Raw genomic sequence first — 72089 nt, forward strand, 5'->3', positions numbered from 1 at the left:
ACGGCTCGGAATAACCGCGGCTTCCATTATATTTCCAGCGAAGGAGGAAAAAAAATAGCGAAAAAATATAACCCTTTGTGAACGGACGCAAGTGCACAGTCACTCCCAGGCTTTTGTCGTAGAGCCAGCCATACAAGATGCATTGGTAATCATTAGTGTTGAGCGAATTGAACTCCACATAGTGGAATTCGATCCGAATTTCAGGGAAAATTTGATTCACCACGAAGCCGAATTTCCTCGTCCCTCGTCCCTCGTGGTAAGGAATCGATTTTACCTGAAACGGTATAAAAAACAAACCAAAAAACATACTTACCTCATCCACTGGAGTGCGAAGAGTTGACTGCAATTATCTTGATTGAAGATCTCGCACGAAATCCCGTGCGCGTTGACGCTTGACGTCACCACGCCGGCCCCGACGTAATGACGTCATCATAGGCTTCGCGAGATTTCACGCTACATCTTCAGGCTCTTTGTGATCAAATGGATGAGGTAAGTATAATTTTATCAGATGCCGTGGCATCTGATGGGTACAATGACGGGGGTGGCGGTGCCATCGCCACTCCCTGTCATTGTACCCCCTACTTACAAAGAAATAACAAAGTAATTTGTCACAAACTGAATTTTTTTGTAAAATTCTGCGAAGCATCTGAATCGAATTTTCTCTAGTCATCATTGGTTTAGGGCGCATTCACATGACTGTATGTATTTTGTGGTCCACAAACCGTTTTGTGGTCCGTGTTGCATCCGGACCCTTTGTAACAATGCCTATTCTTGTACGGATGTGGACAGCACGCGGTGTGCTGTGCGCTTTTTTTGCCACCCCATTGAAATAAATGGGTCTGCATCCGATTTGCAAAGAAAATAAATGCTACAAAACACACCGCGATCAGAGTCCTGTGAATGATTGCTAATCGTGTAGTTGAGTGCCGGATCATCGGAGGCCGGATTAATCAAATTTTTATATAGTAAACAGAACCAGTGCCGGAAAAAAGCAGAGGTATAGCTACGGGGTGGGCAACGTGTCAGGAGGGTGCCAAGAAGCCCCTCTGCCATGTTCAGAACTGAGCGGAGAAATGGCGTCTGCCTCCCCTGCTATTTTGCAGGAATCCCTGGGTGAGTGCGTGATATTATGCACAGGATTACTTTATACACACAGTTCAACAAGTGCCTCTGACTGATTCGTACACTGCGCTTATCCAAACAGCTCCTCTCATACATAATTAACAGGTTAAACACATACCTACAAGCTGCAAAGCAAACAAATTCAGTGATGGCTACAGCAAGGCTGATGGGTAGGAACAGAAGAACACGGCGGAACGTCCCTTAACTAAGGCTGTGGCTACGTATTGGGAGAGAACTATCTTTTAAAGGGGTTTTCCCGTGAAAAATATCCCCAAAATTTTTTTGAATACTTTTGTAATTGCATGTGATTAGAAATTTAGTACAGCCAGTGAGCTATTCACTGAAATCTATCTCTATAGCTCCACCTGCTGTTTGTTCTTTTTTTATTTCTCTGTCCACTTGGCTGAAGAGGTCGCTCATGCTCAGTTCCATCCTTCAACTGTCACCAGCTGTATCTACTGTTAGGAGTTGTGATGGTTACAAGGAGAAAGTGGCAGCAGAAAGGACACACCACCCTGAACTATGATAGGGAAGGAGCTGCAGCAGAAGAGACACACCCCCTGAGAAAGGAAACACCCCCTGAGAAACGACACACCCCCTGAGAAAGGACACACCCACTGAGTTGATAGCTTCAAATAAATCTAGCAGAGTAACTGGAGCAATGAATGGTGAGATCTGTGGATCCATGTGAGGTACAGGGCTGGTTCTAGCTTTGTTAGAAAGAGGTTGTCATGTACTATAAGATGTCTGTTGTTTTTTACATTAATCATGGGCTAATTCCTTTAAAGAGGACCTGCAACCCCATTATAATACACATCTCAGCTGCTGCAGAACCTCATAATACACACCTCAGCTGATGAAGAACCTCATAATACACACCTCAGCTGCTGCAGAACCTCATAATACACACCTCAGCTGCTGCAGAACCTCATAATACACTCCTCAGCTGCTGCAGAACCTCATAATACACACCTCAGCTGCTGCAGAACGTCATAATGCACACCTCAGCTGATGCAGAACATCATAATGCACACTTTAGCTGCTGCAGAACCTCATAATACAAACCTCAGCTGCTGCAGAACCTCATAATACACACCTCAGCTGCTGCAGAACCTCATAATACACACCTCAGCTGATGCAGAACATCATAATACACACCTCAGCAGCTGCAGAACATAATAATGCATACCTCAGCTGCTGCAGAACCTCAAAAACACACCTCAGCTGCTGCAGAACATCGTAATGTACACCTCAGCTGCTGCAGAACATCATAATACACACATCAGATGCTGCAGAACCTCATAATACTCATAGCTGCTGTAGAATATCATAATACACACTTCAGCTACTGCAGAACATCATAAGGTACACCTCAGCTGCTGTAGAACATAATACACACCTCAGCAGCTCATACATACATACATACATACACCAGATCATCTTTACGAAATGGATTTTGTATCAATCAATTAATAAATAAATATCTGACAAAAGTTCCTACTTTTCTCTTTGAATGGGTTCAAAGAGGTTCTGCAGCAGTTGAGGTACATAGTATAAGGAATAATATAATTATTATAAATTATATAAAATTATAGAAGTGACAGTAGTATAGTAGTATTTGCCAGAAGTAGCTTTCATTCCTGGCAAACAGATCTGCCCAATGCTAGCGGCCAGACATGATGACTGCGGTATATGCTACATTTTATCCATACCTGGCTGTACTCTGGCCTCTTCTCATATCACAGCATGAAATAAATGCACATCAGGCGACGGTAACCCGATGCTAATCTTGGATAACATTATGTGACAGAGGAAACAATAAGTGTAATGCTTAGGTGTAACCGTCACTTAGAAAACAGATCCTTCCACTGAGAGAATGAAGACTGATGGGAGCAGGTGGCGCTTCAGAGCGTTAATTGTGGGGCACAAACAGGTAACTGACTAGTCACTTACAACGGCCACGCCCAAGTGTGCTGACATTCACATAGCTGTAGTATGGGAAATTTTATGTCTTGGCTCAAGGAAAGCATATAAAATGTTTGATGATCTTTCAGACCCCCATATCAAACCTCAGATCAGACCCCCATCAGACCTCAGATTAGACCCTCATAATAGATCTCAGATCAGACCCCGCATCAGACCTCATATCAGACCCTCATTTCAGATCTCAGATCAGATCCCCATCAGAGCTCAGATCAGACGCTCATCAGAGATAAAAATGTATAAATTAACCTTCTTCTCCTGCCCCACCGCCACTCTACAGATCCGGCATTCTCTCCTGCAGTCACTGCTCCGTGTTCTCCGCCCAGAGAAAGACAAGGGAGCAGTGAATATAGGCAGTGTTACCATCTCTATACTCACCGCTCCCTGCTCTTCCTGGATACTAATGAGTGCTTCCATAATGAAAGCGATCATTAGTATTCGCTTTATAAGACCCACCGCCATTTTCCCCCAGTTTTGGGGGGGAAAAAGTGTATCTTATGAAGTTGTAATTACGGTTGTAATGCAAGGCACCAACGAAACAGACCAGTGTAAATGAAGCAAGAGGTTTTATTCAAAAGAAAGTCCAGGCAAACCTCACTGGTAACAAATAACAGGAATACCAAAACGGATGGAAGCCAGGGGAAGTCCCAAACCGTGCTTTAAATCGCTGTGCACACTTGTCAGACGAAAGGATGCATCACGGGGAATTCCGGATCCTGGGTCCCCCTGGAAAGGACGGAGTCCAGACAACCTTCAGTCACTAGCACAAGTAGTATGACCTGTATCTGGAAAGGGAAGGATAACAGTGGGCACTGACCGACCTGGGAGGCCACCTTTTATGTGCCTGCTAACAAATCCCAGGGTGCCATGTGTCCACTCCCCATAGGTCATGAACTGCCCTACACCTGTGTACACAGGCAATTATCCCAATGCCGGCCCCCCTAATGTACTTTAAATTTGTGGGCAGGTGCTATTCTCATCACAGGTCGGCGAAGCGCATAAGAAGCGCGTACATGCGACCGCGCATCCCATTGGGAACCCGTTTCCGAGCGTACACACGGACGCACAACAGGCTCGGCGAGAGTATGCGAGCATTTCGATATGGACACCGAAGTGGAATCCGCAAGAGGTACCGGAGACAAGCCCGGCCTCTGCGTACTGCCACTAGCTGGACCAACCTGTCCCCGAGACCCCGGCGGTCTTCCCCTCAGGCACACACACGAACGCATCCTTGCGTCGGTTCGCAAAGGGGTCGGATCTGCTGTATCAGTGGAGACACACATAACCAGTCCCTCCGCTCCACGAGGACCCTTTTTGGTCACACCGGAGTGCAAGACAGGTGAGGATCTTACAGCGGTACTACTACTTACCTCTTGCCACTGCTTATTTAGAAAATGCAGCAGTGCCAGTTTACAGCGCATGTCCACTGCAGCCAGTCACTGTGTTCAGCGATCTATGTCAGTTTATTGTCAAGGGACTCTTCTAACAAGTAGGGATTGACCAAAGTGGAGAACCATTTTAACTAATTAGAATAAGTATGCTCAGATGTTCCTTGTTGATTAAGACCTTTGTTCAAAAGATGCCTATACGTATTTGAAGAATGTCTTCTAATGTGTATGGGGTTGTCTACAACGCTTCATAATCTTTGAGAGATAAGAAGATCAGCTTATTCCTCTCTCCCCACTGAAACTGCATCTCCATGTGCATGTATATGGGTTAGGACATGGCATGAGGCCATTTTATGAAGAAACGTCAGAAGAGATCCTATTGAATACTATTGTAAAATGTTCACGTATGGTATTTTGTGCTGCTGAAGAGCCAACGGACATGAAAACATCATAAGTGGGATTGATGGAATTAAGAGTGCTAATTTGACAGATAGGAATCCATACTAATCGTATGATCAATGGGAGGATGACACAAAATAGGATCACAAGGGACCTAATGAAATGAACATAAGACCTGGGCAAGAAGAAAACAGGAGTAGGACTGATGGGAACAACACTGAGATTTCCAAGCAAAAAACAGGGATGTGACTGATAGGAAGAGAGGGACAAGAAAGACAAAACATCCGAACAAGAGAAGACTAATTTAATTTGGATAATAAAACAACAGAAACAGTAGTGATGGGAAGAACATTGTGAACTGGACAAAGAAACTGCATAAAGGAGACTGATGTGAAGAGAATAGTGAGATGGTCAAGAAGGAACTGCAATGTGACAAGAACATTGTAAGAGGGACAAGAGGGAAACAAGAACAGGACCAAGGAGAAACCCATTTCAGGCTGGATAAAGAGAGAACATGAACAAAGTGATGGGCAGAACATTATGAGATGGTCAAGAAGAAAACCAAAATGTGACTGATGGGAAGAACATTGCAAAAGGGAGAAGGGGGAAACGAGAACAGGACCAAGGAGAGAGCCATTTTAGGCGGGATAAGGAGAGAACATTGTGAGCTGCACATGGAGAAAAAAGGAATTGAACTGACAGGCAAACATTTTTACCAGGGCTAGGAAAAAAATGAAATGGGACTGATGAGAACAACATTGTCAGATGAAGGAAACAGGAACTGGACTGATGAGAAGACCACTGTAAGCTAGGTAAGTAGAGAACAGGAACAAGACTACTGATATGAAGAACCTTATGCGCTGGTTATGGAGAAAACAGGAACATAATAATATTACAGGTTATACTTACTACATTTCTGGAGAAGACTCGTTGATCCAGGGACTTATTGTGATTAATTGCCTGATTGGAGTCGGGAAGGAATTTTTTTTCCCTTAGCTTCAAAATCACCGTTTTTTTTTTCCCTTTCTCTGGAACAACTTGCAGGATAACAGGCTGAACTGGATGGACAGATGTCTTTTTTCAGCCTTACAAACTATGTTACTATCACTTACTGGACTAAACGTTTTAGACAAACAAGGAGAGGACATGAACAAGACAAATACTGTAAAAGGAATGTAGAGCAGATAGTAAAGGATAAAATATTACTATTCAGTGATTCTTCTAACAAGCATGTGGTTGTGAATCTTAACTATTTTAAACAATATGGGTAGTGGCACAACTTAAAGGGATTGTTCACCAGGATGGGGAACTTTTCTTCAGACCCCCTAGAGTGGCTGAAACCACCGTGGGAATTATACTTACCTGATTCCTGCTGCTGGTTCTGTCTCCATCATTCCTCCTCAGGCACCACAGGTCTTGCGTCTCCCTATGTCAACATCTGGTTTGACACAGGTCATGTGGACGCTGCAACCAATGACTGGACGTAAGAAGTGACGTGTCATCTATGTGTCATGTAACATGAAATAGCTGATGTTACATCATCTTTGTAGGAACATCTACTCCTGAGAAATTCAACCAAGGCTTTAAAAAAGGAATATAGTCTTGTGTTTTTGGTGGGTTTTTGAATATGTTGGCTGGTCTCAGTTGTTCTTAACAGGTACTTTATGGTTAACTATACAAGTTCTGACTCTGGGAGACCATTAAAAAATCTCTCTAATCTAGAAATTAACTAAAACTACAGTGCAACAAGTCTGGAGAAGATTACCGCCTCATAATACCCAAGACTTTGAGATGAATATGACAAAACCATGACACAATGGATATGTAAGCCAAGCTAAGTAGGTGTGTACTAAGACCAGCAATTATAAGACAGACAGAAGCTTCCCGGTGATATTTGTTCATGTGTGAATCATTATAAAATCATGGAATTACACTATGGCAAACAAGGTTGCATTTGGACTTTTTATTTGACCCTAATTGCCATATTGAAACCTTGAGGATGCAAATTTACCATGATCTGAGCCACCAGATGTGCTGCAGATGCTACAAAAAGTAACAACCAACTACTCGGCTGCAATGCCGATAGGCGAGGTCGGTATAAAGAGTCATAATAGCAATGATGAAAATGACTTTTAAGCTAAAGAATCTGTTCTTCATCCATTTTCAAGAAAAGGGAAGACATTTTTTTCAGTATTCATTCTGGTTTTGCCTTGGCCAGGCGTTAGAAATTTCGCCCTGCAGCGTCATGTTCAGCAGAGTTGCAAGCAGCACTCTGTCCCACATTAAGAACCCCTGGCTAAATCCTTTAGCCTAATGCACAGCAACTACCCATGGATGTCATTAAGTTGCTGCATCAGTGCATTACACTGCCTAAAGCCTCTGACAGAGCTGGGCTACGGATTAAAGATGTCTATAGCACAAAGCAGCTTTTCTTACAGGGAAGGCGCAAGCCCTGTACAAGGCTGTGTTTTATTAAAATCCTGAATTCCAAGTGCATTTACATACACATTAAACATGGCTGTCTTCTGCAGGTCATAACAGTGCGGTGTGTGCATTGTGAATACATAAAAAAAATATTTCCGGGAAGGGGATTTAATTTAGCATTGGCACATAAATTAATGGCAGGGATGCATCTGATTACAATGGGCACATAGAGGGAAAGTATGTGGCCAAAGTAAATAAAAAACAAAAAAAACAACTTGTTCTGCCTTGTATGTGTCCTAAACAGAAATTTCTGAAATTCATATATACCGAGATTCCAGGATTGTCCAGAACTAGTGTCAGACTGCGGTTCAACCCTCCATCTTTATAGTGCTTCTAAGGGCACCAAAACCATTGACATAACATCAATAAGATCTAATAGGTTAAGTGTGAATCGACCCATAAGAAGTAGACCCCAGTAGCAAGTGATTGGCCCCAAATGGGTGTTGCCTGCAAAAACTTTGGTGGCCATTATGGTCCTGAGGCCTGGCCTACTGAATGGGTCAGTCCAAACCAGAGCAAAACCTATTGGAAGGGGAGCCATCTCTCCCTCAAAGCCGGTAGACTCTACTAAAGGAATGGTCAGTAGTGATGAACGAACATCGGCCGGGACGATTCGCGAACGCGATTGAGCGAACGCGATCAAATATTCGCAAACTGCAAGTTTGTGGCGGGGCCCATTCACTTTAATGGCAGGCGAACCTGAAAAACCTTCAGGTCATTTTTGCAGCCACCAAATACTTACTAGAAGTGCACAAATAGTCCCACAACATGGACAGTGACATACTAGAGGGGGATTAATGACAAAAAGTCCCACAACAAATATGTATTTTTATGCGTCTTAAAGGGAAATTCTCAAAAATGTGCCCTGCTGGAGCCTAGTTTGGGCCACGGGAGTACGGGACCTAAAAATTAGGCATTCACCTGACATAAAAGAAATTGTGATTATGTGGCTCGAGGTACATTATGTGGTCACTGAATAACAATTTTACTGTAGCCCACTGGAGTACAGGCCCCAAACATTAGGCATTCACCGTACAGAGAAGATCAAGTGATAATGTGGATGGAGGTATATTAGACGGTCATTGGATATCAATTTTACTGCGGGTCAGTGGAGTACAGGCCCCAAACATTAGGCATTCACCGGACAGTGATTATGTGGCTGGAGGTATATTAGGCGGTCAGTGGGTATCAATGTTACTGCAGGCCAGTACAAATACATGTCAAATACATACAGTATGTTTAAAAGAACTAAAAATAAAAAAATTTGATTAAAAACATGGTTAACGAAATCCCCCCTCTTGAATAAACCCCAAATGATAATAGGTGAAATTCGATAACATGTGGTCGTCACAGGTGTTGAATTCCTCCGAGGCCCCAACAATTAGGCATTCACCGTACAGAAAAGATCAAGTGATTATGTGGCTGGAGGTATATTAGATGGTCATTGGATACCAATTTTACTGCAGGCCAGTGGAGTACAGGCCCCAAACATTAGGCATTCACCGTACAGAAAAGTCCATTTATGCCGCTGTATTTATATAAGACAGGGACCATTCTCTGTTCTGGGTGGTGGCGGATATGCGTGGGCTGGCATGAGGAAATTCAATTAAATGTGGTCGTCACAGGTGTTGAATTCCTCCGAGATCCATGTCTCATTCATTTTTAGAAATGTGAGGTAGTCCACACTGTCGTGAGCTAGGCGAGTGCGCTTAACGGTCACGATCCCCCCTGCTGCGCTAAACGTCCTTTCAGACAGGACACTCGATGAGGGGGCAAGCCAAGAGTTCCATGGCAAATTGTGCAAGCTCTGGTCACAGGTCAAGCCTGCACACCCAGTAGTCCAGGGGTTCCTCGCTTCTGAGAGCGTCCACATCAGCCATTAACCCAATGTAGTTGGACACCTGTCGGTCTAGGCGTTCCCTGAGGCTGGATCCGGAGGGCGGCTGTCGATGGGTTGGTTGCAAGAATGATCTCATATCCGAAGTGACCAACACATCTTCAAACTGCCCTCTTCTTTCAGGTGCAGTAGGATTAGTACCCGCACCTGTTTAGCTGTGGGTGGAAATTCCTCTGCCAGCGCCCGCAACAGAAGTATGCAGCATCTCTCACAGCAAGGCCTGGAAATTCTGCATTTTGCCAGCCCTCTGTGATGCTGGTAACATGTCCGACATTTTGTGTTTGTACCGGGGGTCTAAGTATGTTGCCACCCAGTACTAGTCCTTGCCCCTTTTGCTTTTTATAAGGGGGTCCCTCTTCAAACACTGGAGCATGAAGGCACCCATTTGCACTAAATTGGAAGTGGTGGAGCGGCCTGGCTCCTGCTCATCGCCACGGAGAATGTCGTCCTCGGTCTCCTCCCCCATCCACGGACAACACAAGGGATCCCCGAAAAGTTTTGCTCTTCTTGCTCCTCCTCCTTCTCCCCCCAGGCACCATCCTCCTCTTCAGACTCCTGCTGACTTGTCTCCCCCTGGGAATTCATTCAGCATTGCGACTTCCTCATCTTCCAGCTCCTGCTCCTCGACGGCTTGATCAATGACACGACGCAATGCACGCTCCAGAAAGAAGGCGTAAGGTACGATGTCACTGATGGTGCCCTGGCTGCGACTGACCAGTTTGGTGATCTCATCGAATGGCCGCAGAAGTCTGCATGCGTCGCACATGACCAGCCATTGGCGCGGTGAAAAGAAACCAAGCTCCCCAGAACCTGTCCTGCTGCAGAGTTCGTACGGATAGTCATTAACTGCACGTTTCTGCTGGAGCAGCCTATCAAGCATATACAAGGTGGAATTCCAGCGCGTCGGGCTGTCACAAATCAGACGTCTGACGGGCAGGTGGTGTCACCGCTGAACGTCAACAAGGCGAGCCATGGCCGTGTAAGATCTTCTAAAATGGCCAGAGATTTTCCGGGCCTACCGCAAGACGTCCTGGACCCGAGGTATTTGGCAACGAATTTGTGCACAACTAAGTTCAGGACGTGTGCCATGCACGGCACGTGTGTCATTTTGCCCTGTTTCAGCGTGCTCAGCAGATTGGCACCGTTTTTGCACACCATTTTACCAACTGTCAAATTGAGTGGGGTTAGCCACGGATCGGCCTGTGACTGCAGAGCTGAAAGCAGTGTAGGACCGGTGTGGCTCTTGGCTTCCAGGCACAACAGCTGCAGCACAACATGGCAACGTCTGACCTGGCACGTCGAATAGGTTCTAAGGAGCTTGGGTGGTGCATCGGAAGAGGCGGTAGCAGTGGAAAAGGTGGAGTCAGCCGAGAAGAAGACGGAGGATCGAGTAGGAGGAGGAGAAGAAGAGGCAGGCCTGCATGCAATCCATGGTGGTAACACCAAATCCACACGGGTGCCACGGGTTGCATGCTTGACAGCCGTCAGAGGGTTCGCCCAGTGGGCAGTAAAAGTTATGTACCTTCCCTGCCTGTGTTTTCTAGACCACGTGTCTGTGGTCAGATGTATCTTAGCACCGACACTGTGTGCCAGAGATACATTCATTTGCCGCTGAACGTGGCCATATAGCTTTGGGATGCCCTTCTGAGAGAAATATTTCCTTCTGGGGAACTTCCATTGCGGTCTGCCAATGGCCACAAACTTTCTAAAGGCCTCCGAGTCTACCAGTTTATATGGCAGTAGTTGGCGGGCTAGCAGTTCCGACAAGCTAGCGGTCAGCCGTTGGGCAAGAGGGTTATCCGGCATCATCAACTTTTTACGTTCGAAAATTTGGGCCACAGAAGCCTGCGTTTTGCCAGATGAACGCGACGACGGCACGGTGGAAGGTGGAGTGGAGGACAAATGGGAGGAGAGAGGAGAAGGAGAAGAGCAAGAACATGGAGCACCAGGAGTGTGGCTTTCTGGGTTCTGACGGTGTTGCTCCCACTGTGCTTGGTGATGGGAGGCCAGGTACCTTCTTAAGGCGGTCGTCCCTAGGTGAGTGTTGGGCTTACCGCGACTTATGTGTGGACAGCACAGGCTACAGATGGCAACACTATTGTCAGCAGCTGACACGTTAAAAAAAAACCACACTGCGGAGCCATGTGCCAGCGTCCTGTGAGCACCAGATGTGATCGTGCATGGTGGATGGCTCGCTCCAGATACATTTGCAGTCAGCTTTTTGCCTCCTGTGCACTGCAAGTTCTGCCTGCTTCTCCTGCTTTTACCCCCTATCTGCTGCTCTGTCTCTCCCTCTGAACTCCCCTCCTCTTCCTCTCTTGTGGTCACCCACGTGACATCCATCGACTCGTCACCTTCACCACCATTGACATTAGAGATCTCGGAGTAGGCAGCAACAGCGGGGACCCACGTCCTTGGGCTGATCTGGGTACTGTCGTCAGACTGCTGAGTGGCGGCCGTTGCTACCTCCTCTTCCTGGTCCGATACCAAGAATGGCTGCGCATCGGTACGGTCTGGGAATGGATGGGAAAATAATTCCTCTGACTCGAGTGGAGGGGCTATGGTGGTGGTGGTGGTGTCTTTGGGGGTGCACACAGCAGAGAGTGAGGAGGGTACAGATACAGAGGATGAGGCTGCAGAAGCGGAAGGCTGAGTGAGCCACTCAACCAACTCTGGTGCGTCCTTTAACGTAATCGCACGCATCTTCTCCAACTTACGACTTAAGCTCCAGCCTAGTGCACCTGCCCGACCCCTACTACCCCTGCGGAATGGCTTGCCTCTTCCTCTGCCTGTCATTTTTAAAATGACCCTGTGACAAAGTCCCTATAGAAGAGCAGTATTTGTAAAAGCAGGTATATTGCAGGCCTCAATCAATATTTGGTGGAAGCCGGTATATCAATCCCCTCTATGAGTATTTTGTGGAAACAGGTATATAGAACCCCTTAATGAGTATTTGCTGGAAGCCGGTAAATCAAAGCCCTTAATCAATATTTGGTGGAAACCGGTGTATCGTATGCCTCAATCAATTTTTGGTGGAAGCCGGTATATCAATCCCCTCTATGAGTATTTTGTGGAAACAGGTATATAGAACCCCTTAATGAGTATTTGCTGGAAGCTGGTAAATCAAAGCCCTTAATCAATATTTGGTGGAAACCGGTGTATCACAGGCCTCAATCAATATTTGGTGGAAGCCGGTATATCAATCCCCTCTATGAGTATTTTGTGGAAACAGGTATATAGAACCCCTTAATGAGTATTTGCTGGAAGCCGGTAAATCAAAGCCCTTAATCAATATTTGGTGGAAACCGGTGTATCGTATGCCTCAATCAATTTTTGGTGGAAGCCGGTATATCAATCCCCTCTATGAGTATTTTGTGGAAACAGGTATATAGAACCCCTTAATGAGTATTTGCTGGAAGCTGGTAAATCAAAGCCCTTAATCAATATTTGGTGGAAACCGGTGTATCACAGGCCTCAATCAATATTTGGTGGAAGCCGGTATATCAATCCCCTCTATGAGTATTTTGTGGAAACAGGTATATAGAACCCCTTAATGAGTATTTGCTGGAAGCCGGTAAATCAAAGCCCTTAATCAATATTTGGTGGAAGCCGGTGTATCGTATGCCTCAATCAATATTTGGTGGAAGCCTGTATATCAATCCCCTCTATAAGTATTTTGTGGAAACAGGTACCGTATTTTTCGCTTTATAAGACGCACCTGATGATAACACGCACCTAGATTTTTGAGGAGGAAAATAAGAAAAAAATAATTTGAACCAAAAGGTGTGCTTTTGCTGGGTTTTGAACTAATGGTGGTCTGTGGATGATGCACTGTTATGGGGGGACCTGTGGATGACGCACTGTTATGGGGGACCTGTGGATGACACTGTTATGGGGGGACCTGTGGATGACACTTATGGGGGGACCTGTGGATGACACTGTTATGGGGGACCTGTGGATGACACTGTTATGGGGGGACCTGTGGATGACGCACTGTTATGGGGGATCTGTGGATGACGCACTGTTATGAGGGGGATGTGTGGATGATGCTGGTCACAGTATCATATGTGTCACAGTATATTGTCCCTGTGCGAATAGTGACCCCCATTACACCACAGGGCACACAGTAGACTTTATATGTAAAATCTTTTAATGGCTCTGCTTTCTTCTATACCAGTGCTCACTATAAAAGCAGCAGTCCGGCCAGCACGTGACGTCACTCACTCAGTCAGTCACGCTCCTGCCAGCTTCATTAATGAAGTGGGAGGAACATGACCGAGTGAGTGACGTCACGTGCCGGCTGGACCGCTGCTTTCATAGTGAGTACTGTTATAGAAGAAAGCAGAGTGTAATGAAGCAGTTTTCATATGTAAAGTCTATAATCTTCAAGCAGTATCTCTGCTTTTAACTAGGGCAATCCTCTGTAGTAGTACAACTCACTATGAAAGCGGCAGGCAGGGCGGCAGCGTAACCTCGCGATGCTCACTCATTCACGCTCCTCCCACTTCCTTCATGAATGGTTCATGGTTACGCTGCCGCCCTGCCTGCCGCTTTCATAGTGAGTTGTACTACTACAGAGGATTGCCCTAGTTTAAAGCAGAGATACTGCTTGAAGATTATAGACTGTACATGTGAAAATTACCGTGAGCGGGGTCCGATGTATTACAGTACAGTGACTGCATCGGGCCCCGCCGCGAGTGTTGCCAGCCTCCGTCCCCTCCTCCCACCCCTCTGATACATTGCGGCTTGCGATGTATCAGCGTCACCAAAGTAAACATGGCAGTGTTCGCTTTATAAGACGCACTGCCATTTCCCCCCCCCCCCCCACTTTTGGGGGGGGGAAAGTGCGTCTTATAAAGCGAAAAATACGGTATATAGAACCCCTTAATGAGTATTTGCTGGAAGCCGGTATATCAGACCCCATAATATTTGGTGGAAGCTGGTGTATCGCAGGCCTCAATCAATATTTGGTAGAAGCCGGTGTATCACACCCCTCAATCAATATTTTGTGGAAGCAGGTATATCAAACCCCTTAATCAGTATTTTGTTTGTCCCTCTATCTAGCTGCGGTATTTCAGCAGAACCGCACACAACTGCTGCACAATACAAATGCACTATAATATACTTTCTATGTTAGAAGGTATATTATAGGTATATCACACCCCGCAATCAGTTTTTTTTTTTCCGGGGGAACAGGTATATCACACTAGTTAAAATTAGTTATTCCAATAGCGTTTGTCCCTCTATCTAGCTGCAGTAAAGCAGGAGAACCGCATACAACTGCTGCACAATAAAATTGCACTATTATATAATTTCTATGTTAGAAAGTTTATTATAAGTATATCACACCCCTCTTTATGTCACACCTATCGATAGCACACCCATACCAGTCCTTAAAAATACTTTTGTGGCCCTTTTAGCTAGCGTTTGGTGTTCCTAACAGCCTGTCCCTGCTCCACACAGCAACCTCTCCCTACACTGTCAAAAAACAGAATGTAAAATGGCTGCCAGATCGGGTTTATTTATAAGGTAGGGGGTGTGTCCATGTGCTGAAGCGTCTCAATTGGCTGTCCTGACCCACCTGATGAATGTGTCATGGGTCAAAGTTCGCCACAATGCAAAAGAATATGGCGCAGACGGACATCGCCATGTTTGCTTGTTCGGCGAACGAGCAAGTTTGCCGCGAAACGACCGCCGGGCGAACCGCAAGGCCATCTCTAATGGTCAGTACCTGACTTAGCTGGCTCCAGGCGTGTTTTGTAGTTGTCATCACATGCCCATTTTTTTAACCAGTTAAAGTCATTTTTTCAATAGCCAGTGAATAGCGGCCTTTAAAAAAATTAGGACATATCCTATTTTGGGACGTTTTCATGGCAAGACAGACCCTGTTAATATGAAACCATTTTAAAGGGCATCTGTCAGCAGATTTGTACCTATGACAGTGGTTGACCTGTTGCATATGCGCTTGGCAGCTGAAGGCATCTGTGTTGGTGCCATGTACATATGTGCCCGCATTGCTGAGAAAAATTATGTTTTAATATATGTAAATGAGCCACTAGGAGCAACGGGGGTGTTGCCGTTACACCTAGAGGCTCTGCTCTCTCTGAAACTGCCGTGTCCTCTGCACTTTGATTGAAAGGACCAAGTGTGATGATGTTTTCACTGCCTCGTCCTATCTGTTAAAGTGCAGAGGGTGCGGCAGTTACAGAGGGAGCAGAACCTCTAGGTGTAACGGCAACACCCCCATTGCTCCTAGAGGCTCATTTGCATATATTAAAACATCATTTTTCGCAGCAATGGGGGCACATATGAACATGGGACCAACACAGATGTCATCAGCTGCCAAGTGAACATGTAACAGCTCAGCCAGTGTCATAGGTACAAATCTGCTGACAGATGGCCGTTTAGACAGGAGTGCACCTGTCTAATGGGCGTTAAAGAAAGGTATACTTGGTCTTTCAGGAGTTAAAGAAAATAATTATATATATATATATATAACCAAATAACTAGCCATCCTCTTTGGAACTTAGCACTCCCCGCCCATCCCCCACCCCTTGGTGCTTTTAATCAGAGTAACAATGGAGCTGGACACTCCGTGTTAGAGTAGGTCCCATCGGATAAGAAGCTACCTTGTTGTCTGGTAGATGGGCCCGACATATTTTTGATCAATAATATGCGCTAAGAGCTTCTTCCCTGCTTATTAGTAAGTATTGGCGTCATGTATTTGACCCTGTTCACACATTCACCTGTTCACTCAGTCTTAGTGCATTTAGTAGTGTGCTGCTACTTTATTTTGTTTGCTATATATATATATAGTGGTAATGTGGACAGTGCGGCAAGGCGTGTGTATCCCACCCAGATACCTCAGCTGGGTGAGATAACTAAAATCCGGAAAGCTGTAGTGGTCTCAGCAAAGTATAGTTTGCTGAGACAGTTTTGTATACATTTTCTTCTGGGCTGTATTTTACTTGGATTGGTGGATAGGTTTGGGAGTAGGATCTTCCAGTCCATACCCTCCCAGCACAGGTATTCCCTTTCACCTGAGGTGATCGCAGGTGAGACCTTCTCTAATCAAGGAGGCATAAAACCAACCCTCTGTGTGTTAGTCAGGGGAAGGAAAGGCTGAGGACCTGAGGGTTAGAGAGAAAGGCTGAGGAAGCCTGAGCTTGGGGGACCTAGCGACGCCTGCAGAGATAGGGTCGCACTGCCAGAGTCAGGCGGACTTCTGGGCCACACTCCCCCAAAGGTACTGATGTTGTGGTAGTCACAGCCTGGAGGCTGCTGGACTGTTTGGGCTGAGAAAGCTGCATCGGATCGCGTGTGTGAACTGTGTTCTTTAGAGGTGAGTCAGGGAATGAATTATGTATTAGGTAGTGCCTAGACGGGCAGGAGTTATTTTGGTTGCTGTATTGTGCTAAAGTGCTAGAAAATAAAGCATCGTTTGGACTTCAATCCGGTTGTCTGCGAGAAATCTGTGATTGAGATCCCTTGAGAGAGAGCGATCCCTTACTATATATATATATTATAAATATAATACTAACCCACTTGCATGCGCACTTGCAGTAGGACCTGATGCAGCAGGACCTGATGTTTCCAACGTGATGATTCCACCACACTGGGATGGCAGGTCCTTTTCTGCTGCACCCAGTGAAGTGTGAGTGTGCCTGTGCATGCAAGTGGATGAGGTGAGTATTTTTTTTTTTAACACAAGCAGATTGGGGGGGCCAAAGGGGGGAATACTGGGAACCACTAACGGGGGCATTCCTAATACTGGGGCCCTGGGGGCTACTAATAGGGTATTAATCATACTGGTGGCATTATGGGGTGGATTAGATGCCAAGGGGAACTGTGGGGGACTTTAGGTATACAGAGGGCACTGTAGGGGTTGGGACAAAAAGAAAAAATTGAATTCATCCGTTTTTAATGGTCATTTTTACAGCCGTTAAAAACAAATGCAAAACAGTTGTTAAAAACAGCCAGACGGACAGAATATGGCTACAAAAATGGTTGAAAATGTTTGTACCTTGGTCAGTTGAAACAGCGTGTTCATTTTGATGGCCTTTTTTTTTACTGTTGTGTGAATGTAGCCTTAGGAGACAGAGTAACTTTGGGATCCTGTCTAACCCACCTTGACCTTTCCATGAGTGTTGCTATATGGTGCCTCCATACCACATCATATGATGGAGGATTTGTCCTCTAGAACCAATACTTGTAGAGTAGACTACAACTATGATACGGCATTCAATTGAGCACGCCGTGCTTTTTCTTCTTTCAGCTTCTATAAAAATTTGTATGCCTCCTTGTGAAACCGGAAGCATATGAAGATAGAGGATTGCCCCACAGTGTCTGGTTGTACGCCATGGACACAATTATACAACATTTTTGAAATTTCTATTACATCTCAGTTTTATTCCGTGTTCAGAGAAAGTGCACTCATAATTTGACCAGCTTTTTCTGCCTTTATTGCTAATGGTCTATGTACACTTTCAGATCTTCCTTAAAAACTAATTTGCTGGGGTCAAATAAAGCAATTTCTGTCTTGTTTCCGGAATCAGGTTTGAGAAAAATGAGAAAGAGCCCATTTTCCCATGTATTTTGATGTTCATTTTTCACTGCGGCTTTAATTGAATAACGGACAACATGAGAAAGTATTTTCTCTTCGGAAACACATCTACTATTTACTCAGCCTGAGCGCAATCATCACAGGATTTATGAAGGTGTATACCCCTCCTAACCAGAGGAACATAATTGATAATCTTGCCCCTAGCCGTCCCTACCTCTTCCATCCATCTAGAAGAGCCGTACAACCTATGGCAGGTATGTGCTGGCCTACATGCTTAGCTGAGGTTATTGATTATCAAAGAAAAATTAAAAAAAAAAACACTTTTCATCTAAATTCCAGTACAATATCCAATCGTAACATGTCCCAAGGCAACTTGTTCTGCAGATTTAGTACCCTGTCCTAACTGCACGCTTCTATTCCATTGTCACCATTTCAGCTTGCCTTGCTGGTAACAGGACCCCCACTATGCGCAATAAGTCCATTCCCCCTATTGTCATCTCTTCTGGTGGAGAAAACATTTTGCTACCTGCAGCTTTGCCGATAATATTTTATGACTGTTATACTGCCGGTTCTCGTTTTAACCCTTTAAGAGGTCAAGCAAAGTAGGGTTCTCTTCACCTTTCAGTTTTCCACCCTAATCCTGTATCTAAGACTAGACATTCACTTTCGATAACTTATTCTCTTCTCCCCACGCCGAGGGGTCATGTGCATGGTGAGTCGGGAGTGATGGCTGTCAGTCAAAAGGACTCTTTTGACCGAGATATCACTCCCGACAACTTGGCGTAGGGAGAAAAGAATAAGCCACTGCCAGGCATCTCTGGTGGCCTGTTATCTTCCCTCTGAACAAAAGGGATGAAATATGTTGAAATCCAACATTAATATAATTTATATGGAAAGATTGAAGCTAAGATTGGAGTACAAAAATTTGAAAAAACGCCTACTTACCTCACTGATTCCCCACCACTTTTGTTTTAAAGCTGCCTGGGGTACTTTCTGATCCATCTGGGCACACAGAAAATCCCGCTCAGCCAATCACCAGAAGAGGCGGGTCACCATTACATCTATTGATTGGCTGAGCATAATTTCCTGTGTGTCAAGAGCAACAAGGAAGCATGGGAGGAGGGGGGGGGGGGGTAAAACTGAAACAGGATTGACAGGGCACTGTTGAGGTGAGGCTTTTTGTTGTTTTTGGACACCTTTTGTGAGTTGGGTTTAAAGCAATTTATAACCGATGGAAAAACCCTTTAAATATGCTGACCAAGGCATCGGACTAAACGGCACTGGCATGGCCACCCTCTATGGCAAAAATTCTACTGAGAAAAGGGTCATTTATTTAAATTCAAAGTCTAAGATCGATTAAAAAAACAAAAACAAAAAAAATCGCTTGCTATTGGTGGAATTGACTTGTCCTTCAGTATGAGTGCAAAACTTACACTGATTATCCAACCTGCCTAATATTGTTTCATTTGCAGCTATACAGCCTGACACCCAGCAAGCTGTAATGCTCCTGTGTGTCCTGAGAACTTTCTATCATAGCAAGCAGTAGCATCAGACTGAAGTTCCTTGGGCCCACATAGGAAATGATTCTGAGGGCCCACCTTCTGTGTATATAGAACCTTAAGGGTCCTCTTTTACTAGGGGTCCATAATTGTCAGAGACTTGGCCCACCGGAGGATCTTCTGGTACTCTGGTAGGCCAGTCCGACCCTGGCCAGCACTAACTTTTTCAGTAATTTGTGTTTATAGTAGCTCTTCTGTGGGATGGGGCCAAATGGGCTAGCCTTCACTTCTCAATGAACCTTGGCCAATTGACCGGTTCTCCTTCCTTGGACCACTTATGGTAGATACTATCCACTGCTTACCAGGAACACTCCCACAAGACCTGATATTTTGAAGATGCCCTGACCCAGTCGTTTAGCCATCACCATTTGGTCCTTGTCAAAGTTGTTCAGATCCTTACTCGTGCATATTTCTTCTGCTTCCAACCCATCAACTTCCAGAGCTGACTGTCCACTTGCTGCCTACTATATCCAAACCATTGAAAGACACCATTGTCACGAGACCTTCTTATCCACTTCACCTATCAATGGTTTTAATGCTATGACTGGTCATCAGTTCATGGTTATGTAGACTCTGCCTAATGACACATGATCAAGAAAGCTCTCAGGTAGTCTAACCTGGGAGAGTTATGTTGGAATCTGTTTACTCTCTTTCTACAAAAGGTATTAAAACCTGAAATACTGTTTAGTTGTTTCCCCGGCCTGTAAGATTGTCTCTTAAAGACTGACAACTCTTACAGCCTTAATTTAATACAAGGCAAACATTTAAAATTCTTCATCTGCAAGGCCCTTGTGAAACATGGAGATAGGAGGTTTTACGCGGAAACGTATTTGAACGTGCCTACTCGAGCGCTGTGCCTCAGCCCGTCTTATCTTGATTTCGGAGAATCAGAAATGATTCAATTGACAGGTCTGTGCAGTGTTTGCTAATTTACTAGCGCTTCTAAACATTCGTGGGAACAGCTGGTTGTTTCCCAGCAGGACTATGGGTCTCACAGGCCCACCTGCTGTCTCACAGATGGAATCTGGGTATGGCTGTAGTTAAAGTTTAGCTGGCAGTAATATCTGTCCTAAGGAGATCTGAAACTTCTTGAAGTAGGTAGGTGGCATCAAACAATTTACAGAGGATGAAATACTACCGCTGTCTTCGGATACAATTTGTAAAGTATATTTCCAGAAATCTTCTCTGAAGCACTCGACAAATGCACACAACACAATGTCATGGAGAGAGTTTTATGTTACAAACATAATACAATTTTATAAAACCTCTTTTTTTCTAGGGGAAAAGAGTCGATGAATGTGCTTTATTAGAAAGAGACAATTCTATATAAAATCACTGGGGTACACAGAACAGGGTGAAATATTGTACGGTAAACCAGATTTCTATCTATTTTTAGGAATTTGGAGAGACCCAGAGCCTATAATTATACAGAACCAGAATAAAAATTATTAGGTGATCCCATGATTAATGCAAAAAATAAAAAATCAGACGTCATATGTTTTTGCCAATTGTTCAATCAGAAATTGTGGGACAGTCCGTAAAAATTGTTCACTTTCCTGTGTCTGTGAAAAAATATAGATGTGTCCATGATTTTTTATTTTTTTATTTTTTGAGGCTGGTCATACTGTTTGGTGGTAATTATCATCATTTTACAGCTCACTGTAAATTCTGGTAATGTGTTCCTATCAGTATACTGAGCTATAGACATGCATTACTTATAATTTTTATCACTCATTATGGTTTTCCAATGTGTCCATAAAAAATGTTGGCTGTTCATGATTTTGGGATCAGTTGTCCATAAAAAATAAAAAATTTCTGGCTGACAATCCAGTCATATAGTACATGACAATCTTTTTCTGACAAAGCTAGAACCAGCCCTGTACCTCACATGGACCCAGAGATCTCGCCATTCATTGCTCCAATTGCTCTACTAGATTTATTTCAGGCTGTCAGCTCAGGGGGTGTGTCCTTCCTGCTGCCACTCTCTCCCTATCACAGCTTAGGGTGTGTGTCCTTTTTGCTGCAGCTTTCTCCCTGTCACAGCTCCGGTGGTGTATCCTTTCTGTTGCAGCTCTCTCTCTATCAGCTCATGGGGCATGTCCTTCCTGTTGCAGCTCTCTCCCTGTAACTGTCACAGCTTGTAACAGTAGATACGGCAGTTGAAGGATGGAACTGAGCAGGTGTGTCCACCTCAGCAACATTAGGTGGACATAGAAATAAGGAAAAGCACAAACTGCAGGTGGCGCTATACAGATACATTTTATTGAATAGTTCAGTGACTGTACTAAATTTTAAATTACATGCAATTACAAAAGTATTCAGATCCAGGTGTTGGTTTAAAAAATGTAGAATATTTTTTTTCATGGGACAACCCCTTTAATGAATAGTTATAGTTGATGTCACACATCTTAAGCTGCCCATACATGTTAGACTAATGTCAGTAGATGCCACCAACTATGGCAGGATCTACTGACAATCTAAGGCTGGGTTTACATCTGCACCAATCATTTCCAGTTTTATGTTGGCGAGCCGGTTTTGTCATATGTTGGACATCAATGGTGACCAAGGGACCTGTTGACTTTTAAAGGGGTCCATTGGTTTCTCTCTGATGTCCACCACTTTAGCTGAAGAAAATAATGCTGCATGCTATGCTGTTTATTTCCGGAATTTATAGCAGAATCTTCTAGATGAGAATCTAGAGTCATGTATATGAGGATTGCCCTACTGCCCCCAATGATAGATGTTGGAGGAAATACGGTTCGGACAGGCTGGATTACAATATGGAGAAAGAAATAGCTTGGGTGAGTCTTGAAAGGCTACCCCAGGAAAGGGGATCAATTTAATTTTACCCTAGAACCCCTTATTAAAGTACACTGGTCTTAGGTCTAGACAGGTGTAGACTTTACCACCATGCAAAACAAGCACTGCTGGCCACAAGCCGTTGACTTAAAAAATGAAAAAAATGACTAAACAGGGGGAAAACGCCATTCCAGTTGGGGAGTGGGCCATTTCCTGCTGTAGAGCAGTAGCAGAAGTACCCAGGCTGTACACCGTTCCAGTTGGGGAGTGGGCCATTTCCTGCTGTAGAGCAGTAGCAGAAGTACCCAGGCTGTACACCGTTCCAGTTGGGGAGTGGGCCATTTCCTGCTGTAGAGCAGTAGCAGAAGTACCCAGGCTGTACACCGTTCCAGTTGGGGAGTGGGCCATTTCCTGCTGTAGAGCAGTAGCAGAAGTACCCAGGCTGTACACCATTCCAGTTGGGGAGGGGGGCCCTTTCCTGCTGTAGAGCACTATCAGAAGTGCCTAGGCTTTAGTACTAAGCTGAGAGTGGGGCTTAGTTGACCGACAAGGGCTTTGTTTAGGGGTGGAGCTTATCGGTGCAATAGGAAGAGCTTAGTGGTGCAATGGGGGCCACAGACATAACTTTGCTTGGGGCCCCAGAAATGCCAAATCCAAATCTAGATTCTGCAATACAGTCCAAATTTAACTCTACGTGCACAAAATATCCGGAAGCATTAACGTTGTTGTTTCCATCTTCTGCAGTGTAGGCCTTACTGACACTACCTAGATCATGTTAGGCTTATCTAGTGTCCTCACAGCCTCATCTTAGGACTGCAGATATTCCGTGGTAGAGTCCGTGTCCCTGCCAATGTCAGACATTGATGGCGGATCGCCATATCTTCGGGTGCACCTGTGCTGCACATCTGTAGTTCTGCTGCACCTGTCACCATGAATTAGCATTGCCTGGTACAAAAGCATCAGATTTACTAGAGATTTGCCAATGACTCTTCTAATTGTGCTGTCCTCGCTTGTCTTTGCTTTCCAGTGCTTTGTCTAAAGAGGTTCATAGAGTGACCTGGTAATGATAGCATTGAGCGGTTGGGCCTTGTGCAGGCAATGAAATGAGGAGGACTTTACTATGTAGTGGGAACTATACCCTAAGAGGGCCATACATCTTAGATGACACTAATGGTGGCTGACCATCTATTATGTTTGAGTGGTCCCTACTTTTCCCCGATGGCAGATCTTGGGGGAATAAAGTATCGGGCTGTTGGATTTCAGCATGCCCAATCCTTTTGTTCTAAGGAGATAAGTTGCCTTCAGAGTAGCGATGAGCAGATCAATTTGCACAAATCAAAATTTGATCAATAATAAGGAGCGGTCCTGCTGCTCAAGAGACGCCTCCCGCCCCAGACATCTCACCTGGCCCTGTCAATGTCATACCAGCGCCGCTGCTCCAGGTAGTGGCGCAGGTGCAGAGGATCTGCTGCTGCCTGAGTGCATGCACTGTTCCACTTTCGAGTGTGCATGCACCGTAGGAATCTGTGCTGCTCAGGTAGATACAGCATCAGATCCTTTGTGCTTGGGCCACCACTTGGAGCAATGGAACACGCCCGAGATTGACAGTTCCAGACAAGATATCTGGAACCGTCAATCCAGCAGGAGCGGGGAGTCTCTTGAACTGCAGGGCTTGCCCCTCCCTGCTCAAGGAGGGCTGATTTTTTAAATGAAACCATCGTTTCATGTGAATTAATCCGCTTATGACTACTCCAGAGATGTCTGGCAGTGAACTTCTTATTTAGAACACCTGCATGCTTGGCCAGGTATGGGGGACTAGGAGCTATAACTGTCAGCCAAACTAGTGTTAAGAGCAGGTCCAACACTAGTAGAGAGTTGCTCTATCTCTTACTGGCACTGGCTAAAAATGCAAAGCATGAGAGGAGGCCCCAACTCTATCTGTGACTGAGTAGGTCAAGTACCCAGTACCTTCTAAGGCTACTTTCATATGTGCGGCACAGCTCTCTGGCAAGCTGTTCTGGACGAGAATACCGGGATTCGGCTGGACAAAAAGAAACGTTGCATGCAGTGGGTATTGTCCAGCCAAATCCCGGCATACTTGCTGGATCTCCGCCGGATCCCATTATAGTCAATGGGGTCCGGCAGGCAGGCGGTACTCTCCGGTAATGTCAGATCCGGAGAACTCCACCAGAGCCTAGAACCTTCTCTCCATCCAACGGTTGCAAGGAATGGGACCATCTTGAACTGGGCGCACCTCTGTTCAGGCCCACCCCCTCAATGAAAGAGCGTATGTTACCTCTATGATACCTGAATCCATGCCGGGACCTGAAAAAAATATTCATCAATGGCACAAAGTCATTTTATTTTTTTATTAATAAGACACGAGGGAAATCGCACTGAACGGGAAGGACTGCAGAAAACTCTCACGAGGAGCAACACAATATACCGCAACGCAGTCAGATACGAGCACAAAGCCCAGCAAAATACATATAAAGAAAATTTCATTTATATCCCGCTCAACCGTAAAACGTGGTGTCATTGGTTTCTAGAATAGAAGGAAGGAAAAGGATTCTGGGAGAAAATACAGCCGTCACACCAGAGAGACTAAAGGATAATCAGTATAGCACATAAAAAAGCAATGAACAAACAAGGTTATCAGTAGCTGCCCGTTACCAAGAGGTCCGAACACATACCAGCGACATACAATACCAGCACTTCCTTCAGGGAATTGTTGTTATGACACGGAATAGCGAGTGGTCACCTTCTCCGGTAGAAGGCTTGTTAATGGCGGGGAAAGAGTTTTCGTGCCGCGGATTGATAGACTTTTCAGTAAAGGTCAGGAGACTCCAGTTAAAGGTTGAGAAAATTCTAAGCTATTAATAATCTGCTTTGCAACTCATGATCGGATTTTTCATCGCGCGGAGAAGTGTGTGGTTTATTTTATGCGGCGCCTTGTGAGCGAGAACAGAACGGAGGATACGGATATTTCCCCTACATTTATCTTTTGTCCTTTCACCATTTTTCTTGAGATATTTCCTAGTTGCCTGTATTTCATATGTAATATCTGCCTCCTGCCAGCGCACGAGTCACAAATTTGCAATTAGTAATTCCGTTATAGTGTTTCGTTATAACAGGGCTATAATGGAATATAACAGAATTCTAGGACGGAATGCAAAACGGGACCCTTTAGAGGCATTCCGTTTTGCTCCATCCTAATGCATTTCTGCGGGCACAAATAACGGTTCCGTATTTTTCTGTTATGTCCTGTCGACAGGATACATAACAGAAAAAAATGGAACTAGAGGATACATAACGGAAAATAATGGAAATACTTGCATTCGCCATGTAATAACAACTCTGATGCATCTCTTCTTATGATTTTATGATGTGCTGCTCCTTAATTATTCCTGATAGAAGTTATAAATTAATTGCTAGCAGTTTGCAAGAAAGGTCCAGCTGGATGCCACCAATTAGGGATGTATCCCTGCACAGTATGATGGCAGCAGCACTGATTGGATAGTGTCAGACTGTGCAGGAAGTGCAGGGCCCCCCCCCCCCCCACCAACTGGTAGCACCCTTCTGGACCTTGGGAAAGATTCCTAAGTCAGGGGCCTTGATACAGATCTTGCATTGGGGCCCAAAGGGCTTCAATAATGATATTAAGGCTGTATGATCTATAAGACACATTCAGGGTTTATTCCAGGCAGGTGCCAAATGAAAACCATGAATCAAGAAGTGGCCTTAAAAGGGTTTTCCAGAATTACTATGGTTTTTAACAAATGTTTTTCATGTAGATGCTTATCCCATGGACATCTTCTCTATTTTCAATTTGGACTGGTGTTCACCATGTAAACCCATCCCCCTAGTTTGTTTCCATCCTGCAGGTAGTACTTCCTGTTCCTGTATCCAACCAAACCCATGATGCCACAGCTCCAGCACCGCCCAGCTAGCTCATAGCTCCTCCCACCCAGCTATTTACATAGACACTCCCCTATCACTGCCCCGCCCGTGGATGTAACATCACAGGAAATAAGAAAGAGCCGCATGGACACGGTCATGTGACCACAGCCCGTAACGGGAGATAGGAGCAATGAAGGTAAAAGAAATACATTGCAAAAAATGACAGTGACCTTCACAAAGGATTATTCTAAAGGATGTGGGTGCAAATCGGAAAACCCCTTTAACATCTTTAGACTGTCAACCTCCGGTGCCAGCGACACGCTCCACGTTTGTAGTAGCACGATACATCCGGTGCATTTAGTTGGGTTGTCTATGCGAGCCGGTGTTCCCCCTCCCCTTCTTCTTATCTGCTTTTTCCCTACAGCTTTGTTATTTAAAGTCAGGTTAAAAAATATATAGAGAGCGAGAGAGAGACAGGTTTGGGTTTGAAGCCGGAGGACAAGAAAAGTTAGAGATATTTATTTGACAGGGTCAAGGTTGATGCTTTTCTTTGCTTCTCTCCCCAGGTCCCATAGGTGTTAGACTGAGAGACATTTAATCGAGGGAGTAGCGGTTTCATATCTATAACAAAAATCAAATAATGCAAGATGATTTACTCCCCCTAGCAACCGGGGAGCTTACCCTTAGCAACCGGCCTAGCCTCCGGCTGCAGTGTAATCAGCTTGAAAATATTTCAATTATTGTGTTGATTTTAGTGGATTTGAGAAGCGCTGTGCAGAGAGCGCCAGCACATTCGACTCGCGACCTGGAGAGGAAGATATTGATTTAAACAGGTGTCAGGAAGGAAAAGTGGAGTAAATTTAAATGCAATAGGAGAAGGAAGAGAGCGTGGAGCGAGGTGCGGAGCGGGGGCTGATATTAGGCATGTCTCCTTGAATGAAAGTGACTCAGGCGGCGCTGGAGATTTCACCTTCAGGATGAGTTTCCATTTCCACAATCGTGGGGAGATGTTGACACTCTTCCGCTTTTTTGAAAGGAAAATGGGATGAAGTTTAGAGGTCACGCAACCCTTTAGAAGTAGTTATCGGCGCTAGGAAGACTGCATCGGAAAGGCGATGTTCCCCGGCATTGGCGGTTGGCGGTGGGAGTTTTTTTGTAGTGTACAGATTAGATAGTAAATAGGGAGGGGGTGAAGGTTCATGGACAATAACCTAAATGTCATTGACCTTAAGATAGGGTACTCATGTCCTACCATCTTCTCATTCTTGTCAGTGTTTAGTACCTCATGTCATACCATCTTCTCATTCTTGTGAGTGTTTAGTACTTCATGTCCTACTACTACCTAGTACTAGTCTATCAATGTCTCTTCCGGTAATCAATGGCATAACTAGGCAGATGAACCATGAACTGGGTGTCAGAGAGGACCCAAAGGTCTTTTTGCCACATAAAAGGACTCCGATAAGGGGCCTATTGCAAATTTTTCTTGGTTTGTGACACCAAGAAACCCTTTTTAATACAAAGCTGGGTTTGGCATCTCTATTTCACTTTTTGTGAATAGTCAGACCCATAATGAGGGCCTGGTCTACCACAGCAGGAGCAGCCCTTGAAGAGCAGCTCTCAGTTCTGGTTTATAGAGGAGTCCCATCTTATAGACTCCCCTTCTATGAGGTCCCTAAGCCGTAATAGGGCATATGGACCAGCCTGGTCTTTAGGAGGCACCCTATTTAAACAAGGGCCTCATAAGGTACCCAAATTGGACAGTGTTGGGAATTCCCACTGTATAGGAAACCAAACTAAAGTTCAGGTTCTGTAAATGTATCCTATACCCAGGAGAGAATATTTTCAATGTGTGGGGTGCCCTTTCTGACAGCCATCCTATCCTAGTCATCATGATAATAGGAGTATTCACAATCTTAGGGATACAGCAGAGCTGTGCATGACACACGGAGCCCCTACATGTCCGTACTATCAGTCCTAGGTAATCTGTGTGTCTCCATTTGGTGTCCCTCTATGATGTTGTATTATATTGATATGCAGCAAGGAGGAGGCAGTGCAGAGGATGGGAGTAGTAGTGGCCCTGATGAAGTGTTGTGCCACGGTGTGTCTTCAGACACCACTTAGGGTGACGGAGGCAGATTGGTTGGCTGCAGTTTAGCACTTGTATTTTACTGGCCTAGTAGTAGCCTTGGTGATGGGTGTCTTAGGCGTAGTCCCTCACCTCACAGCAGTGTCTTTGATGCTGGATGCAGCTGTTCACTCTACTCACTGTCTTCTCAAGGATTTACGTGAGGCACAATCATGTTGATCTCTGTGGAGAACCTCCCTTAGGAGCAGGAGCTTTGCAGTGTGCTTCCTCTCTCCTCTGCGGTTACACAAGAACTCTCAATCCTGGCAGGAAGCAGGGCCAGCCCACACCTACCAAGTCAGGAGGAACAGAGTGGTTAGACCTGTTCCTTGCCAACCATTGCCATTCACATACTTACTGGTACAAACGGCCATAACATGCAAAGTACAACACAATACGTAACAATGTAAAACAATGACTATGTACAATATTTTAGTACCCCCAGGTCTGCAGTACTACAGATAGTCCTCTTTAGATATTGTCCTTCTACCCATATGTTAGAATACCTATTTTAAACTGTAATGCTTGTGAATGAAATTGTGGGCACATTGAAGTTCACTATGGCTCTATAGACTCATAAAGGCAAGTGTCTACATACCACAGATGCACAGCATGCAGCTGCTATGGGGCACTTGCTATAAAATTGCTACTAAGAGGGTAACTACAATGTCAAAAGCTGGAGAAAGGGTAATGTACCCAAGGACCATGGAAAGGCAAAAAAAATAAAATATGAAAACACGCCCTTCTATTCATACTATCATTTGGGGCCCATTTCTTCTATGTACGCGACTCTCTATGGGTGATAGATCATGGCTCGAAACAAATTGGCTTGTAATAATCCATAATACAGTCATGTGAATGTAAGCCTCTTTTGTGGAGCTAAAGTACATATATAATGGAATAAAGAGAGTCTGTCACCTCCAAAACCAGTTTCAGAGAAAGAATATTGCCATGTAGAGTAGGTGCCTCGAAACATAACCAGTCCTCTAATCCTGGGCAGCATTACTGGCGAAGTCATGGTGCACCGTACGGAGTGGCCCCGCCCTCTGGGCACCAAAAGCCTTATTTGCATACAAAATAAAAATAAACATTTCTCAGGATTAGAGGACCTACATTTCATGAAAAAGGTTATGTCATGTTTACGGGCACCCTAAACTGATTAGTTTAAGTCTGCCATTCTGACTCTGCTCCAGTCCCTGCTGCTCTCCACGTTATGGTCCCGCCTGGACACACAAGAAAGGGTTGGAAACGCCTACTCATTCAATCATTGGCTGCAGGAGGTCAGCGCTGCAGACCGTGATTGGTTGAGAGCCTCCTGCAATCATCCCCAGGGTGATCCGGAAAGTGGGAGGAGCTGAGATCAGCAGAGCTATAGCAGGAATCGGTGAATCCGTAAATGTGAATTTTTTGTGTTTTTTCTTTTGCTCTTTTGGCCACCAAATTTTATAATCCACTTCGATAACATGTCATCCATGTACCCGAGCCCATTTGAACCATCTCAATGAGCCTGGTGCATGTGCTTTTTAATAGATCCCGTGTTAATCAGATGATGTTACATTCCGATAATTCTTAGTATACCGCTGCGTAGTAAACCCTGACCTGTGTCCCCCTGCACCACGCTAAGGAAATAATGAAATATGTCATATATATAAGTAATTGCTATATAATGGGGAGAGGACTACCTAATTATAGGGATGTCACAGGGGACGTTATCAGCTTATAAAGTAATGAAGCCACGCTGCGCCTCCTATAAACAGGCCTGTTAGTATGCGCCGGTTATTAATATTAAATTGCAGGACGGGAGCGAGCTGCGGTTTGTATTGTCTGCCAGTCAGAATGGACAGCCTGGGTCGTTGGACGAGCTCTGCCGCCTTTGTCACATCGCGAGCAGAGGAGCCAAGGAAAACAAAGGCAAATTAGCTGGGAAACCACAAGCAAATGTTTACTCCAATTATCCGAGCCATGATGCTACCCGGTGTGTCTGGTCCAGCCAGGGTTTCACTTGTTCCCCATATGGCGGATTCTGGATTCACAAAGTGACAGACAGAGGAGTCAAGGAGGGAGGGGAGCAGCAGCTCACATTTCCAACCCTTGTTGTATTATGTCACCAGACTTAATCACTCCAAGTGCTTATGAAACTAGCGGCCGGTCTGGCTAATAAGACTCGTTGAAGATACTCAGTCAATAGGCCAAGCAGAGTCGGCCCTAATTTAATTTCACTCTTCAATTTGAGAGTCCAGAGCAAAACCACATTATCTTACAGAAGAACGTATGTTAGGGTGCTATTATTAATATTAACTGATAGATAGATAGACAGATAGAGAGAAAGATAGATAGATAGATAGATAGATAGATAGATAGATAGATAGATAGATAGATGATAGATGATAGATAGATAGATAGATAGATAGATAGATAGATAGATAGATAGATAGATAATAGATAGATAATAGATAGATAATAGATAGATAGATAGATAGATAGATAGATAGATAGATAGATAGATAGATAGATATAGATAGATAATAGATAGATAGATAATAGATAATAGATAGATAGATAGATAGATAGATAGATAGATAGATAGATAATAGATAGATAGATAGATAGATAGATAGATAGATAGATAGATAGATAATAGATAGATAGATAGATAGATAGATAGATAAGAGATAAATAGATATTAAAATGATGATAGAAAGACAGATAGATATGTAACGCCCCAGGGTAGTAATGTCCGTCCCCACCCCCACTATCTCCTATAGTTAATGTGTTTTCATCATGTGTATTTATTGCCAGGTCCTGCAAGATGTGTATTCCCATTTCCCCGTAATGTTATGTTAACATGTAATGTGCCTGGTTCACCAGCAGAAGGCGGCAATAATGGCAGAGTTAGTTTGCCTGGAATGGAACCTTCTATCCATTCTAGCCCTCTCTAGAGAAGGAGGAGTTTAGTTAGTGAAGGTTAGTCTAGAGGATCCCCTCTATGGGGTAAGAAATAGGCCTTCGTCCCTGCTGGACGAGCCCCGCCAAGGCCAGCAGAGCACCAGCAGCTCTGCTGGAACAAGAGAAAAGAGTAAAGAGTCTCAGAAGCCAGGAGGAGAAGTTCCCTGGACAAACATAAAAGACAAAGAGAAAGAGAAAGATACTGATCAAGATAAAGACTGAGTCAGACTACAGAAAGCTAAGTTCAGCAGAAAGGAAAAGTTTCTATATAATCCTGATAGCACAGCAGAGCTAGAGAACATTAGATGTAGCAGAGCCGAATGTGTTTGCCTGCCAGAATTTAAGCCAAAGCCTGTTGGTCACCAAGATAAAGTTGGAAGATTGTTCTCTGATGCAAGGGGATTCAAGTAAAGCTGTTTTCAACGTTAATACAAAGTCTGGACTCAATCATTACTACAAATCCCTAAACTATTCACCCTATTTGCTCTGCAGCCGGCGACGGTCCACAACGCCTAGGGTTCTAGGATATCCAGGTAGGAGCACCGTGACAAGTGCACAGCTACCATACCTAAAGGAACACTATAGGCAACCCTTACACCACTCTGGCATTCCTACATCTGGGTACCACCATCACCATCTACTTAGGGGGACTCCGTCCCTTGTTGCTGAAATGCAACTGGCGTCACGACAAAAACATTCATAACACCTTAAAGGGATCCCTTGGCTGAACCTGCCTGCAGCCCGCCGCTGATAGATAGATAGATAGATAGATAATAAATAGATATTAAAAAGATGATAGATAGATAGATAGATAGATAGATAGATAGATAGATATGAGATAGATAGATAGGAAAGTGCTTGATAGAAAGACAGATAGATAGATAGATAGATGATAGATAGATAGATAGATAAATAACAGATAGATAGATAGATATAGATAGATAGATAGATAGATAGATAGATAGATAGATAGATAGATAGATAGATAGATAGATAGATACCAAAGCATCTCAATCACCAGATGATTCCATCATTTGCAGATATTTTAGAAAAATAATTTTACAATGTCAAAAAAAGTAATTCTGTTACCCAATGCCAAGTAATATATCTCCAATTAAATAAATAAAGTTTATCACGTCAATCTAATTCATTAAGCTCGAGCTGTAGACAAGCTCACAATTTTCCTAGCGAAACAGAATCCATTGCAAGACGGGACAAATGCAAAGCTGGTCGTCCTAAGAATATTGGTCCTGGTATTGACGTTCTTTGCAATTGAAAAAGATTAAAATTGGAACTCGGGACGTTGAGGCTTAAGCCGTAGGCAGCGCGACCGACCAGTAAGAATTTTATTTTATTTTTTTCTTAGGACTTCATTCGGTAATTATGAGATGTCTTAGATAAGCGACTGTATTATTATCATACTGCGTATTGATTTAGTTTGCTGCTTCAGTTTCCAGGGAGAGAGGGCTTTCCCAGGCATTAAATGCCTCTCTTAACCTCATTTGATAATGTGCCAGATGTTTTAAAGTAGGTTGAAGAATCTCCGATAGCACTGTGGAAATTTAATCCGTTTGTATGTAAAACAATGTTGGTTATCTGGCAAAGTACGTGCCAATCTCTGTTTAGGTTATCAGCACATATGCCATACCACATGTCTAGCTCGTATAATTGGGTACATTTATCTTATTGCAGTTAAAGTGCAAACAGCATAAAAACAATGCCGTTGACTGTTTCAATTTGTGTGGGAGGCTTTGCATATGTTTGCGGGCAAAGATGGCAAACTTTCAGTAAAATGGCTTTTTCAGAAATACTTTTTCATCAAGAAACCTATCTGCTCAATGCTATTGGCCCGATTGTGCTCGACAATGAAAGAATCGCCATTTACATAACAAAATGTCTGGCAGATAAGGCCTAGACGTGGTCACGGCGCAGGGAAGATTCAACAATTATCCATTGCTGAGTGATTCCTATGGAATTTCACAGCACACATGCATTAAATATAAAATAAGGTTCGTCGAGAATTACCGTTTTCACAATAAAACGTTAAAAGAATTTATAATGATTGCTCCTCATTGTACGTAGTCACCGCTCTCAAGTGGAGTCAAAAGAAAATCTCGGGTCGTGAATTATCATACTGGCAGGCTTTCTTGATTTTTTTTTTTTTGTTAAAATAGATTTCACAAAGCCTGCTATCCAGTATTGTAATTTATTCATCAATATTTCTAAGGCCCCAAAAATAAAAGTTAACCCGCTCTGTACGTTACGAAAAAAGTTGGATGGTGGAAAGAATCTACAAAGCTTTGTAAGGTTTGGCAAAAAGATCCACAAAAACAGTCAAAGGAAGTACATAGAATAAAGTTTTTCTAAAGATGATACTACTGGGCTCCGGGAGAGGGCTCATTTAAAGTTAGTCTCACCCCCTTTACTGTTGAGAACTTGTGAAGGACTCTATTCTACATAGGAACAGTGTTAACAAAGAAGGGTCATGGAGAGCCAAGGGAGAGAAACAAGTCTTAGGTCATTCTGTCCTGGTTGGTATTTATCTAGCATTATAGGGGTGGTCTTGGTTACTGGATACCCTTTCCTCTGCATGCAACCCTAAAAAGAGAGAGGTATCTTTCAAGGTTGGCTTCATCCCCTCTACTATTGGGAACCTGTGAAGGACTCTATTTTCTGTAGAAACTCTAGTGTTAGCAAACAACGGTCATGGGAAGTCATAGGAGAGAATCAAGTCCTAGGCCCTTCTGTCCTGGTTGGCATTTATCTAGCATTATAAGGGTGGTCTTGGTTACATGATATCCTTTCCTCTGCATACATCCCGAAAAAGAGATAGGTATCTTTCAAGGTTGGCCCGATCCCCTTCACTATTGAGAACCTGTGAATGACTCTATTCTCCTAGGAACTGTAGTAGTAGCAGCAAACAAGGGTCATGGAAAGTCATAGGTGAGAAACAAATCTCAGGCCTTTATGTCCTATTTGGCATTACCTACCATTATAAGGGTGGTCTTGGTTACAGGATACCCTTTCCTGTACAACCAGAAAAATAGAGAGGTATCTTCCAAGGTTTTTCCCACCCCCTTTACTATTGAGAACCTGTGAAGGACTCTATTCTCCGTAGAAACTGTGGTGTTAGCAAACAATGGTCATGGAAAGTCATAGGAGAGAATCAAGTCCCAGGCCATTCTGTTCTGGTTGGCATTTATCAAGCATTATAATGGTGGTCTTGGTTACAGGATACCCTTTCCTCTGCATACAACCGAAAAAATAAATAGGTATCTTTCAAGGTTGGTCCCATCCCCTTTACTATTGAGAACCTGTGAAGGACTCTATTCTCCATAGGAACTGTAGTGTTAACAAAAAAGGGTCATGGAAAGTTATAGGATAGAAAAAAGGCCCAGGTCATTTTGTCCTAGTTGGCATTTATCTAGAAATATAAGGGTAATCTTGGTTATAAGATACCCTTTCCTCTGCATACAACTCTAAAAAGAGAGAGGTAACTTTCAAGTTTGGTCCCATACCCTTTACTATTGAGAACCTGTGAGGGGGCTCTATTCTCCACTGTAATAGTAATGCTGGCAAGCGAGAGTGAGGAAATTGGAATAAGGTTCATGAAAGGGGATAGAAAGGACAAGCAAGCACTAGGCCCTTGTCACAGTCGTTACCTCTGGCTGTGACCTTCTGTCTATGCTCTCGCTGCAGCTCCGTTCCTGTGTGTTATTTGTGGTTCTTTATGGGTTAACTCCCCTGTGTACCTATTAGGAGTTAATCCTCTCTGTCTGCTCCATGGGTGTGGCCTCTCTGCTGCACCCATGGAACCTGTATATAAGGCTGAGGTTTCCTCAGTTCTGTGTCAGCTCTCCTGGAGTGTGTTGTCTTGTCCTGCTCCTTGTTTGTACTCACTCTCCCATGCTGCTGACCCATGGGATCCGTGTCTGTCTGTGCTCTGGGGGTTTCCTACTTGTTCATTCCCGTCCTCTTTCCTGTCTTTCTGTTATGTGTTCTGCCAGTTATGTTTTAGTTACCTTGTGTGTATTCATATGTCTCTGTTCAGCAAGCCCTTGCTGCACCGTGCCTTGCTGCAGAGTGCTATAGGCAAGGCCACGCAGTATACCACTGGTGGAGCTAGTCCTTCTCTGCTCATTGCCACTCCTGTTCCCTTGCGTGAACTCCTGCTTGTATTTTTAGTTGCCTGTTTGTTATGTTTGCCTATGTACCGTCGGTACCTTCTGGTACCTGTTGTCCGTTTTACTCCTGTTGTCACTGTCTAGTTCATGCTTCAGAGTGGACCCTGGCAACTCCCTGCGGCAAGGCCTAACCCTACCATCTGGGGCCCTAGTGAATACCAGGAGTTGCTTAGTCACGCCCTTCTGGAGTATTACTAGACAGTGGCGCAGTGGGGGGTTTTCTCCCACTGTGCGGACGGTACATAGAGCTCTCAATTTCCCTGTGTTTCCCTCCTTGGATTCTGTTTGTGCAATAAACTCTGTTGTGTCTGTACCGTATTGCTGTGTGTTTTTGCTTGACGACGCGGAGGTCTCTCCTGGGACCTCCAACTCGTGACAGCCCTTCTGTCTTGGTTGACAAAACTCGGCAACATAAGGGCAGTTCCCATTTGAACTCTTTATCTCAGGGCCCCATTCTTTTACGTATGCTCCTAGTATGGAAGCAAGAGCTTTCAGAGTTGGTCTCAACTCCTTTGCTTTTGAGAAACTGCCAAGGGTTACATTTTACCATGGGAATTGTAATGTTAGTGGGGGAGATTGGTGCAAGGGTATTGAAAAGAGAATGGACATAGCAAACAAGCCCAAAATCCTTCTGCCTTGCTTGGTAGTATACAATGGTGCCTCCTTTACTCTATGTTAGCACTTGTAAGAGAAAGGGCTCTTTCAAAGTTGGTGCCATCCACTTTGCTGTTGAGAATCTCTAAAGGGGCCTAACAAAGCTTATCTGGAATAATCTATCCTGATGGATTAAGTGGCCTTGTCACTGACTCCAACAAAATCTACACAATCAATTATATCTATGTAATACAGTATACAATCAAGTATCAATATCATATATAAGTTGGAAGGCACAATGAGGTGCATTATGGCCCATAGCTGTAGACCTGGTGCCACCATGGGCTACTGTGGTACTTAATTTGCCTGCATAGTTGGAATGTTGCCATGTTTGAACCATGGCACCATCATGATGATAGGACATCATGTCTCTCAGCTTCCCTGAACCTCTCTGTTATGTGGTTCTAGCTGAAGGACAATGCAACATCATAGCATGTGTTTGGTTATCAGCCTCCATTTTCAGTTTTCTGCTATTTTCCTATTTGCATTTGTGTGATTCCCTTAGTTTGACCCAGTTTGCCTACCTTTCTGCCTACCATCCCAGGCCCGACCTTCTAACCCTGCTTTTCTTTGACCCAATGTTCACCTCTTCCACCCTTTCCTTATTGTGGACTATTCGAGGAACCATAAATTGGATATCTCACCAGTAAATTCCACAAGTCCTCAAAGGGGGTTGAGGGTGCAAATGGTGGGTACCTTGGACTCCACACCCCAAGATAGCCTGCAACAACCTAATAACATTGCCTTGCTGCTTCCAACCCTGTTACTTTCCCCTAACGAAATATCTTCCACATGTATACAGGTACGTTCCTGGACTAGAATCAGTGAGGAGCGTTGCAATAGCCACTTGGATCTGAAAGAGAGTCATAATATGTGCATAATATCTTAGATTACATTCAGCACTCAGTATGTGAAGACAAAGAACCACATTTTCATGTGTCAAACTGGAAGTCAGAGTTCTGCCTCAAATGCCAACTCACATTCATGAAAGAAGAGATCAATTTAAAGAAGTTCTGCAGAAGCTCTTACCAGGCATTTCTCCTACAAAGAGAGATTTCAGTCATTCTCTCTTGTCAAATAGATTACCAACCTGCACCAACTGTGCACGTCTGACAGCCAGCCTAGACCTCTAACCAACAGACAACACCCCTCCTCCTTGCAGGCAATTTACACAGCATTATTAAATTCCAAAATCCATTCAGCACCCTGGAAAACTGTGCTTTGTTATTAAAGCTGATTTTCTTCTGCATAACCGCCCAAGGATTGCGTGGTGTCTTGACAAATGGATGCCCAAAAGCAGTGTAATTTATTACCATCATTAGTTATAGCCCTAGTTAGTAGAAGGCTTTTATTATTATTTCTTCTTCATTTTTGTATTTATTTTTATAGAGTGCATTTGATGGGTGTTGAGATGATTGTATGACAAGTCTTTAAGTTACACGGGGACAGCGTGGAAATGGGAAATGATCTTCTCAAATACTTAGAGAACTACGGTAACAATTTATTTCTTCCACTTGCTTAACAAATAAGGTGTTGAGAAGTATACATAAAAAAAGAGGTATCGAGGAGAGAACCCATCTTCCTGATACTGGTTTCCACCACCAAGCCCCCTTATCATGGGACAGAAGGCTTTGGTTTTTGGTTTCCTCTTAAATTTCTCATGTAGAAGAGAAGAACCATTCTATCTTCCTTTGTAACATTAGGCTGCCCGAGGAGAGGGTGGTTTTATCACCCCACGAGGAAGGAAGATATTGACAGAATTAAATTATCTATACCTTTCCCATGACCCCCATAGTAGATGCAGAGATTTTCCCTACAGCATGCATGCATGCCCTTGCAAAATCACCTATAAATCAAAGCCATAACTAGGTTTTCCATCACCATGGAAGGTCTGCTGTCCTCATCCCTGTATCTAAACACACCAAGTCAAAGTGGCTTTTTGGCCCCCATACTGGCACCTAACACATGGGGAACATGCCAAAATACCCCACCCCAGCTACACTGAACAAAAATATAAACACAACACTTTCGGTTTTGCTCCCATTTTGCATGAGCTGAACTCAAAGATCTGAAACATTTTCTACATACACAAAATACCCATTACTCTCAAATATTGTTCACAAATCTGTCTAAATCTGTGTTAGCGAGCACTTCTCCTTTGCCGAGATAATCCATCCCACCTCATAGGTGTGGCATATCAAGGTGCTGATTAGACAGCATGAATATTGCACAGGTGTGCCTTAGACTGCCCAGAATAAAAGGACACTCTGAAATGTGCAGTTTGATCACACAGAAAAATGCCACAGATGTCGGAACATTTGAGGGAGCGTGCAATTGGCATGCTGACTGCAGGAATGTCTACCAGAGCGGTTGCCCGTGCAATGAATGTTCATTTCTCTACCATAAGCCGTCTCCAAAGGCGTTTCAGAGAATTTGGCAGTATATCCAACCGGCCTCACAACCGCAGACCACGTGTAACCACACCAGCCCAGGACCTCCACATCCAGCATGTTCACCTCCATGATCGTCTGAGACCAGCCACCCAGACATCTGCAGCAACGATCGGTTTGCATAACCGAAGAATTTCTGCACAAACTGTCAGAAACCGTATCAGGGAAGCTCATCTGCATGCTGGTCATCCTCATCGAGGTCTGGACCTGACTGCAGTTCATCGTCGTAACCGACTTGAGTGGGCAAATGCTCACATTCGATGGCGTCTGGCAGATGAGTCCCGGTTTTCACTGTTCAGGGCAGATGGCAGACAGCGTGTGTGGCATCGTGTGGGTGAGCGGTTTGCTGACGTCAACATTGTGGATTGAGTGGCCCATGGTGGCGGTGGGGTTATGGTATGGGCAGGCGTATGTTATGGACAATAAACACAGGTGCATTTTATTGATGGCATTTTGAATGCACAGAGATCCCGTGACGAGATCCTGAGGCCCATTGTTGTGCCATTCATCCACGACCATCACCTCATTTTGCAGCATGATAATGCACGGCCCCATATTGCAAGGATCTGTACACAATTCCTGGAAGCTGAAAACATCCCAGTTCTTGCATGGCCAGCATACTCACGGACATGTCACCCATGGAGCATGTTTGGGATGCTCTGGATCGGCGTATACGACAGCGTGTTCCAGTTCCTGTTAATATTCTGCAACTTCGCACAGCTATTGAAGAGGAGTGGACCAACATCCCACAGGCCACAATCAACAACCTGATCAACTCTATGCGACGGAGATGTGTTTCACTGAGGCAAATGGTGGCCACTCGCTAACACAGATTTAGACAGATTTGTGAACAGTATTTGAGAGTAATGGGTCTTTTGTGTATGTAGAAAATGTTTCAGATCTTCGAGTTCAGCTCATACAAAATGGGAGCAAAACCGAAAGTGTTGTGTTTATATTTTTGTTCAGTGTATATAAATGTGCAACAAATGAAGCTATTAATGGCTGTGTGCTGAGCTATTTTGAGGGCACAACAAATTTATATGTTATACAAGCTGTACACCGACTACTGTACATTGTATCAAAGTGTCAGATCTTTGGTGTTGTCCCATAAAAATATATAATAAAATATTTACAAAATGTGAGGGGTGGACTCACTTTTGTGAGATACTGTAAGTGAGTAGAAATGCAGAAATAATGGTTAGTTGCAGAGTCATAAAACCCCCCCTAAGGCCTCATGCACACGACCGTATGGCTTTTTCTGTATTTTGTGGTCCGCAAAAAACGGATCCGCTAAAAATATGGATGACGTTCCTGTGCATTCCATTTTTTGCGGAACGGAACAGCTGGCCCCTGATAGAACAGTACTATCCTTGTCCATTATGCGGCCAAAAAGGGTCCATTCACACGTCCGCAATATCAGGAACGTGTGCGGACCCATTCATTCTCAATGGGGCAGAACGGGATGCGGAGAGCACACTATGTGCTCTCTGCATCCGCATTTCCGGAGCGTGGCCCCGAACTTCCGGGACGCGGCTCCGCAATAAAATATAACATGTCCTATTCTTGTCCGCAATTCCGGACAAGAATAGGCAGTTCTATGGGGGGTGCCGGCAGGGTGTATTGCGGATCCGCAATACACCATGGACGTGTGAATGGACCCTAAGGGCTCATGCAAACAACGGGCCGTATACAGAACCATTCATTTCAATGGGTCCGCAAAAGATGCAGACAGCATTCTGTGTGCTGTTCGCATCCGTTGCTCTGTTCCGTGGCCCCGCAAAAATTATGAGGCATGTCCTATTCTTGTCCGTTTTGCGGACAAGAATAGGCATTTCTATAATGAGCCTCCTGTTCCGTTCCGCATAAAACGGCACGGTCGTGTGCATGAGCCCTAAGAGGACATGTTCTATTTCCGGAACGGAAATACGGAAACAGAAGGTATACGGAGTACCTTCCGTTTTTTTTATTTTTATGAATGGCTCCGTATACGGACCGTATATGGAATGCAAAAAAACTTTTGTGTGCATGAGGCCTAACTCACACTGTCTATACCAGGCATGCTCAACCTGTGGCCCTCCAGCTGTTGCAAAACTACAACTCCCAGCATGCCTGAACAGCCTACAGCTGTCAGCCTACAGCAGGGCATGGTGGGAGTTGTAGTTTTACAACAGCTGGAGGGCCGCAGGTTGAGCATCCCTGGTCTATACTATCTCTGCTGTCCTTTCTGCTGGAAATGAATGTTTGGTTGAGGTTACACACTTCCCAGTATGGTCATCTTACAGATGTGTAAATGTGTTCTTTGCCTTCTTCCACAGATTGGAAAGACCTACTGAGCCTAGACCCTAAAAAGAGACTGTATGTACATTTACTTTTCAGTATAGGTTGGGTATTGAACAATTTGAAATCTGACTTGCCACAGGGTATCTGAAAAGATAGCATTGGTGATTTTGAAGAACATATTTGATTATGTGGCTGGGCTGTTGTTTGGTTGACAGCAGAGGTAAATATAACACAAGACATAAAGCAGGTGCCGGGCATCAGACCTCCACCAATTGCATACTGATGACCTATCCTGATGTTAGGCCTTCAGTATTAAACACTCAGACAAACTCTTTAAAATGCTGAGGCCGTTAGGACATGCTGGGAGTTAAGACTTTTGCAACAGTTGAAGAGCCACAGGTTGGAGATCACAGTTTCAGAGAAATTTTTATGAAAATATTGGATGGAGAATTTTTATAAAACAAAAAACAAAACATTACATTGATATACAAGGTACAGCTTTCAATATGTCCCACCTCGTAGACTTAGGTTTTTGGCAGTGAAAAGGTTACTGCTCATTAGGTCCATGACTTGATGCAGGGCCCACATATTATCAGAATTGCAAGCACTTTTGCTTTTGGCATGATTTCCATGGCATGTATTTTTTCCCCCCCTAAAACCATTATTTTCATTACGTAAGTCACTAGGGAGCAGTCAGGGGGTTGCGGGTTTAGCTGGATAGAACTGACATAAGCATTTGGCACACAAGTGGAAGTTAAACAACTTGGCTCAGATTCCAGCATCTCCCTTCCTTTCCTTCTGCCCACTGCTCGGGATCGCAGATGGCTATATGAGCCTTGTGCCTCCAGTTCATTAATACAGAGGTTTGAGGCTACGCTCTCCCATCCTCCTGTCCAGTAGAATAAGCGCCATATTTTCTAAGCAGCACAACCCAACCAGACGCCCAGAACCAATGCAAACAGCCTCACTGTTCCATTCAAATTAATAAGCCATATGGCAGGGTACCACCACACATGATCCTCAGGCCTGAAGAGCAAATCGACCACATTATGGATCAATATGGGAGCAGAGATCTATTGTGGCATAACTAGGAAGATTTGTGATCCGATTGTGTAAAATGGTCACCAAATACCTTAGGTGTCATCTGAACCCTCCCGAGTTCTATACACATATGCGCTTGGCTCATCCTGGTGTCCTCAGAAGGGGAAGGGAAATATGTCATGGTCAGACACCTTTCATTGAGAACAAAAGGATTGAATATGTTGAAATCCAGCATGCTTGATTCTTTTTTACCCCAACATCTGCCATCGGGGGCAGGTGGGACACCTCTATACACTTTAGATGACCAATCCCACCATAATTATCTGGTTTAGTTGACATTAATCTAAGGTATCCCAGGATTGGACTTTATCACCACACAAACTAAGCAAGTGCTTAGACCCCAGAGATCAGGGGATCCCTGTTGGCCACAAGCGTTTGTTTTTTTTTTTGTTTTTTTTTAAGGGGCAAGTATCCCACCTTTGCAGCCCATTCAGCTGCACAGGGGCCCAGGAGAGGACAGGGGTCCTTCCTAGCTGTACAGCAGTAGCAAAAGTAGTCAGACTGCACTGCTATGCTAAGAGTAAGGCATAGCAAGCCAACAGGGATGAAGCTTAGTCCTATTACAGGGGCCCCCAGACATAACTTTGCTTGGAACCCCTGAAATGCCAAATCTGCCCCTGGGTTCACTAATCAAAACTTGATGGCATATCCTTCAGTAAGGCGAAAATCTCAGAAAACCCCTTTAATAACTTGTAACAAGAGGATAACTCATTGACCTGATATTTTTTAAGAAATTTTTGTAGAATACATAGTACTTACCTGTAGGCTTACATTTTTCTCTCCTTCATGGTCTTGTAATAACTTTGTAGTAACTCACAAGTGCACAGTAGGTTGAAGAATATACCCTGCGAGGATGAACAAGAGTGTGATCAATGTTACAGCTGTTAGGGTCGATGTACACTATATGGTGGTATTATGTGAGCTGTATATGGCAGTACTGTCTCAGCACTGGGCAACAAGATAATGGTCCCCACTTGTCATAATGTTAGCCCACACAATACCACTATAAAGTCCCAAGATAATAGTACCATATACAGAACAGTATACAGTATCTAAAATACCACTATATAGCTTCCAAATAAAACACACTATTAAAATAATACCCCCTTAAAGTGCTCACATAAAGCTACCTTAGATTTCCCACATAATACTGCCATTCGGTTCCTAAATAATATCACCCATCAGCCTAAATAATACTGGGAGCAGCGTCGGACTAGGGTTGATGGCGCCCACCAGAGGAAATTATTCTTGAGGACCAACCTCTATATTATCAATAAAGTTTAATGGGTTTTGAATTTAAAAACATAGACCCTAGTGGCAAGTGGCAGCCAAATGGGTTATTTTTTTATGGACCTTAGGGTCCCATTATGATATCAGAACCTGTGCCTACCAGAGGATCCTCTGGTCCTCTGGTGGGCCAGTCTGCTCCTGCGTCTACAATCCTTGGTGGCCCCTTAGAAAATGGGGTCTTTTGTCAGTCTAAGGCTCCATTCACACGTCCGTCAGTGTTTTGCGGTCCGCAAAACACAGACACCGGCCATGTGCGTTTCGCATTTTGCGGACCGCACATGGCCGGCACTTTAATAGAAATGCCTTTTCTTGTCCATGTCTGCGGACAAGAATAGGATATTTTCTATTTTCTGCGGAACAGAAGTGAGGATGTTCTTTCCGCATCTTTTCCGGCCCCATTGAAAATGAATGGATCCGGATCCGTTCCGCAACATTGCGGAACGGATCCCAATCCATTTTGCCGACGTGTGAATGGACCCTAAAATCTGTATTTCCTACATTTTCTGACATACTATGCCAGGTCCCCCATGATTGACAATATGTAGGGTTGAGCTTGGGTGGATTTTGGCATTTTTTCATACAATGTATGGACCCACCAATGCATAATAACCCTTTCTGAGCACCCAGTAACTTGATTTCATGAGCTTTTTGTAATGACCCAAGCCTCCTTTGTGCTCAGGCAGGCAAAGCTCTTGTGTTGTGCACCACCCACCTCCTGCCCGGCACCATGTATAATACATACACCACTAGGCGCCAATTACAGATAGGTCCTGGTTCAGCTAAGAGGATGTGGTTGATTGACAATCCATTACATTTCATCCTGTCTTACCACACCCATCATTTTATGCGATATATACTTTATTACATACATAAAATTGGCCAGCGTTCAATCCATAAATCACCAAGTCCCGATCCATCCTCTGAAACAATATCTTTGACAATTTAATACATCATGCCGCAACTGTTTAGTTAAGGCGTTTTCATTGTTTGACCTCACTTTTAATTAGAGAGTAAATTATTAATGCCTTCTGATGGGAGACAAACTACTCTGGAGCTGCGTTATTCTCCAGGCCAGAACCTGGAAGTTCACATTCCAGTTTTATAAATTTCAAATAAAACACGAGTGGCCAGAGGACAAACAATTTACATTTACAGGTTCCCGAAATGCCCCATCCATCAACAGTGCGGTGGTTATCACATCGCTTGCAGTTTTAACGCAGATTCCTACATAAAAAGATTTCAATCACTGCAACTTCGGAACTCCCTGTAATGTTTGCCGTCAGACATGGAAAATAATTTACTAAGTGGACACAACCTCCAACCTGCCACGTCCAACCGGCAAATATCCTCTGCCACATCAACATCTGTTTTCACGGGATTCTGCTTGAGCATCCGAATTTACAGTTAAAATATATAACATTATAAGAATTAAGCACTTTTGCAAAATGTCTTAATGAAAGAAATCCTATCCGTTTTGTGACTACAGCTTTTTTGTAGAGCAGTCTGTCTCCATGGTAACAGACTATAAACAAACTGTGTAGTCTGACCCTGCAGTCTGACTCCCTTCCCTCTGTCCCCTACTTCTTAGTAACGTACATTTGGTAGATGGCAACATGACTGCTGGATCAGACTACACAGGGTTTGTTTGTAGTCTGTTACCATGGAGACACATAGGTCTCCATAGGAGCTCTAGAAAAAAAAGATTTTCTGTTAGGACTGCAATAAAATGTTTTTGAGACGACCACCCAAAGTTGCATTAAAAAGTGGTGTTCTATGGGGTGGTCTTAAAAAAGGATGGCCAGTATGTACAAAATATGATGGAACAAAAAATTTGTCCCAGAAAACCTGGTCTGGATATTCTACCACTTTGTGTCTACAGCTTCTTTGTATAGCTATGTGTCTCTATGGTAACGGGCTATAAACAAACCATTTACTCTGATACTGCAATCATACCCCCTTCCATGTGTCACCTACTTCTTGCTAATACACATTTTAATCAGACTACACAGGGTTTGTTTGTAGTCTGTCACCATGGAGACACATTGGATCTCTAGAAACAAAAGAGATTTTTAGTTATGACTACAGTGAAACCTTTTTGAGACAACCAACCAAAACTGCATTGAAAAGTGGTCTTCTAAGGGGTGATGTTAAAAAAAAGGATGGCCAGTATGTACAATATATAATGGAACTGAACATTTGCCACATAAAATCTGATCTGGATAAGGAAGTAGTGTTCTCAAAGATCAGGGGGTGGTCTTCTCAAAGAGGTGGCCTTTTGGAGAGGTGTACTGTATATGCAAAGCAAAAATAAATAGAAAGTGTACTTTTTCTGTAAAGACAATAAATCAACTGTTAGAAGACTCTACTATATGCCAGGCTTGATCTAGGAGGGGTCATCATTCATGCATGATCCAGTTAGAAGATATAATCAAGAGACCACTTTGTCATTAAGTTTTGACGTGCTCAGACACCCAAATCATGGTGCTCAGCATTTCTACTTGATTCCTATCCCCCTGGTCTTCCTCACTGTTCCGTTTGCCTTCTAGATATCCTGTCTGGAAACCCTGCCTATCTAGGTCCATCCCTACCTTTATCCGTTTCTACATTCCTTGGCTGAATCTGCCAGATCCAGTACGTGACCAGATTAGCAGTGTCATTCCTTCCCATCAAGTTTTTCCTTATTTGACCTCTCCAAGCCTGGTGACCCTGAGATTCACCTTTATCAAACCTTCTTACCACATCTGAGTTGCTTCCCAACATCAGCCTTCTCGAAACCCTAGTCTAACACTTGGCTCTGGATCATGGAAGGGTAGGCAAATTACAGGTTGGTCTTCATTTATGATAGCAGTGCCAAACCTTGACCAACCATTTGTTTAATACTTGAAGGTGAGCATCAAGTAAGTTACTAAAGTTTAGAGGCAACAGCAAAGGTAAAGTTGGTTGATTGGACATGATGTTCCTAGGGCATGTATGTTACACTGATGAGCCAAAGGTTAATAATGTTTTGAACTTTTGACTTTCAGGCTCCATATCTCACCATCCACTACAGATTTGAACGTGAGACTACCATAATTTTATAGACAATCATCTTGGCTATCTCATAAATAAATTGGACTTGCAACTATTTAGCATATGATTAGTTATGCAGAGGAGCCGGAAAGTCAAAAGTTCAAAACATTGTTACCCTTTTGCTCGTCGGTGTACTTTCCACAAGAGCTATATGTCTATATTGATATTGGCAACTGGGCAATGATATATATTTTGTACTGTATGTTATGGGATGGGGATGACTACTCATCAGTTAGTGTGGATACACTATGACAGTTTATATTTTTATATTTTTATATATATATATATATATATATATATATATATAATGTATACACTTATATGTCATAGTTGTATTGTGCAACCCAATTGCAATGATTCTCTAGTAATGGCTTCGTAATGTGTATGACAGAGCAGCAAAAGGTTTAGACAAAGAAGAATTTAACCTACTGGTGAGTTACAGCTACGTGACAGGGACAAAATGACCTCAAGAAAGAGAACAGAAGGAAGCAATATATAGAAAAGGCTTTCCGAGTCCGATCTTCATCCATTCTTCTACACAATGTCCAATACATCCTGTAATTGGCTCTTCAGGCAGCCAAAAGGTTCAATGTTTTTACCCTAACCTTTAAGTCCCCAAAGTACCAGCAATTCTGAGCACCGCCAATACCTCACAGCAAGACATTATGCCGTCTGGTCCCCCTAAACTGACTTGCACCCTACATGTTTACAGGAATCCATTGGGCATCTTTGTTCAAGCCGCTAATAAATCAAATTAGAAACGAGCAGTCAGAGGCCTCATGAGGTACGGCTAAAAGATGAGAGGCTGCAGGCAGCGTTCAGAAGTCGATTGTTTCATTACATCTGCTCTGTCCTGACGTGCTATACTTAAGAGTCTGCTGTTCAGCAGTAGATTTATGTTAAGCACAGAAGACACACCGCCATACTGTACTTTACACGAGAGGTAGAAAAACCCAACTACAGGACTTATTTACTTCATTGTGTGAATCTCAAATAGACACATTTTTAGGTTTATGGTTATAGCAATTGCGAAGGAAGCTTCTTCTGCCTGCCACAAATAAATGCCCCCGAATGTCTGAAGCATATGGTATTAGCACATGCTACTTCTCCCATGTTAAACAAAGTTGAACAGTTGCAACCTAATCAAATCACATTTTAAAAGGAATCGGTCAGCAGTTTTGACAATGCTAAACTGCTCAGAGCACTAGGTTGAGGTGGGGAGAGAAGTACAAAAAAAAAAAGTTTTTATCAGGAGTAGGGAGAATATGACGTTTTTTTCTGCCAGGTTCTGCTCCTGCAAGCGCACTGGAGTCGGAGATTCACTGTGAAAGGCATAATGCATTGAGCTATGCTCCAAGTGACAGTTGTCGTGGTCTCCTTGTTGGATGCTACAGAATCAGATACAAGCTACCAGAGCAGAGAGGGGGGACTGTGAAGCAGTTCAATGCAGAGAGCATCTCATAGTGAAGCCCTGGCCCCATTGCACTTGCAGGAGCAGAACCTGGCAGAAAAATAAACGTAATATTACACTACTCCTGATAATAAACGCTTCACAAAAGTTATGTTTATACAGCTCTCCCCAGCCCCTAGCCCCTGTGATGGCTAACCTCCGGTACTCCAGCTGTGGTAAAACTACAACTCCTCTTGCATCCATTGAGAGAACTTTTCAAATGCTTGCCGTTCATGTTAAGGCACAGAGAACATCTCAGTTCAGCCTTCTTAGGCCAGGACATTTTTGGGTCCAAAAAAGTGTTGTTTTTAGAACAAGATGCACACTTGCTTGACTGTTCTCAGAACTGCCTAGAAATGAATGGAGCATGCTGGGAGTCGTAGTTTCACCACAGCTGGAGTGCCGGAGGTTAGCCATCACTGCCCAAGCTAGTGCTGTCAACAGTTTAGCATAATCAAAACTGCTGGCAGACACCTCTTTGGAAGATGGCAACAGCAAAATAATTGCTTGCCATGGGCAACTGTTTGGTGTCTTATAATTCATTGCTTTTATCAACCAGTACATTTGTTCAAACCTTAAGATTTCCATATATTCAATAGCTGTCAGCCAAACCCCCCCCCCCCCCCCCCCCATATGCATACAGTACATGCCCAACTCCCCTGTTCATATGCGTGCTTGGTTTAGTTGAGAATGTATGTGTTTTCAATTTGAAAAGAGTTGAAAGCTACTGTCAGACACCTCTGGTGGTGGCATATCTCCTAGGAGAACAAAGAGATAAAGCATTTCAATTCAATATCATCTCCCCCAACATCATTGGTCAGAGGTGAGTCGGGAGGTCTCCATTACACTTTTGTCCATTTCTGTTGAAAACGACCTGTTCGGCTGATAATATCGCAATGTGAGTGACTCAACTCAACCGTCTCAGGTGAGCATACTTATTAACATTTTTCACTGAATCGTGGGGAGTTTGCCAGTGGGGCCCCTGTTTAACCCAGGAATGCACCAGAGCCTGCCAAATATGTCAGTTTAAATATGAAATAAACCCAAACATTCTGTGGTATGTAAGGCAGTCCCATAAAAAATGGTATAGTTGGCAAGCAGGGGTGGACTGGCCATAGACCCTGCAGGGAAATTTACTGGTGGGCCGATACCAATGGGGCCATCTAGTCCTCCTCATGGCTGCCGGTTGGGTATGAAACTGAGCATGTGCGACCTTCTCAGTGAGCAGGTCAAAGAAATCAAAAATTTAGTGGCACTATACAGATACATTTTATTGATTAACTCAGTAGCTATAATACATTTTTACAAAAGTATTCAGATCCCGGTGCTGGTTTGAACACTGTAGAATATTTTTTCGCAGGACAACCCCTTTAAACTAGTTTGATATATGATTGCTGTTTTTGGAAGCCAGTGGCAAGAAAACTCTTTGGCCAATGAACTAAAAAATTATAATAACTTGACTTTAGAGCCATTCCTCTTGCATCCATTGAGAGAACTTTTCCAACATTTGCTGTTCATGTTAAAGCACAGAGAACATCCCAGTTCAGCCTTTTTAAGCCAGGACATTTTTGGTCCAAAAAAAAGTGCTGTTTTTAGAGCATGAACTGTTTTATTTCCTTCTCTAACTTGCTTGACAGAAAAGATATAAATCATTTTCGAAGATATAGTTCAGTCCAAGATTTGACTGGATCTAGGAAAGTCCCAGGTGCTGACCTAGGACCCAAGACAGACTGCATACTGGACCTATGCAGCAGCATGCATGTCACAAGCAGTGCACAAATTCCAACCCACTCTAGGGAGGATCAGATAAAGCAATAGCCCTCCATCATCTGCAAGACTTAGAACAGGAAATTGTCAAGGATTATGAAGTTACAGGCCTCAGCCCTTTATGCCTGTCTACCCTTTATATTCCTTCACGTATTGTAATACTTTTTTAATATTACAGCCAATGCCATGCATTCCACATGGCAACTTCCCCCATCGTTTGTCCTTCATTGAGTAGAATGAAAAGTATAAAAATGTGTGGACATCTTGAAAAAATGCATAAAAGGGGTTTTCTGGGAGTACAATATTGATGATTGGTCACTAATATCTTATTGGTGGGGTTCTGACTCCTTGGACCCCTGCCGATCTGCTTTTTGAAGAGGTTGAAGTGCTCCAGCAAACACTGTGGCCTCCTCACAGCATACCAAGCACAGTGCTGTCCATTGGATAGTGGCCGTGATTGGTATTGCAGCCCAGGCCCATTCACTTGAATAAGACTGAACTACACATAGGCCATGTGACCAATGAGCATAACATCGCTGGTCTAGGAAGAGGGCGCTGCAAAGTCTTCAAACAGCTGCTTGGTGTAGATGCCGGGGGTCAGACCCCCACCCATCAGATATTAATGACCTATCCTGAGGATAGGTCATTAATATTTTATTCTTAAAAAGAAAAAAAAAATATTTGAAACCAAATGTCATAAAAAATATACGATGCATCATAAAAAATACATGCATTTGCAGTGCTAGCAGCGTGGTGTTTATGAGATAGGCATGTAATGAATACTCTTGTTCACAGTATATTATTTCAAATCCCATATCTGTAACTGCTAAAATGCAGAAATATGGGTCCCACCGGTCCTGCCTAAGTCCCTGCCAATTAGAGGATCATGGTATTTTTGCAAATCTTAGGCTGCTGCTGACAAATGTTTTGTAACAAGATTACACAATATTCCTTTTGCTATAGGGAAAGCCCTGGCAGTGCTCGGTATAACATGTGTATTTTGCAGTGAGGACATGGCGGGAGACAAACACGATGGTTTACTCTGTTCAGCAAGTTTTCACGGCTGCCAGTATTGTTCTGAGTAGAAGTGATCAGCTCATCTTCTACATGCAGACAAAGAAAAAAATCCAATTGAACTTCACATGGGCAAACACAATGAACTGCCTTTCCCAGATCCGAATCTTTGCCTCATCATCTTTTAGATCTGTGCAAATACTGGGGGGGGCAGCTTGGTTTATTCCCTCCAGATCTATCTACAATCTCAATGGTTGGCAGTACGTAGGACAGTGTCCTTGCACTTACTTTGCTTGCAAAAAGCAATAACCTAAAGGACTCAACCTAAAGGACACTGATGTAGACTGAGGCTTTCAAGTGATACGCATTCCAACATTAGAATTCCAAAACAAGGAAATTTTAAGCCCTATGTCTCTTCAACCCCTTCCCCTTCCCCTTGAAAAATAGCATAAACCTCATCTCTTTTTTTGTAGTCTTGATTGAAGACCCATCTAAGTTGCATGATATCAAAGGTACCCAGTGGGGTCCATCAGGGCTTCATCATGGTGTCCACTATGTTGGCAGCAAGAATGGTACTGCATGCTGTACTATTTCCCCAACCCCCATCAAATCTGACGGGATCTGGTATTCAAATTTTGCCTCCTCCAATGCAGGTGTAAACGTGGCTCAAGAATATTTAGTTGAGCACCTGGTGGACCACAATGTCTGTCAATAAATGGAAATGAGTCCCAAATAACTTTAAGTGACCTCTCATCTGCAACTTATGGGCTTACACCAAGTATGGAGATCTAGAAAGGTAAATGAAAATGTCGTTTACAGGGGTAGGACCAGCTTCAACATTTCCCTATATTCACGTTCAAAATATGTGCTTTTTTCTTTTGTAACCCTATCTTGTCAACTGCCTTTTCCCCATCTGCTAAGGTCCATAGTTCTAGCCCCAAACTGCCTCCAGGGTCAGACTTTCCCACCAGAGGACAGAAGGATCCTCCAGTGGGTCAAGAAAAATGTATAGTCCATCAGGGCCACCAGAGCTTACTAACACTATATAATTAAAGAGGATGTAACCCTGTTCCCTATATATCAAGATGGTGGATCTTCAGTCTCAATGGTGGGCACATGGTAGTTTAGTTCAACACTATGGCATTTGAGACAAAAAAATGTATCCTACTCAAAGTAACTTTGCGTCCTTTGCGGTCACCAGTGGACAAATTATGAAACAAAAATTAATTGAATGTTGACAGGAGCAGACTGGTCATAAAAATTACAAGGAAACTGTAAATTTGGACAAATGCCCAGGAGGCCGCCTGAGCCCTTCTCATGGCTGTCAGACAGGTAAGTAATGATCTGATGCTTCCCTCCTGACTCCTGAATTCAACTGTGTTGCTATCCTGAGGTCGGAGAACAGAAGAGAGCAGCTGGCACTGGCCACCACATTGGGGCAGTTTTTAGGGAATTATTTTGTGCTGATGGGGCAGTATTCTGTGATGCACTGTGGTATTTGGTTCTGCTTGGGTGGTATAATGTGCCGCACTATGATATTGCTGTCCCTACCTATTCGTGTTGGCCATGCTTTCTGTCAGTTTGGACCCAACTACAAAATGGGGCCGCCTTTAGTTTTTTTCCAGGGCCACTTTAAGTTCCGCCCGTGGATGTTGAATCATCTAGAACCTTTGCATAGTTAGCTCCTGGCCCATCCCATGTATAACGTCCTACCAGAAGTTTTCTATATGTATATCCGAATGTTCTCTATTCATAACTGATTGCCACTTTAAATCCAGTACTAAGAGAACTATATTTTTTAACATTATTTCCACTAATTGTTTGTTGGATAATTATCACGATTTTGACATACTTGTTTTTCCCCATTATGACATGTAGTCAAACTTGATAAACTTGGACCTTTGCGTTTAGAAGATTAGTGGAGGATGTTCATTTACAAAACATTGCAGCCTTTGAAGAGCATCTTCAGCAAGAAGCAGACTCTTAAATTCTCATCAGTGTATCAACACAGTAGATAAGGGCAGTGTTGTACTTACACTTCATTAATTAAGTGAATAATCAAAAAGAAGTTGATCATCAATTAGTTCATTAAAAAATTAATCCATTTTGGTTTCATACCCTTTTTTTTTTACTAATCAGCATGGTTTCGGTAATGAGCCTCCTTGGTTGCCTAGAAACATCTTCCCAGCTTAAACAGCCAGCAGCTGGCAGAGGGGGCACCAGACTGAGATGGAGCTGGGACCAGGAGCTAGCAGTCGGACACGTACTGGAGAGGACCAGGGCACGCTTATATAAAGGCTAACCGTGGGTCAGTCTCCAAGACAAACCTTAGCCTGGAGACGTCCAAGGCAGAAAACAGAGAGGCAATAAATGTTATATCATGTAGTAGAGCCACTGCCAAATTATGTCATTATTATGTGTCTTCTCATATAAAAATATATATAGGCGATTAAAACATATATATTCAGGTCATACATGGGAAATCGATATTGGATAGATAGTAGATAGAATATTAGATAGTATCCATCTCAGCCATTTAGATTTCAAAACTTTTGCTTAGAAGGAATGTGATAAAAACATTTCTACTGATGGGTAGATAGATAGATAGATAGATAGATAGATAGATAGATAGATAGATAGATAGATAGATAGATAGATATGAGATAGATAATAGATAGATAGATAGATAGATATGAGATAGATAGATAGATAGATAGATAGATAGATAGATAGATAGATATATATGAGATAGATAGATAGATAGATAGATAGATAGATATGAGATAGATAGATCCTACTGGGAGAGGAAGAGAACTCTGTGGACATAGCAGCACAATATATCAGTGCCTGCCACAGACTGAGAGGAGCCTGATGTGTCCGCACCCCCTCTTCCCCTCTGTCATGATACGCCACGCACTCCTATACACCGACCCCGGGTGTGTCCCCATTTCTCAACCCCCTATTTCCCACATGCTTTGGCAATACTAATGTATAATTTTAGACCTGCCAATAAAGCTTTATTGATTGATTGATTGATTGATAGATAGATAGACAGACAGACATAGATAGATAGATAGATAGATAGATAGATAGATAGATAGATAGATAGATAAATAGATAGACATTAGATAGATAGAGGATAGTTTTTTTAGATAAGTGATAGATGGCAGATAGATATTAGATAGATTTCTAAGACAGATGCCAAGATAGAGATAAAATATAGTTTTCTAATGGATCGATAGATAGATAGATAGATAGATAGATAGATAGATAGATAGATAGATAGGAGATAGATAATAGATAGATAGATAATAGATAGATAGATAGATAGATAATAGATAGATAGATAATAGATAGATAGATAGATAGATAATAGATAGATATGAGATAGATAGATAGATAGATAGATAGATAGATAGATAGATAGATAGATAGATAGATAGATAGATAGAGAGATAGATAGATAATTAGGTATCTAGAGATATCTAGACAGATAAATACTTATACATAGATAGATAGACAAGAGAGCCAGGATAGATCTTTAGATACATAGATGAATAGGTAGCTAGAAATAGATAGATGGATAGATAGATAGATAGATAGATAGATAGATAGATAGATAGATAATAGATAGATAGATAGATAATAGATAGATATGAGATAGATAGATAATAGATAGATAGATGATAGATAGATAGATAGATAGATAGATAGATAGATAGATAGATAGATAGATAGATAGATAATTCGATTTTGAATCCACCCAAATCTAGGAACATTCTGGAGTATTGTACTTGCATAGGACCAATGTATAACAAGAAAAGTAAATGACGTGTCAGTAATTCTGTAAGTAATCCCTGACAAGTACCAAAAAAGTCTAGAACAGACGTTGCGCTTGTCTTATCCACTTACTTGCGGCCGGTAAGTGACCGCTAATAAATAAGATAAAACATTTGTCTTTGGCCAATTTCCCATCAGCTCCATAGATGTTAGGAGCTCGCAAAGGAAGCAAATTGCAGGATAATACAAGTTATTCATGGAGGCTAATGCAGTCTATCAGTTTATGAAGACGCTGTCTCCCCGCGGTCAGTCCTCCAGAGTATTCCATACAGTATTACACAGATGTTGTTTGCCATATGTGCTTTCATAGGCATTCTATACATTTTTAAGCTAAAAAAAAAAATGATATGAGGCGTCAATGATTACAGCGGGCGTTGGATAAAAAATAGAAGATGAGGGGTCGCGGGAGGGGTGAAGGGGCACACAGGTTCACTCTCTTGATATCCTGTTAGCGGAGGGAAGACCGAATTGCTGTAATTCTTGTTTGATGAAAGGAGCGAGACGCTTGATATTATAGCGATGAAGTGAATTAACCGCCTATCCATGAGAATTATGGGCAAAACTAGCCCAGTTCCCACAGGGATTTCCAATGGTAGGAAACAAAAAATTGGCCTATCGGAAATTTTGGTCTGAATTATTGTTTGTGTTTAGACATGCACCAATGACGGGGGAAGGTTTGACCTTTTTTATATTTAGAGGCATTTTGGGGGGAGAATAGAGTCACCCGAGTCATGTAGAAAACAAATGTCAGCACGAAAAAAAAAATTTGCTATATAAGCCCATTCACATGAAACAACTTGTTACCAGAATTTTATCACGGAGTCCACAACTAAATGGTGGTGTCCACCCTCCATTGTTTTCAATGGGAGGTGGCGCTGCCCTTCACAAGGCCATTGGTTTAAAGGGGTTGTGCAAGAATGTGCAGGGGAGGGCTTGTTGGAAACCCCACCACCACCACTTGGAGCGACCTGTAAAGGGAAGCTTACTTACCTGCTTCCTGGCCGCATTCCTTCTCCTCCCAGCTATCCTCACTGAAAACGTCCGGTTTGACATGGCTGCCACAGCAGTGAACGGCTGTGGTCACATGACGCAAGGGGAAACCGTCACAACAGTGTACAGTGATTGGCTGCAGCCATGTCAAACCGGATTTTTTCAGGTTGGAGGAGAAGGGTCAGGACGCAGGTAAGTAAGCTTTCCTTTACAGGTCAGGCCAAGTGGGGCAGCAGGGGTGTAACTACCATAGCGGCAGACCATGCAACTGTTATGGGGCCCAGGGCAAGAGGGGGCCCAGTCTTAGTTGGGATTATCTCCTCTTCTACTGGAGGTGAAAACGTGGTCAGGACTCTAAAAGGAACAACTTTTAGCAAATGAGGCAGTGGAGAAATGGCCCAAGGGTCACTGAAAAGGGTTTAGGCAGAAACCCTTCTGTCCTGTGTGGGGGGCCTGGTTTGTTCCTTGCTATGGGGCCTTTACTTCTCTATGTACGCCACTGGGAGGGCTGGGGGTTGCCGAAACCCCCCCTTAATTTTCAGACAATCCCTTTAAAGCTGTGACACGTCCCTATTGGCACGGTGTCCAGACAGAAGCTGCTGGAAGCCATAGAAGGTATCTGCTCTTGGTTTAGCTCCATTCAATGGGGCTATACAGCAAGCAGGCCCCACGACATTCAAAGTTAAATACCACGGTAGCTTCTGCCGAGAAATGCGTGGCGGATTTTGACAGTGTCAAGGTCCGGCGTGTGAAAATACCCTAACAGAATCAATATACATTACATCAGGGGAGATATATGAAAATGAAAGTAAAACTCTCCTTGTTGCCCACAGCAACCAATTACAGTGCAGCTCTCATTTTTTATTTAGCCCTTGAGAGATAAAAGCTGCGCTGTGATTGGTTGCTATGGGCAACAAAGAGAGTTTCTTTTAGACCATCTCATAAAGGTGTAAGGATTAAAGCCAGAATCTGGGGGGGGGAGGAGGGGGGGGGGGGGACGATAGCATGGCACCCAATGACAGGTGGAGATAAGTGAGCACCTCAATAAATTTAATAGAAAGATTCTATCTTTCATTTTGGACAGATCCTTTGTTAAATGAAAGGAGAAATCTGATTGGTTGCTATGGGCAACTAAACCAGTTCTACTTTACACCAGCTCGATAAATTACCCCATATATTTCTAAAAAAACTAAAATGGCAAATAAAAACAAAGCATAATCTGTAACAGTCACACATATTGTGCTCCATTTACAACGCTGGTGGCACAGGGCCCCTGGACACCTTCAGCCACCAGGGCTTGGGTGCGACTGCAGCCTCTGCACCCCCTATAGCCAGACCTAGACTCTGACTGACATTGCATCTTTCGCCTGTGTAAGCGCTGCCTCCGTCACTTCCATTAGAGACTGTACTTTTAAGGATCTGCTGTTACAAACACAGTTTGTTCCAATTAGTCTATTAGCCATTTCAGATAAAGCATTATACTCACCATATGTGCGCCGGTTTCTCCTGCCATTTCCTCGGTATTTCATCAGAAAATTACACAAATCTTCTAAAAGAAAATCAGAAAATCAGATCAGACAGATATAAACAGTTTACAGAATGGAATAGATTATCTTCAGTTCCAACATATTGGGTTTTCCAGTAATATCCATTGATGTCCTCTCTTTAGCCTAGATCATCAATGTGATGTTTCTGGGATCTGAGACCATGGATCCCACCAATTAGCAGGAAAAAGGGGGTCATATCAGTTTTGGGAGTCGTTGTTCCAGACACACTGGCATCTGTTACATGGTACTGCAGCTCACCACCCCGCAAGTAAAGGTTTTTATCTCAATTTAATAAAAAAAACAATGAAACCACATTCTTATCAGTAAGATAAGAACCAAGCTATAATGAGTGTTTAGGAGGTCAGAGAGCAGAGATAAGGAGTCCATCTGCTCCTGGTCTGACGGAAAAGACAGAAAATCCAAAGGGTGCTACTAGAGCATCTCAGCTCTGTACAGAAAAAGGCCGCCATATTTTTAATAAAGACCAATTTAAAAAATGATTTAACTCAAAATGAAAATAAATTTATATCATGTGTGCTAATGATGAATGTGAGGTCATATATGAAATTATATGATCATATGAATCCTACCAAAATATATTAATGGGGAATTATACCTTAAAGGGAACCTATTGGATTTGTAAACCAACTTTGCCGGAAAAAAAGAAATGACACATCGATTTTTGCTGTGGTTTCCACAAGGGAAACATGCAAAAACTGCAGTGGGTGGCCACACGCGGGTTAGTCCTAAATTCATGTGCAGATCTGTATCATTAACAAGTACAACTAGGGTCTACAGTGTGAATATACCCTAAAAAATTAAATCCTTGAAAACCCCTTAAAGTCAATGTAATTAAAAGGGTTATCCAATCCTATATGCTGGATATAAAACTTTCGAAAAATTTAAAAACCTATTTTAAGGCTTGTGCATACAGTCATAGCCGTTTTTGAAGTCCGCAAATTACGGATCCGCAAAAAATGGATACCGGTCGGGTGCGTTCCCCATTTTGCACAATGTTCTACCTTCTATAGAACAGTCCTATCCTTGCCCATTAAACGGACAACTATAGGACATGTTCTATTTTTTAGCTTGTGCTGCGAAACGGACACACCTTTGCGGCCCCATTGAAGTGATTGACTTTGCATCCGACCCTTAAAAAATTGTGGATTGGATGCGGACAAAAAACACGGTCGTGTGCATGAGCCCTTATTGTAAGTGTTCCTTTAGGTGCTAGGGCTGTAGGATTGGTCCCCAAGGAGAAGTTTGGTGCGGTTTACTGCATATCAAAAATAGAGTGCCCCTCTAAACATCAGCTTTAGGGCTTGTTCACACAACCGTGCCGTTTTTTGCGGTCCGCAAATTGCGGATCCGCAAAAAATGGATGCCGCCCGTGTGCCTTCCGCAACAGGAGGCCCATTATAGACGGACAAGAATAGGACACGACTCATAATTTTAGCGGGACCACGGGACAGAGCAACGGATGCGGACAGCACACAGAGTGCTGTCCGCATCTTTTGCGGACCCATTGAAATTAATGGTTCCGTATACGGACCATATGCGGAACGCAGAAAACGGCCCGTATACGGAACGCAAAATATGTTCGTGTGAACGAGCCCTTAAAGGGGTTATCCAATCCTATAAAATGCTCACCCATATGCCAGGCCCATCACACTGAATATACTTACCTGGCTCCCTGCGCCACTCCTGGTCCCCGCACCGCCGTTGCTGCTTCTCCCGTGCGCAGATGAAAACATCCGCCAATGGTAGGCGGGGATGGGGACGAGCCTCCCTAGCGTCAACCACAATGCTAGGGAGGCTCAGCAAGGATAGGTCTGTTTTATAGAAGGTAGAACATTGTGCAAAATGTGGAACGCACACGACCGGTATCCGTGTTTTGCGGATCCGTAATTTGCAGACCTTAAAAACGGCTATGACTGTATGCACAAGCCTTAAAATTGTTTTTTTAATTTTTTAAAAGTTTTATATCCAGCACAGTGCCTAAGAGGGATGTGCCCCCAGTCACGTTCTGACCCCTCAAGCTCTGCACTCGGTATAATACAGTATATCCGTAAATTATTCATCAACATTTTTATGATGTCTAAAATATTAAATTATATTACATCAAGTGGCTATTTTTTAGTGTTTTGCACTTTTTGTGTTTGTTTTTGTGATGTTTTTTACAATTGTAGCAGATTATATATATGTACTTTTTGATTGTGTGCCTGTCTTTTCTGCTTTTTTTTTTATTTCTCTTTGCATTTAATTTTTTTTGTTTGTTTATATTGACAGCAGCTCTCCAAGGCACAGATAACGAAGTTGGATACCAGGAAAGCAGACATCCCCCCATGTTGATATTTCATTTAACTTACCTTGCCGAGTATTTCGACTGTCATGTTAAACAATTATTGGCTCAAGTGGATCCGGCAGGTGTTGGAGTTCTTGCAGGAAGATTTATTGACGCCTGTTTCCAGCAATGAGCTGTCCCTCCCTGTGTTCACAACAATTCACCAGAGCTAATGTGTCTCTATTCAATAGGGCGTGAGAAATCACTGAGGCAAAAAAAGCATCAGCCATCCTCTTAAACTTACACCTAAAGTACTTGAAGGCAGCGGAAGAATGATGCAAACCTATAGTCACCCAGCCGTTTCAATCGGGAAAATATCCCTATGTCCTAGGAATCCTGTTGATATTAACAATGTCCATGGCAGCGGTCTAGGAGGCAAAGGCCTCTAAAGCATCTCTTAAAGGGGTTTTCAAGATATGTGACCTATCCTCGGGATTAGTGATGAGCAAAGTATTGAAAAATTCTTCATCACGAAGCGCATTTCTTTGTAAGTAGTGGGTGCAATGACAGTGAGCCGCAATTTTGCGGCGCCCTTTGTCATTGTACCCCTCAGATGCCGCGTTCATCGCTGATCTCGCCATCTGACAGCAATAATACTATCACAGCCTTTGGTGTGCGCCGTGACACGGTTTCCATGCATGCTGTTGCCAGCGGCAACGTGTTGTGGTTGAAGCATCTAGGTGCCTCCTCCTTTCTCCTGGGGCCTTCCCTGTCTTGTACCAGAGGGGTTAATTATCTAGCTGGTGGGGATTTAGGTGTGTCCTGGGTGTGGCCACGAGGTTTATATTGCCTGTGGCCTGTTGGATGGGTTCAGTGTTCCTGCAGCCTTGCTTTGTGCTGGAGCTGTGCTCCTGCCAGGCCTCTACTATCTGCCCAGTGCTTTAGGGCCACCTTGTGGAACATCAAGGTCACCATGATGTCTCCCCTATGTTCCCGTTGTTCTCCTTCCCTTCACTACCCTTGCATATGTTTGGTGTTGTTTATGTATGGGTGGTTGTTGTCTTGTCTAGTGGTTGTTACATGTCTGGTCTGTTGGTGTTTATAGTCCAGCATGTTTGCTAGACATGTTCCCCGTGTGGTGTGCCTCTGGAAGGGGGTGTCAGGGTTCCCCAGAGGGAGAACTACAAGTCTGTATGCTGCTCTGCCTGGGGCCGCAATGCATCCTGTTTGCATGGGGGTTTCCAGGCAGTAACTGGTGTGCTGGATACCTTGGTGTGGTTGTTTGTACTGTGTCCTGTAGGGTGTGTGGGCACCAGTACTCATGCTCGGGTTCCAGTCGGTGTTGCTGTGGCAGGTAAGTGTGTTGCATGGTGTGCTTACCTGTCGATCCAGTTACTGTATACAGTCTTCTCTTTTTCCTTGCAGCTAGGCTGGTGAAGACTCCTGTTCATCCGTATCTGGGATGAACAGGTCGTCTCTGCCCTTTCTTTATTTGAGGGATTATCAGGGCGACTCAGGGTCCTAGGTTTCCTGGGTATGAGCGTCCCACCATCCAGGTCCGCTCATACAATGAGGAGTTAGGGCGAGGATTAGGGATGCTTTAGGAAATGCTCCCTTATCCCAGTTGCTATCCCGCCTGCTTCCCATTGTACGGTGGGGAGTTTCCCCCACTCCCCACTGTGACAAATACAGTGTAAAATAAAAAATAAATCAATAAAATCATGCTTACCTCATCCATTTGATCGTGAAAAGCCGCCATCTTGATTGAAGAAATCATGCGTGGCCTGTGATGACGTCATAGCGTCATCATACGTCACCGCGCACAGGATTTCGTGCAAAATCTTAAATCAAGATGGTGGCGGATGGCTCTTCGCACTCAAAAGGATGAGGTAAGTATAATTTATTTTTATTTTTTAGTGCCATTCAGGAAAAATCAATTTGCTACCATAAGGCACAAGGAAATTCGGCTTCGCAGCAAATCAAATTTTCCCTGAAATTCGGATTGAAGTCCACTTCACTCAACACTACTCAGGATAGGTCATCAATGCTTGATCAATGGGGGTCCGAATCCTTGCACCCTCACGATCAGCTGTTTGAAGAGGCAGCGGCACTCTGGTGAATGCTGTGGCCTTTTCCTAGGCCAGTGACGTCACGTTCATCAGTAACATGACCTATGAGCAGCTCAGTCTCATTTAAGTAAACGGGGCCGAGCCAAGATACCAAGCACAACCGCTATATAATGTACGTCGCCGTACTTGGTAAGCTGCCGTGAGGCCGCAACACTCACTAGAGCGTCGCAGCCTCTTCAAAAGGTTGATTGGTGAGGGTGCCTTCTAACCTATTGGATCCTGAGGATAGGTCATCAATATTAAACACCCAGAAAACCCCTTTAAGAAGGCCATGCACATAGGCGGAAATATGTGACTTGATGATATTCACGCACACAAACTATACTGACAAAACAAATGGAGCCTAAGAAGGTCCGAATCACCCTCTGTCCCATAACAGTACTATAAATTATGCCCTGCCCTGGGGTGCATGGTAACAGATTTTGTATCATGGCCCAGGAGCTTTAAGTTTCTGCCAAAAATGTGATTATTTTATTAGATTGCAATTCAAGGGGTTTTCTTTTTTTTTTTTGATGATGACCTATCCTCTGGATAGGTCATCAGTATCTGATCGGTGGGGGCCACGGCCTTCTATCAGCTCACCAAGCACAGCGCCGTCCATTATTTAGTGGCTGTGCTTGGTATCGCAGCTCAGCCCCATTCACTAGGCTATGTGACCGCGGAACGTCAAGTCACATGGCCAGAGAAAGCTGCACGACTTTGCCTTCTCAAACAGCTGATCAGCGGGGGTCCTGAGTGTCAGATCCCCACTGATCAGATACTGATGACCTATCCAGAGGATAGGTCATCAATTAAAAAATCCTGGAAAACCCCTTTAAAATATACACACATTAATGATATTTCAGAGAGCTCTTAGCGGCCACCATTTTCTTTATGAACATAATTCTGCCACATCATCTTTTGGGGGAAGGGGTTTCGATATAAATGTCTTCAGTTATTCCAGCGTTAATGCTGGTAGTAGGTGACAAAAAAAATGAGAACATAAAGAATAAAAAATAATTGATTTTTTTTTCGTACCTTCAAAATTGTGACCATATTTCCAAGCCACGCGTGTTCGATATTTATGAGAGTTAGGAGGGCTCTGCGCACCAGTTAGGCCTGAGAGGGTAAATTTATGTATTTATTTTGGCTCCTCTTGTCTATAAGATATCATTTTCCTTTCTTTTATTTTTTTTTTATCCCCTGACGTTTTCCCGTATTACTCTTTTTTTTCTGGCAATTGCATTTTGCGCCTGGGGCCACACTGTAAATGAAATGTTACATGTTCGGTAAACACTTTGCAAATGAATAAATGCGGAAATAAATAAGGAAAATCTTCACAGGCCCGGCCTGGTGTAACAATCAGTCTTGAGAGAAGTTTTAAATATAAACCTGATTTTTTATTTTTTATTTTTTTATTTTTACTTAATTTTTTATTTTATACATTTTTTTTGCCGCCGCAGCAATAAGATTACTCTGGTCGGAGATCTATGTATATGGAGGCGGTGCATACACATTAAGAATGGATTCATTTCTCATGTATTATACTAAGTCGCAAGTGAAGGGGGGAAAGCCTAAACCTCTGGTATTGTATCTCATGTGTATTGAAGACCTAGAATTTGTCGCTGTGATAGTATAATGGCAAGCTCCCCCATCTAAGCCTCTGTTATTTCTCCCCTCATATGATCTGGAGTAATTTCCATAGCTGATGTTTTGCACTTATGATTTCCACCCACCGCTTTCATAGGAGAAAAAAAAAAAACGAATTTCAGAATCGACTCTTAAAACCGGATTTGCAAACTTAATATTTCCACGGAGGACACAATACTACTTTAAATGCAGCTGTTATTACAGGGCCGCTTTGAACTGTTCCTTTTGAAAGTAAAACTGCTCTTTTTACTGCATTCGGCAGCTTTCTAGGGGCATTATGGGAGAATTATGGGAGAATAATACTAGGGAGGGGTAGGGGATATATGGAGGCATATCACAGACGTTCATAGGCCCTCCAAAGACGGTGAAAGGTGTTGTCAGGCTGGCTGCGGGCTACATTTCTGCTCCAAGAAAAGGTGGCCTGAAGATAATTTTTCTGATCTCTGTGCCTATGGGTAAAATCTCTTGTATTGGTCTAAATCAGGCCTGCTCAACCTGCGGCCGTCCAACGGTTGCAAAACTACAACTCCCAGCATGCCTTAATAGCTGTAGGCTGTCCAGGCATACTGTCAGCTGTAGTTTTGCAACAAGCTGGATGGGCTGCAGGTTGGGCATCCCTGGTCTAAATGAATCGTTCACTTTCTAATTTTCCATAGATCACTTAAAAATCCCCAAATGCTTCCTTAAAGGGGTTGTCCATGATCTAGAAAATTTTAGGTGGACGGAAAATGAAAAAAAAAAAACACTACTCACCTTGCTGTAGGCTTTTTGTTCCAGCACTGTTCCTTCCATCCCCACCATTTCTGGGCCATTCTGCACCAGAAGTGTTATGTGCCATTTATAGTCAGCATTAAAAGGCACCAGTCACTACTGAGGCCATTGATTGGCTGGTAACAGTGATGGGCATGTTGATGGCACATCACATACTTCTGGTCTGGTGGGAACTGGAAGCAGCGGGGATGAGAGGCAAATGTTCAAGCTGAGAATTTTTCTTCTTCTTTTTATTTTCTTTTAATTTTTTTAGATATCCGACAACCCCTAGAAGCCATGTGGAAATGCTTATATAGAAGTACCTGCCAGTAGTACACTGACAACAGGTCCATCCACATAGCACAGCCCATAGAGTAGTACCAACCATTACTCAATTCTAAACCCACATGTCACCAGGACTGGTCATTTTTGGATGATATCCCGTGCACTTCTATTACCGCAAGCCTATAAATAACGGTCAATTAATAATCATATGATGGACAAATAACCGTACCACACAGAGCTTGATTAGCACTAGAGGAAGACCACCCCAAGGTCTATAGGTAATGGGAGTTTTGGAGAAATACTCTTTATTCCCAGTTACATAATCATGAGTACGTGACCCAATTTTTTGATGATCTGCTACATCCTGTGGTGTAGAATCCTTCAATTATTGTCCAGTTAGTTAATTGAGTATTTGAAGGCACAGATTGTAACAAAGGCTGATGAGGACCCACTTGTTCACCAAAATTTTTGGGTAGGATAACATAATCGTCATGAACTCTGGTAGTCAGTCCGGCAAAGGAACAGACTACCAGAGTTTACCGTGTCTGGCATAGCCGGGCACCGATACACACCACAAGATCCCCGTTGACTATAAAGGGATTCAATGGGGATCTGGTGGGTGGCCAGCATAAACAGACAACAAATACAGCATGCAGCGTTATTTGGCCAGCTCAAAGCCGACTTTTATGCTGGAAACCTGTGTTTGGCTAAGCTGGAAAAACTCAGGTAGTCTGTTCCTCTGCCTCAACAGACTGCCTCTTTCATGCTGCATATGTGAACCCAATATTAGGGATAAAACCCAGGAGCGGAGTCTAAGGGATTAAATGTTCATTAACCTTACAGGGGTTGTCTCATGTGAGACAATGGGGGCAAATCACTTGGATGGAACCCGCACCTATTTGGAGAACGGAGCAGGGCAAAGTGGTGGCTGGAAGACTCCAGTCTGGCCACCACCAAGTGCTCTACCCATAGAAGTGAATGGGTGTGCAGCGCGCATGACCAGCAGCCTCTCCCATTCACTTCTATGGGCACAATGGAAATAGCCAAGCTATTTATAATAGTGTAATAGGAAAATGAGCGAGCACTCATACACTTGGCAACCAGATTGACATATGCAGAAAATATTTATTAAATCCCCATAAAATACAAGTAATGAAATTTATAAGAACAATGTAGCAATAATATACAACATTACAGTCACATATATTGTGGTAGATATGATCGATACTATATTCAATAAAAATATATTCGATAGAAATATTCGATAAATTGAATGGTAAAAAATTAAATGTTGAAATATTCGATAGAGTATTCAATACCACTCAATAGTGTCGATAAATTCAATAATATATATCACACCAAAAAACTTCAAGTATATGCTGTTATTTGGGAAAGAGGGGGTATTATCTTCTAGCGCTCTATCCCAATTTGGGAAACTGAATGTCACTGAAAATGTTGTAGGTGTATTCACTGGGAGCGCAATATGTTCATAAAGTGTCCACAGGAATCCTGATAATGTGAAAAGTCTCTTATAGCATATCCTTTTAAGGTCGATATAAGCCTTGAATTGAAGAAAACTTTAAATCGATATTTGGCTTACCATCTAGCGTCTGCTGTCTCCCTATTGCTTCAATGGAGCTTTAAATATTTGCCGGCTTATTCAGTCGCTCCATACAGCAAGCTGGTTTAAATTTTGCGGGAGTTCCAAAGATCGCGGGAGTTGCCACTCTGTTCCGCAATTTCCTTTGGTGCACCTTTCGACGATAAGAATAGTTAGTCCTTTACTGTAGAGATTTTCTTCTGTATGGCCATACAGTATTATCGGAGGCTTTTCAATGCAGGTACATCACTTGTTTCACCATACGCGTTACGGGTAGATTCACTCTCAGTGGACCACTGAGGAAGGGAGAGTGAATCTACCTGTAACGCGTATGGTGAAACAAGTGATGTACCTGCATTGAAAAGCCTCCGATAATACTGTATGGCCATACAGAAGAAAATTTCTACAGTAAAGGATTAACTATTCTTATCGTCGAAAGCTGCACCAAAGGAAATTGCGGAACAGAGTGGCAACTCCCGCGATCTTTGGAACTCCCGCGAAATTTAAACCAGCTTGCTGTATGGAGCGACTGAATAAGCCGGCAAATATTTAAAGCTCCATTGAAGCAATAGGGAGACAGCAGACGCTAGACGGTAAGCCAAACATCGATTTAAAGTTTTCTTCAATTCAAAGCTCATATCGACCTTAAAAGGATATGCTATAAGAGACTTTTCACATTATCAGGATTCCTGTGGACACTTTATGAACATATTGCGCTCCCAGTGAATACACCTACAACATTTTCAGTGACATTCAGTTTCCCAAATTGGGATAGAGTGCTAGAAGATAATACCCCCTCTTTCCCAAATAACAGCATATACTTGAAGTTTTTTGGTGTGATATATATTATTGAATTTATCGACACTATTGAGTGGTATTGAATACTCTATCGAATATTTCAACATTGAATTTTTTACCATTCAATTTATCGAATATTTCTATCGAATATATTTTTATTGAATATAGTATCGATCATATCTACCACAATATATGTGATTGTAATGTTGTATATTATTGCTACATTGTTCTTATAAATTTTATTACTTGTATTTTATGGGGATTTAATAAATATTTTCTGCATATGTCAATCTGGTTGCCAAGTGTATGAGTGCTTGCTCATTTTCCTATTACTACATTTGCCTTTTAAGAGAGGGTGGGGTGATTCCCTCCATATGAGCTTGCAGCACCATACCTTAACTACTTGCTAGTGAGCCACCGCAACCTACCACTATTTATAATAGTGCTCAGCTATTTCCGGCAGCCCCATAGAAATGAATGAAGGGTGGCTGTGCATGCGCAGTGCAGCCTCCACCACTTTCAGGGCTCCATTTAGGAGATAGATGCCTGTCCCAGAGGTGGTGTTACGGGTGTAGTAGGGGAGAACCCCAAAAGACAACAAGAAGGAAGTGAAAAGACACTAGGCCTCACCGCTAGGGAAGGAAAAGGGTCACCACCTAAAAAACCCTGCTCCTGGCCCTAATTCCTATCCGTATGGGCACCTCTCGATGGTAGAGATGCCCATACACAAGAACCTAGAAAACCCTGGTGACCCTCGGATGCCCTAAAGGTAATGACAGGGCAGAGACAATCCATTCCTTCCCTGGTGAAGGAACCAGCGTCTCGCTGAGGCCTAGCAAACAACCGGGGGAAGGGGGGAATACAAAACACAACAAGCGGAACACTTAACTTCTGAGGATGATGGATGAACAGGACTTCAACAAGAACCACACTCCAGCTCTTCCCAAACCAAATGAAGCTATCCAGAGCAAGGAGTGATGAATAAAGTCAGACTAAATAGGGAGAGGTAAAGGTCAAATGATCCACACCTGAACAGGAGGTGTGGACATACCAGCAACACACAGAAAAAGTGAAACCAAAAGAGGCTGTCAGATAACTCATGTGCAGTCAGTCTTTCAGATCTTCTAACACCTGTCACAGGTGTGACAGGTGGGACCCACACCTATCAGACAATGGGGGCATATCCTAGCGATATGCCCTAAAAGTCTCAGATGAGACAACCCGTTAATTCCCTGCAAGGACGTATGGACTTTCCAACAGGGAATCCCCAGGTCGTTACCCAGAGAGTAGTCTCCATTAGCAACAATAGATACATAGATGATCTAGAATTCCAAATCATGGTACAGAGGCAGGAACCGTAGTCAGATGTATCAATGGTGAAGGTAGGCAGAGCACAGTCATAAGAGATTAGGGCCAGAAGACAGGAAAATGCAGCCAGGATAATAAACCAAGTCAAAACTGTAAAAACTTGAACAAATACACATCAAAGCAGAGGGGAACCAAATGGACCTTATTGCTCAGGCAGAAGGAGAAAACCCCTAATATAGTCTGGGTTGAAAGATGACTGGCAAGGAAGGTTAGTCTGCACTGGCCAGGAGCTGGTGCATGAATGGCCTGCAGGGAAAAGGGACCTGGCAGCAGTTGAGAGAGGCGGCCAACATCAACAAGAGACGGTTGGAAAGTCGCACATATACTTCTCCTGTGAAATTTGGGAAGGAATCAGTGCCAAAAAGCCACCAGTAGCAGCCCTGGATCTGCTTCCCTTTGTTTTCAACATGAGACCATTCTACACTTAATATGACCTTGGTTTATGTCCACCACGACCACACCAAGAAAGGACATTGAGTGCGTGACCCAGCTACAGTCCCCAAGGATGGACGAAAGTGGTGCTTGTTTCTGGTCGTATCTCATACAACTCATTTAGCTTATATATAAAATATATCAAGATACAATTTATCCTTCATCACGCTGGTCTCCACTTATCTCCACTGTACCCTCGTAGCACAAGGAGAAACGAATGACTGACGACTGGTGTTTTCATGGTCATGAGACTTTGGCACAATTGCAAGTTTCAGAACTATAAACGCATCCTATGGCTCACAGGCTTTGAGTGGTAAAATCCCTAATTAACACAGTTTGCAGTAATAACAATAGATTACTAAGTAACAACATAACTGGTTGTTTATATGCAAAATCAATTATGAAAACTAATCAAGCCTTTCATTAAGCACATTATTCCTTCTCCGGGAAAGCAGCAGCCAAACTCTTATTTGCTGCTTCGGCCTGTAACATAGTAACATAGTTTATAAGGCCGAAAAAAGACATCTGTCCATCCAGTTCGGCCTGTTATCCTGCAAGTTGATCCAGAGAAAGGCAAAAAACCCTGTGAGGTAGAAGTCAATTTTCCCCACTTAGGGGGAAAAAATTCCTTCCTGTCTCCAATCAGGCAATCAGAATAACTCCCTGGATCAATAACCCCTCTCTAGTAGCTATAGTCTGTAATATTATTACACTCTAGAAATACATCCAGGCCCCTCTTGAACTCTTTTATTGTACTCACCATCACCACCTCCTCAGTTCCATAGTCTCACTGCTCTTACCGTAAAGAATCCTCTTCTATGTTTGTGTACAAACCTTCTTTCCTCCAGACGCAGAGGATGTCCCCTCGTCACAGTCACAGTCCTGGGGATAAATAGATGATGGGAGAGATCTCTGTACTGACCCCTGATATATTTATACATAGTTATTAGATTTCCCCTCAATCGTCTTTTTTCGAAAGTGAATAACCCTAATTTTGATAATCTTTCAGGGTACTGTAGTCCCCCCATTCCAGTTATTACATTATTTGCCCTCCTCTGGACCCTCTCCAGCTCTGCTATGTCTGCCTTGTTCACAGGAGCCCAGAACTGTACACAGTACTCCATGTGGGGTCTGACTAGTGATTTGTAAAGTGGTAGGACTATGTTCTCATCACGGGCATCTATGCCCCTTTTGATGCAACCAATTTCTTATTGGCCTTGGCAGCAGCTGCCTGACACTGGTTTTTACAGCTTAGTTTGCTGTTTACAAAAATTCCTAGGTCCTTTTCCATGTCAGTGTTACCCAGTGTTTTACCATGTAGTATTATTCTTTCCCATGTGCATAACTTTACATTTGTCAGTGTTAAAACTCATCTGCCACTTATCTGCCCAAGCCTCCAATCTATCCAGATCCCTCTGTAGTAGTATACTGTCCTCATCAGTGTAAATTACTTTACACAGTTTAGTGTCATCTGCAAAAAAAAATATTTTACTGTGCAAGCCCTCTACAAGATCATAATAAATATATTGAAGGGAATAGGGCCCAATACTGACCCCTGAGGTACCCCACTAGTGACAGTGACCCAATCTGAGTGTGTACCATTAATAACCAAGTCACAGAAAGCTAAATTCAACATTCACCGTACTCGTATTTAGAAAGTCTCACTGCCTGAAGGACGGTTTAAAATAAAACAAAAAATACACTTTATTATTGATCTCAATTAAAATGGGCGATTCACTTTTCTATTCTCTTTCATACAGAGACAGGCATTTAGCGGGAGTAAATGTATCGGGAAGTGAAGCTTATATGATACGCCGATTGACACTCAGATACCCACACACCTAGAGTAAAGGATGCACAGATACACTGATAGATGTATCCTCAGTGATTGACTATCTAGTGCAGGGTGGGGGTCTGAGTAATTTACCCGCTAATAAACAAATAAGGTGTCGGCAACCTTGTACATACTTTAGTCACTTGTTGCCGCACCTTACTGTACTCATGTGACCAGCCACACTTCTGTGGTGTACCCACTAAACCTTCTTAATATATTGGGGTCATCTGATGGCTGATCACATACTTATAGACCAATCGGTCTGCACTGCTACTCAATCTACTAGTGTCCCACTAAGCATACATCAAAGTTGCTGCATGTGGGCACCAGTCGATTCAGAGGACCTCTATTTGCTAGGATTCCCCATTCACACCATATTGAAGTACAGTGCCACAATCATCCACTACCTATGGCTGCCTATATTAGAATTCTCTCAACCCGATTAACGCAATAATAAAGTGTATTTTTAGTTTTATTTTAAACCGTCCTTCAGGCAGAGAGACCGTTAATAACCACCCTCTGTTTTCTATCACTGAGCCAGTTACTTACCCACATACAGAAATTTTCTCCCAGTCCAAGCATTCTCCTTTTATATACTAACCTTTCATGTGGTACAGTGTCAAATGTTTTGGAGAAGTCCAGAAATACGACATCCATTGATTCGCCGCAGTCAAGTCTAGAACTTACCTCCTCTTAGAAACTGATTAGATTAGTTTGACATGACCGATCCCTCATAAAGCCATGCTGATATGGCGTTATTTGCTTATTTTCATTGAGGTGCTCCAAGATAGCATCTCTTAGAAAACCGTCAAACAGTTTACCCACGACAGATGTTAAACTTACTGGCCTATAGTTTCCGGGCTCTGTTTTTGGACCCTTTTTGAATATTGGCACCACATTTGCTATGCGCCAATCCTGTGGAACACTCCCTGTCAGTATAGAGTCCTTAAATATCAGAAATAAGAGTCTGGCTATGACATTACTTAATTCTCTTAGGCAGGGCCGGATTAAGAGCATCATGGGCCTGGTGCTGAGGATTTTGCTGGGCCTTTTTATGGAACTGCACTCAGTGTCTTAATTACATATATATTTTATCGATACCATTAAAGTATTTTGTTCTTGCAACTACCCCTTCATTTGGCGTCTATCTTGGCAACATGGAGGGGGACCACGGGAGGGGGACCCTGAGGGTGGGGGCACCCTCAGGGCACTATAGTGTCAGGAAAACCGCTTTGTTTTCCTGACACTATAGTGATCATTTAACATGACTATGAAGATTACTGTTTTCTAGCTGCTGTGGAATGTGGACAACAGCAGCTAGAAACAGTAATTTTCATAGAGCTGTGTTATGATTTATGGACACAGCACTCAGCATGCTTAGCCAGTCAGATAGAAGGCTGGCTAAGCATGCTGAGAGCTGTGTCTAAATAACACATTAAAGGGATTCTGTCACCAGGTTTCACCCCTGTCAGCTAAAAATATGCTGATGTTCAGGGCGTCTTCACGATTCCTAATGTGGGCTTATAAATGTCATCTGTGGGCTTATTTAGCTAAAAAACAGCTTTTACTAACCTGTCAGTCAAACAAATAAGGTGCCCAAGGGGATGTTAATGAATGCAATGTGTCGGCCGCACCCGCCGCCGTTCGTGCCCAGCGCCGCCTTTCCGGACTTCTGCGCCGCCTCCTAATCCTCTGTGCAGCCTCTTGCTCTCCCTCCCTCCCCCCTCCTTCTGCTGCAAGATCTCGCACATACAGGGGTTGAGCGAAGTGCCGGCGCATGCGCACTTCGCTGTAAGAAGCCAAATGGAGAAGTCCGCACGGGCGCATCAGGCAGAGCCCTGTGCGCAAGCGTGAGATCTTACAGCAGAAGGAGGGGGGAGGGAGGGAGAGCGAGAGGCGGCACAGAGGATTAGGAAGCGGCGCAGAAGTCCGGAAAGGCGGCGCTGGGCACGAACGGCGGTGGGTGCGGCGGGCATCTTGCACCCATTAACATCCCCTTAGGCACCTTATTTGTTTGACTGACAGGTTAGTAAAAGCAGTTTTTTTAGCTAAATAAGCCCACAGATGACATTTATAAGCCCACATTAGGAATCGTGAAGATGCCCCGAACATCAGCATATTTTTAGCTGACAGGGGTCAAACCTGGTGACAGAATCCCTTTAAAGAAATTACTGTTTCT

At 43.4% G+C, this 72089-nt stretch overlaps 1 long non-coding RNA gene across 1 annotated transcript; it reads left to right on the top strand.

The window, feature by feature from the left end:
• The first annotated feature begins 15486 nt into the window (after positions 1–15486).
• LOC121008576 lies at positions 15487–29818 on the top strand. Its single transcript, XR_005780601.1, has 3 exons — positions 15487–15675; positions 16170–16171; positions 29808–29818. It is a non-coding gene; the product is annotated as an uncharacterized LOC121008576 (long non-coding RNA).
• Positions 29819–72089: the final 42271 nt, after the last annotated feature.

The sequence above is a fragment of the Bufo bufo genome, chromosome 7 (assembly GCF_905171765.1).
Source record: "Bufo bufo chromosome 7, aBufBuf1.1, whole genome shotgun sequence".
Taxonomy (NCBI): domain Eukaryota; kingdom Metazoa; phylum Chordata; class Amphibia; order Anura; family Bufonidae; genus Bufo; species Bufo bufo.